The sequence below is a fragment of the Erythranthe guttata genome, chromosome 8, assembly GCF_056151865.1.
Source record: "Erythranthe guttata isolate IM_541 chromosome 8, IM_541, whole genome shotgun sequence".
Classification (NCBI taxonomy): Eukaryota; Viridiplantae; Streptophyta; class Magnoliopsida; order Lamiales; family Phrymaceae; genus Erythranthe; species Erythranthe guttata.
The window spans coordinates 24,784,807-24,846,854 of record NC_142540.1 but is presented as its reverse complement, the minus strand read 5'-3'; the positions used below and the strand labels follow the sequence as shown (position 1 = coordinate 24,846,854).

General features: G+C 33.3%; 8 protein-coding genes and 3 non-coding genes across 14 annotated transcripts in view; 4 read left to right on the top strand and 7 right to left on the bottom strand.

Moving 5' to 3' along the window:
• Nucleotides 1–6,516: 6,516 nt before the first annotated feature.
• LOC105965187 (vacuolar fusion protein CCZ1 homolog B) lies at nt 6,517–12,205 on the bottom strand. Of its 2 annotated transcripts, XM_088822523.1 has the most exons (11): nt 11,859–12,150; nt 11,325–11,529; nt 10,602–10,695; nt 9,808–9,991; nt 9,678–9,716; nt 9,466–9,575; nt 8,791–8,886; nt 8,129–8,584; nt 7,889–8,044; nt 7,419–7,648; nt 6,517–6,963 (listed from the first exon to the last, which is right to left on the bottom strand). In XM_088822523.1, the coding sequence occupies exons 2-11, from the start codon at nt 11,504–11,506 to the stop codon at nt 6,933–6,935; spliced, it is 1,578 nt and encodes a 525-aa protein (XP_088678649.1). In that variant the 5' UTR covers nt 11,507–11,529; nt 11,859–12,150; the 3' UTR covers nt 6,517–6,932. The 2 variants fall into 2 exon arrangements, with proteins under 2 accessions (XP_088678649.1, XP_088678650.1); XM_088822524.1 differs by lacking the exon at nt 9,678–9,716 and having other exon boundaries at nt 11,859–12,205.
• A 2,073-nt stretch (nt 12,206–14,278) lies between these two features.
• On the top strand, nt 14,279–14,818 carry LOC105964963 (uncharacterized). Its single transcript, XM_012989470.2, has one exon. It carries the CDS (start codon nt 14,279–14,281, stop codon nt 14,816–14,818), a length of 540 nt encoding a protein of 179 aa, XP_012844924.2.
• Nucleotides 14,819–15,373: 555 nt separating this feature from the next.
• Nucleotides 15,374–15,446, bottom strand: TRNAR-ACG (transfer RNA arginine (anticodon ACG)). Its single transcript has one exon. It is a non-coding gene; the product is annotated as a tRNA-Arg (tRNA).
• A 106-nt stretch (nt 15,447–15,552) lies between these two features.
• Nucleotides 15,553–15,625, bottom strand: TRNAR-ACG (transfer RNA arginine (anticodon ACG)). Its single transcript has one exon. It is a non-coding gene; the product is annotated as a tRNA-Arg (tRNA).
• A 1,451-nt stretch (nt 15,626–17,076) lies between these two features.
• On the bottom strand, nt 17,077–17,149 carry TRNAR-ACG (transfer RNA arginine (anticodon ACG)). Its single transcript has one exon. It is a non-coding gene; the product is annotated as a tRNA-Arg (tRNA).
• A 59-nt stretch (nt 17,150–17,208) lies between these two features.
• On the top strand, nt 17,209–20,782 carry LOC105965185 (TLD-domain containing nucleolar protein). Its single transcript, XM_012989709.2, has 8 exons — nt 17,209–17,636; nt 18,252–18,769; nt 18,845–18,917; nt 18,994–19,074; nt 19,167–19,230; nt 20,071–20,158; nt 20,265–20,349; nt 20,459–20,782. Exons 1-8 carry the CDS (start codon nt 17,472–17,474, stop codon nt 20,540–20,542), a joined length of 1,158 nt encoding a protein of 385 aa, XP_012845163.2. The 5' UTR covers nt 17,209–17,471; the 3' UTR covers nt 20,543–20,782.
• Nucleotides 20,783–25,481: 4,699 nt separating this feature from the next.
• Nucleotides 25,482–26,439, top strand: LOC105965184 (Ribosomal protein L23/L15e family protein). The gene is made up of 2 exons (XM_012989708.2): nt 25,482–25,754; nt 25,854–26,439. Exons 1-2 carry the CDS (start codon nt 25,632–25,634, stop codon nt 26,268–26,270), a joined length of 540 nt encoding a protein of 179 aa, XP_012845162.2. The 5' UTR covers nt 25,482–25,631; the 3' UTR covers nt 26,271–26,439.
• A 389-nt stretch (nt 26,440–26,828) lies between these two features.
• Nucleotides 26,829–30,485, bottom strand: DOT3 (Phototropic-responsive NPH3 family protein). 2 transcript variants are annotated; one of them, XM_088822516.1, is made up of 7 exons: nt 30,087–30,466; nt 29,812–29,881; nt 29,459–29,555; nt 28,699–29,380; nt 28,353–28,614; nt 28,133–28,261; nt 26,829–27,475 (listed from the first exon to the last, which is right to left on the bottom strand). In XM_088822516.1, the coding sequence occupies exons 1-7, from the start codon at nt 30,221–30,223 to the stop codon at nt 27,104–27,106; spliced, it is 1,749 nt and encodes a 582-aa protein (XP_088678642.1). In that variant the 5' UTR covers nt 30,224–30,466; the 3' UTR covers nt 26,829–27,103. The 2 variants fall into 2 exon arrangements, with proteins under 2 accessions (XP_088678642.1, XP_012845160.2); XM_012989706.2 differs by having other exon boundaries at nt 28,699–29,555; nt 30,087–30,485.
• A 3,747-nt stretch (nt 30,486–34,232) lies between these two features.
• LOC105964962 (ras-related protein RABH1e) lies at nt 34,233–40,982 on the top strand. The gene is made up of 6 exons (XM_012989468.2): nt 34,233–34,473; nt 34,762–34,832; nt 36,186–36,274; nt 37,225–37,336; nt 37,436–37,526; nt 40,641–40,982. The coding sequence occupies exons 1-6, from the start codon at nt 34,354–34,356 to the stop codon at nt 40,782–40,784; spliced, it is 627 nt and encodes a 208-aa protein (XP_012844922.1). The 5' UTR covers nt 34,233–34,353; the 3' UTR covers nt 40,785–40,982.
• Nucleotides 40,983–41,714: 732 nt separating this feature from the next.
• LOC105964961 (disease resistance protein At4g27190) lies at nt 41,715–44,967 on the bottom strand. Of its 2 annotated transcripts, XM_088822515.1 has the most exons (4): nt 44,770–44,944; nt 44,416–44,441; nt 42,235–44,337; nt 41,715–42,069 (listed from the first exon to the last, which is right to left on the bottom strand). In XM_088822515.1, the coding sequence occupies exons 3-4, from the start codon at nt 44,322–44,324 to the stop codon at nt 42,030–42,032; spliced, it is 2,130 nt and encodes a 709-aa protein (XP_088678641.1). In that variant the 5' UTR covers nt 44,325–44,337; nt 44,416–44,441; nt 44,770–44,944; the 3' UTR covers nt 41,715–42,029. The 2 variants fall into 2 exon arrangements, with proteins under 2 accessions (XP_088678641.1, XP_012844921.1); XM_012989467.2 differs by lacking the exon at nt 44,416–44,441 and having other exon boundaries at nt 44,770–44,967.
• Nucleotides 44,968–60,011: 15,044 nt separating this feature from the next.
• Nucleotides 60,012–62,048, bottom strand: part of LOC105965057 (disease resistance protein At4g27190-like) — a 9,703-nt gene continuing 7,666 nt past the window's right edge. Inside the window, exons 3-4 of the mRNA XM_088821377.1 lie at nt 60,216–60,309; nt 60,012–60,101 (exon numbers count right to left, since the gene is read on the bottom strand). Coding sequence (XP_088677503.1) covers nt 60,012–60,101; nt 60,216–60,309 — 184 coding nt within the window. The remainder of the gene's footprint in view (nt 60,102–60,215; nt 60,310–62,048) is intronic.

Genomic DNA, 62,048 nt, shown 5'->3' with positions numbered 1-62,048 from the left:
CTTATTATTATTAATATATAATATATATATAATAAGAATATGAACAATAATATTATAAATTCAAAAGTTAAATTTCTCTAATTTTGAGAAAGATTTTATCGATATATAGGATACCTTCATTTGCCTTCATAAATCATAATCATGGATCAAGGATTTTGCGTTGGTGAATGCTAATAGAAAAAATAGAGAAAAATATATGAGAAATAAGATATTAAGGTTGAATGGATTTCACTTGAATTTTGAATTTTTTAACACAATAATTCAATTTCAAAATATTAGTAGAGAAAAAAAAAATGAAAAAAAAATAATTTATAAATCTTTAATTAGGGTTTCCTATTGTTGGTCCATCGTTTATTACTTTTATGTATAAGATTAATTAGGGTTTTGTGTTGTTGGTCCATCGTTTATTACTTTTATGTATAAAATAAGATGTTTTACGTGAATTTGAAAAAAAAAAGGTGGGATATTAATTACTCGATCAATATTATTATATTAATGTAATAAATAAATAAATAAAAACAAAAATCATTTGCTAATCTTGATTTAACATATATATTGCAATTTTGGGTAAATTTTGATCTTTTCTTTTGAGATGATGTTCTTACGTAAGAATCTTCACAAAAACAAAAGAAAACAAAACTTCGTCCATTACTATTTCTTCACAGCACAATAAATATTTCCAAAAAAAATTGTTTCCAGTAATATGTTTTTATTTTAAATTAAATAAATGTTTCCAAAACATTTGATATACTTTTGCAAGCTACTTTTTGTCTACTTTCTTGCATTACAATTTAACTACTTCATTAATGCTCCTCGTTTTTTTTTTAAATAAGTAAAATAATGCATTAAAAACAGGAAATAAGATAGTTAACAATGGGGTAACAAAGTACTAAACAATTGATAATCTATTACATTTGATAAGTTGTTTTAAGAGTTGATAAGCTGTTATATCTTATTTTTAGAATTAATTTTTAAAGTACTTGGATAATGATCTTATGAGCTATTTTTAGTCTTCATATAATCTTAAGTAAAAAGGTGGTATATGTACTTCTAGAAAAATTATTTGCTCTCCATCAACATATTTTTTGAATTTTTAATTTTTAAAAACAAAATTACCAAACATAAGTTGTTAAACATATTATAAACTTTTTTTAACAGCTTATAAGTTTAGCCAAACACCGCGTCTTTCAACCCATAGTCATTTAGCAAAGCATGAAAAAAAATTGTCCATATGACAATTTAATTTTGCGGTGAGAAAGTTTTACCATAGAACTAATTAAGCATTAAATATCAATAATCGTGCCAAATTAATATTTATGACGTGAGAATAATTATCTCTTATAATGTAGTAACTTTTATTTCTTTGTTGGGTACATTAAGATTAAGGGCTTGCTAATTGAAACAAACAATAAATCCATCTATGAATAATGATTGTTTTAAGGGTAAATTATAAAAAATCCTCAAACTTATGCTAAATTATTAAAAACACCTTCATCTATCTGCATTTACCAAAATCCTTCCAATATTTGTTTCGTCTTACACTAATCCCTTTATGATGTGATTTTTCACGAAGTTTTTTCTCCTTAAGAGAATATTCCCCCAAAAAATGTCGATTATACCCCTAAAAACAGTCTCATAAATGTAGTTGGATTGCAATATTGCAATATTATTACACTTCCTGGATTGCTAATATTAACTATCATGGCATACATAGGCAAATTTTTTAAACATCGGTGCACAACAACCTTCAATTTGTTCCACGTTGCAGGGGTAGAATCGTCATTTTTCAGGGAATATTCTCTGGTATCAAAAAGATTTCGTGAAACATAACACCATAAGGGGGTTCATGTAAGATGGAAACAAATGTTGGGGGATTTTGACTATCACAACTTGGTTGGGGTGTTTTTCATAATTTAATCTAAGTTCAGAGTGATTTTCATAATTTACCATTATTTTAATTATATTTCTCAATTAAATAGATTGGCCATACGTACAGAAGGAGCTATATATATATATATATATATATATATATATATATATATATATATTATACAGATAGGGTTGGGTAACTTTATCAATCTACCTAGGAATTATAGATAAGGTTTGGCCAATTACAGCTTAACTACCTTAGTGGGGCTTAGGGGCAAATATGGTATATTGGTTACCATTTTAATTAGCCACTTTAATTAGTTAAACAACATAATTGTGGTTGGTTTAGTTTAGAATTTGATCATACTAATTAATTCATATGTTAAATCCTTTAATTTTACCACAATTACCACTTACAACCCATAAAGTTGATGCCTTCACTTTTTATGTGTTCATTATTTTCAGTGCAAGTTGGATTTATTTTCAATCAACTCTCCTTACGAATATTCGACTTAATTCGATGGATGTGTACGTTGGACTTCTTGCACGTAGTTATTCACTCCGTTTCATAGTAGTTGTCGTAACGGTATCTGACACTTGTATTAAGAAAACAATAAGTATGTATTGATTTTAGTTCATATTGGAGGACTAAATTATCGTTCCAACTAATTCTCGTTTTGTTATTAGTTACTCCTCCGTTTGTTAAGGAGTAATAAGTAAAAATACGAAGGGGAAAAAAATTCACAACACGTTATTTTCCACAATACATAACTAACACACACCACGCATTAGTTTCTCTCTTCTCATACGTTATTTCTCTTTGAAATGTTATGCCGTCTTTTTCCATCTAATTTGAGCGTTAGAGTGTCTGATCTATATAGGACCTAACCTTCAGTGGTGCAGGTGAACAGAGTTCTATTATGATAATCGATGAAGCGTGTTCGATCGAGATCGAGAGTTTTTTGGTCGATCCGAACATATGCGCGATTAAAATATTACTTACATATATTATATATATACACTTTAATTAAATAAATCAAAATTTACAATATGTCACATCCAAATGTTAAATATTAGTAGGATCATGGGCACAAGTTTGTTCATTAATGTGATTTCCAGCATAGCATGGGCCATTTGTTTTCATAAGTATCAATATTGGTTTGTGTGTGTGTGTGTGTGGGATTTTGTATTCCCCGACAATATCTGAGGTTGCGTTGGTATGGCGCAGAACAAACACAAGTGGATCCAACAAATTATTATTATTATTATTATTATTATTATTATTATTATTATTATTATTATTATTATTATTATTATTATTATTATTATTATTAGGGTAACTTACAACCACCCCTGAAGTACGGTTAAATTACGAAAAAATCTTTTCTGTTTGGAAATTACATCTACCCTTTCAGCTATGAATTTTCTTATACTTCCATCCTTATTGTGTCAAATTCAATATAATCATATAGATTATGTGGAATGTTCTCTAGTTTCTATTCGTGTTGTGCAAAAATACAGTTTTTGATGCGCCACAATCTAATATATACAAGCCAAAAAACACATATTATTATCATCTTGCTTCAAAATGTGGAACTCGAATGGGATAAAACATGTACAAAATTGAGAACATTCCATATAATCTAGAAGATTTCACTAAATTTGAAACCACAGGGGTGAACGTGTAAGATGATTTATAGTTAAGGGAGTGATTGTAATTACCCGAACATGAGAGGGTTTTCGTAATTTGACCATACATCAGGGGTGGTCGTAATTATTATTATTATTATTATTATTATTATTATTATTATTATTATTATTATTATTATTATTATTATTATGGAATACATGCATGGATTTTTTTTAATTAAGTAAAATTAGACCATTCACCGAGTGATTAAAATATAGTAGTGTGACTCGATTTGAATAATATAAATCTGAAACCCGAAATAATATATGAGTTGAGTTTGAACTTACAATTATAAAATTCGAAGAGATGTGAATTTGAATTTCTAATAGGCCGGTTCTGTGTAAGGCGGTTTGGACCCACGTTTTTAAGATGGCTGACGCTAGTAACTACGTCACTCAATGAGATCATATACAATTTTGTTTGGTTATGCATTAATTGAGAGGTTTATTGCATTTAACACCCCTATGTTTGTTGTAATTGGCAAAAAAACCCTGGTGTTGTAAATATTAGCAAAATTTCTCCTGTAATCTAGTTTTATTAGCAAACTATCCTTTAAATTACACCGTTTGGAGGGTTGCGTGCTAACAAAATCATTGTAGAGGTTTTGTGTTAATATTTATAAGACGAGGAGTCAAATTCGTGGTCAAAATTGGATTACAGGTAAAAAAATGGTGAATTTGAGGTTAAATTTTAAAATCATAATGTGAATTTGTAGAAGATTAGGGGTAATTTTGTAATAAGAAAAATTAGGTGTCACTTTTTTAAATTAGATGTCCTCTTATTTATTATATAGTACCTTATTTATTATATAATACTTTCTACATTCATGTTAGGCGATATATTAATAAACCTAGCAAATAATTAGACAAGTCAAACGTTATTCACTACATGAAAAGTATTCTCAAAGAGATCTTTCAATACTATACATCATATATTAGCTTTGACTATATTCATTTTAAATTAATTATTGAGATGGGCGTTTTGGGAATAACTAAAGGAAAATTAAGTTTAAGATAATAAAGAATCTAGATGTTGTACAAGTAGGCTTGAAAATCGAAACCTAGTTAAAAGTTCATCTGAGATCGATAAACAACGAACTAAAATTTGGTCCAAATTCGAGCTAGATGAGCTCGACTCGTGTAATTGTATTCGACTTTCATGAACCTCGTTTGAGCTAGACATGATTGTTTATCAAACCAAAATTTAATACAACTTCCAAAGCTCGATAAAATTGCAAATATTTTGAACAATTGCGTGTTCGACTTGACTCGATTTATTTACACCTAGTATGCGGGTCTTAAACATAAATTTGGACCACATGAGTTAAGCACAACCCAATAAGACACTAGAGATGAATTAGGCTAACTTCATCTTATGACGTCACTAGATGACGTCCTCATTGCACCCAAACTATGGTTGTTGGTTGCTTCTCTTGTAAGGGAGGGTGTATTCGGGTAGTGATTTTATTTTTCCTTTCATAGTAATATATTTTTTTCTTATAATATTTAGGCTAAATTATGTCCCACCCCTCAGATCAGATTAAATTACAAAAAAACTATTCTCATTTAGGTAATTACAATCATCACTCAACTGTGAATCTTCTTGCACGTCACCCTTGTGTTGTCAAATTCGACATAATCTTCTAAATCGTGTGGAATGTTCTCTAGTTAGTACTCGTTTTGTGCAAAACATGCAGTTTTTGATGTACTAATATTTACAAGCCAAGAAACACATCTTATGATCATCTTATTTGAAAATGTGGGGCTCGGTTAGTGTAAAACGGGTACAAACTTGAGAACATTCTGCATAATCAAGAAGATTCCACTAAATTTAACACCGCAAAAATGGATGTGTAAAAAGATTCATAGTTGAGGGTTGATTGGAAATACCCAAACATAATAAAGTTTTCCGTAATTTAACATTACCTAATGAGGCGTTTACTGATTATTTAAGATTCTTGCAATAAAAGGACATAAGTGTTACTCTAACAACGTTTTGGCTTACAATTATATACATCTAGCACAAAAATAAATTATATAAATTATTTCTAAATAAGATATATATTAGGTGCAATAGTATAGTTTTTTCAATGCCCTTGTATATTTATCTTTGTTTACAAATACTTTTCTGTGTGGAGAAAGAGAATAGTAGCTTGGGGTGGGGGGGTAGTTGGGGTGTAGGGGTCCTCTTTCAAATTTCAGCCTTCCCACATGTTTAGTTTCAGAGACACGTTGTTCAACATCGTTTATGTGGGGACCCACCCCTACAAAATTAATATTTATTGACAAATTAATTTAAAATTCCAAAAGAAATTAAAGTATTTTATTTTTACTCTATTTATCCAAAATATTTATCTCTTTGAAATAATATTTATGGGTCAAATTATTTGTCATTTTAAAATTCCAATAATACGATAATTGTATTTTCTTCGGGGGCAATTTGATATACAATGAATTACCATAATTTTCTTTCAAGCAAGGACAAGCCACGTTTTACAATATTAATCATCGGACCAAAATGTCCCTAGCATTGTACGCTGCAAACCACCTTTTCACCTCCACCAATCGCGTCGATCAAAAGTACCGCCTCTCACAGCGTAGATGCATGTGTATAATATGCATGGATAAACCATTAATACTCATGTACGGTCGCATATAACACGATAAAATTTCATCGAATGTAGCATAGTATAAACCGTTAATATATTATGTTAGTCATCCACGTCACCATTGACACATCACAAACTTCCATATCAAAATATATATCCTACTTTTGAAAATCCAATTTTGATGAAAATAAATAAATAAATAAATTAAAAATCAGTTTTTTTCAATTGCTCTTCTCAACATCCCAAACATGACATAAAAATCCCCATGAAAGTGGGAAACATAATAATAACACAATAAATTTATTTGTTATATGTCCAAAATATTCATCTCCTACAAATGAACACTCCGTGTCAAAATCCTAGCCGTTCAATCAAAAGATAGATAACATCAATTAAGTACAAGTTACTCAGTCAAACTACTCGGTTTTGTAGATGCTACACCCGGTGAAATACACCGGGCGATCATGCACCATTGGTCTACACGTAATAACACACACACCCATGTGTATGTGTGCTTAGTGGGTAGTTATTTGTATAAATCGATGGTGCGAAATTGTCCGGTACTTTACACCAAGTGTAGCATCTCATAGACCGTCGTACTGGAAGGGGCATTATTTTTCTACATATACTTGTACATGAGTATACAATTTCTTTAGGCTTACCTCTGTTTTCTCGATACACCGTATATCATTTTCGAGCATGTCGATAAATAATAATGTATCTTATCTTATCTTGTCTCTTCACACTGCAGTTAAAACTGCTCGCCTAGTCCAGGGAAAACGAACCGTTGCAGTACCTGCAGAATTTTACGATAGTCAAGAAAGGATACAAGTGGAAAATACTTATGTAGACTTGATGCAAAGAATTTTCAAAGCTAATATCAAGGAACAATAAACCCATAAAAACTGGAATTTTATTTTTCTGCCATGTAATTCTTTTTATTGATTTTTTTCATTTGAAAATAGATTAAAATAGCAAATAAACAGGAAAAAAACATCAAAATACATTTAAAAAATCACGAAAATTATGCCACATATTTCATGTTGAAAACACAAGAACAACTGATATTCAATTTTATTTTCTGCTTTTTAATTATATTAATTAATACTTTAATTCAAAAAATATAATAAAATAGAAAAAATATCAAAATACATTTATAAAAAGAGGAAAAATACTCTTAATAATTCTTTTACGAAATAATAGTAATTATTTATAATAAAATGTAGGTTTGTTTTCTGAAACCAGATATACCTGTCACTGAACTTCTCAACAGCATCAGAGGCATAAAGAAGGGTTTCGTTGGCTTTCTCGAGAACCATATAAAGCTCCTTTCCTCTAGTAAGACGAGCAATAAGCCAAGCATTGTTTTTTGCTCTAATGCATAATTCTAGATCCTTCTCACTGCCTTCATTGTCCCATTTGGCTTTACTCTTTTCTTTGTCAATCTCCTCTCGAAGCTTACTCAACGCAACCAATGATTCCTAGAGAATATTCCATCGTGCAAAAAATACTATGATCATGATCAAGTGCAAACTTCCAAGACTAAATTTATTAAAGAAATCCAGAAGAAAAATGAAATTCCACTGTCGGGAAATAAAATTAGTATAATTAGAACATGGGGCAATATACGGAAGCATAATTAAGTAGTTACAAGTTAAAAAGTGGACCAAAATAAAATGTGAATCACTGTCGGGAAAGTTTACGGAAGGAACATGGCTAACCTTTGTTAGAGTCGTAACTTTTCCAGGTGGAGAAGCCCTGGATGTGCACCTATCACCATCCACCAGCAGATATCGATATCCACTCACATGATACGCATTCTCACCACCCCACCCTCTTGCTAGCTTCTCTTCAACTTTGAACATCTTCAATGATGCCTACAATGACGAGAAACACTATTTATTCTCATAGTGTGCCGAAAATTCAATTATTCTTGGAATATCAGCAGAATAAAAGCTCACATGTTCAAGAATTTGCTGCTTCACTGTAGCAACCCCTTGCTCACCATTGACAGATGAGACTGGAATTAGAATTATCACAGTGAGGCCCCGATGTTGATAAGCCAGTAGATACATCTTCTCTTCTGTTTGATGTAGCCAAATTGTTGGGCTTTTAGGCACTAAAGAATTAACTTCTACACCCCAAATATCCGTGACAAGAAACCCATCCTTCCCCTTGGACCACTTGGAATGCTGCAAAGGCCTCGCCAAAGGATGATTGTGATTCCTTAGTGGGGAAGTATCGTGAGAATTATGATATTGATCCCCAACAGAACCATAATTTGCAAGAACAGCTCCAGCAGAAGTATTACATGCAGTGTTTCCTTTACTTGAAGAGGACCACGACCTTGCTCCAGCAGATAGAGCAAGAGGGGTTAACCTTAGAATAGCATAGGTAAATAGGTTGACAGTGTCGATCTGGAAAAAAAAGAAACGGAAAGGATATAACAATATATCCAAAAAAGAAGATAGATGTTTTACATAGAATACAAGAAATCTATCCCCTCAAGCAAAAAAGATGCATCATAAGGGTGAAAATTTGAGCCCGTTTTCTTTTCTTTCTAGAACCACAGATGGGATAAAGAAGATGAGTATGACGATAAGCTAAAAAGATCAAACCATACAGGAGAAAGATTTGTGGAGACCAACAGATCCTGGAACATTGTCAGTGAGAAGCATTGCGTGTTCCCGGCACATGATTCTAACGCTCGAACAAGACACTGCACAGACCAAGTGTAAGGTGACAATTAATAAAAATATGCACTGATTATAGCATAAAACTAGAGAAACATTTAGCATTACTCATGCACATAGACATATTTGACCATCCTTGGTGCCTTATATTATACAGACCAAGTGAAACCCCTCAGCCCAAATGAAATAACAGCACACGGATTCAAAACATTAAGTAGCTAATTTTCACTGACACTAAAAGAGTTGCATTAAACTCCAAATCCTCTTCGATACATGCATATGTGTAACCTTATGTTTAAATATTGGAGCTCCATGTCAAATAGCAACACTAGATCGGAATCTTCAGAGACCAACAACCTTGGGTATAAGAACAAGGTAAAACTTTTTATCAAATTTTTTTTATCATATACTAATTTTGATGTGTATAACTTATAAAAAAAATTAATATGAAGACCTATATGCGTTATAATATATGTTGTGCATATAAGCGGAGAAACAGTAAACAAATAATACTGTGAATTCACTTATTATTCTTCTCTCACGGGTGAGAAGACACATAATTTGTCAAATTAAACACTACACAATACATTACCTAAGAAACTAACCTGCACTTCAATTGCAGCCTCTCGTCCCACAGTTAACATCTGCAGTGTTCCACGTTCTCTTAGAGAGTCACGAAAGTTTGGCAACTGAAATTTCTTCCCCATAGAAAAATCTGACCCAAAGAGAAAATGCAAGGTGTGAAAATGGCAACTTCAGATTACCCGAATGCAGAAATGAAATTGGAAGCATTTTGATACAGCAACTGCAGCATTACCCCAGCAGCAAAATTCCAATGTAGATCTCTTTTCAAATGCTGGCAATTAGTAACTTAAGTTGGAACAATAGCAATTATAACGAAACAAAATTTCTAGTGTATCTACACGGAGCTTAGAAAGACTACTCACCACTCAAAAAGTCCATCATAAAGTAATACAAATGGGTTCTGACAAGCCCTCCAGTAGAGTCTTTATCAACCAATGACCTAATAGATCCATGAAACATCACAAACAGAGAATGAGCTTCCTTTAGAACCCTTCGTAAAGCATCAGCTCGCCAAATTTCTTCGGACTCTTTGTCTTTCTCTACTACCTGCTCAGTGATGAGAAGATAATAAGAAAAATATGTCAGGAACTGCTAAAAATCAAAGGCAGCGCCGAGTACATGTTATATTAACTGCAAAAAGAACAAAAGTAAGAATGAATAACATATACAATGATAAAGCTTTTGTAGATAAAATTCTATGTCTCATGTACTCCCTTCTATCCCAGATTTGGGAGCCCTATATTATTTCGCGAAAATCTCCAAAAAAAGGCTGACTTAATAAAATGTCCTTTACCGGAAAGTACCTTCTCATTTGAAGCAATAATTTGAAATGACAACTATCGATTCAACTTTTGAGGACAGAATGTAAAAATAAACAGAAATTTCACTTTTTAATCTTATCTTATCATTACAGTATTAATATTTGTAGGATTTCATTGATATTAATCTACGCGCAAGCTAAGGTGAGCAAAATTTTCAAAGAAAATGTAAAGGCTGAATGGTCGAAAATAACTATTTGAAGAGCAACATATTGTGTAATGGGCGGAAGGGAAAACAATATAATTTCTTGATCTAACCAATCATTAGCCAAAACAGTACATGCTTCATAATTGAAAAGAAAAAAGGGATAGAGCTTCCTAAGAAACAGATATCGTACCATCACCATCCATATATCTGGCTCTGCCTCATAAAAAACATGAGAATGCATCTCAGCTTCAATGACCTCACAAGGAGCATCTGGAGAGAAAATCCTGCACGAAACTAATTTTAGGCACTTAATAAATCAATTAGCATAAAATAAAAGGAAGAATATTACTCCCCCCTCCCCTACCCCCTACCTCTTTTTTTCTAAAATTGGCCTACAACCCGACCCAGAAGAGAATAGAACTATTGATCTAATAGTACCCACCCCAATCCAATACCACTCAAGAAAGGCCTTAACTACCCTTATGCCAGTTCATATTAAAGATAAAAAAAAAAAAAAAAAAAAAAAAAAAAAAAAAAAACAAAAAACAAAAAACAAAAAAAAAAAAGGAATCAGCTTTTGAATGGGACAGAACTTTCTGATTGCCATTAAAACATAATCAGAATTCCTCCATACTTGGTATAAACTATTTATTCATTTAAGGAAAAGAAGTAAAAAAGCGAAAAATGTTGCATATTGTTAGCAAACTAAGATAATCAAGTCACGTGTTCTTAAATACAATCGCCTTTGGACTCCAATATAAAGTATTTCACAATGCCAGTTATCACAGAACTTTCCCTTCAAAAATGTATAGCTTGAAATCATGCTCATATATTACACAAGCAAATTTACAGACCACTTTAAATAAATATATTCACATCTACAGCGGTTAAAGTGAGGTGAAAAATAGTTAACCTTGTGAAAGTGATGAGTCCTTCACTGAGGCCAATAACCGAGAGCTGTGTCGGAAGGGGCAAATCAGCAGGATTGAAGAAGAGAATCTTGTCCAACTCCTGCCCTTCAGTTTGGCCCCTTCTTAAATCGAATACACATAATTTCATTGCGTCACTTCCATCATTCCCAGATGTCAGCCCCATTCAAAATTTCTTGCAATATTAACCTAACAGACGAAACACATATCAGCATACATATAGAAGAAGTAACTAGTAATGTAAAAGCTAATCAACATGGTTTTACCCAGTAAGGCCAATAAAACAACGTCCTTTTCTTTGTTCAATTAATGCCATTTAATTCAATAATTAAATATAATAGGATATTTATGATTTCAATTACTTCAGAATCTGACCTAATTATTAAGAATCCCAAAAAAAAAAAAAACTGAGTAGCAGCTAATCAAATCATAGTATGAAATTACTTCAGAAAAAAAAGTTGTGACTACCAATGCAATAACCTGTCAGAAAACAAATACGAACATAAAAAAACAATTACCAAATCGATCAGGATTCGAAGCGGTGCGGATCCTCTGACGGCCGAGTGACGACGAAATTAACGGTGGAGAGACTGCCGTCAGCTGACACGAATCGGGTTGTTGTTATCTCCGGACTACGCAAGTTGCCACATCCCATGAAGATTTGAAGCAATTTCAGTTCGGATTCAATGGGAATGGAGGGAGATTGGGGGAAGAATCAGATGAAAATTGGGGAAATTGAAGATGATTGAAGGAGACGACGTCGTTTCACCTGAATTGACTCGGGTCGGGTTCGTTGATGGAAAGCCCAACAAGTGAAGATGGATCCGGACTTCTAAGTGTTGGGCTAGCTTTTTAATTTACATTTATGAGATTTAATTAATTTTAAGTAATTTTTCAATTAAAGTACAGATGTCATGTTATTAGTGATACCTCATAAAACGATATTTCATTCTAGTTTTGCCAAAAAAAAAAAAGTTTAAACTTCCCTTTCTTACATTGTACTTTGGCTCGATTCATTTTACCTCTTCTAGTACCGATTGTATCGAATTGTCACCCTGCACTTGTAAAATTGTCTCAATGTGGCCATCGTTGTTAGTTGTCAGACATTTGACATTAACACCATTTGATCTAAGCTCTGAAATTATAAAAACGCCACATCTCCCAGTTTAAATAACAAAAAAAAAACAAAAAAAACAAAAGAACTAAAAGGGAAATTTAAAAATTCAAGACAACGAGAAAACATAGTCCACGACGCCAGTCACAATTTTTTTTTTTTATTTTTTATAATATTTAAACTGGGATGGGTGGCTTTTTCGTAATTTTCAGACTTAGATCAGAAGGTGACAAGTTCAAATGTCTGGAAACTAACACCGAGTGCCACATTGAGACAATTTTTTAAGTACATCGAGGCAAATAGATGCAATCGAGAGTATAAGGAGGTAAAATGATATCGAGTCAAAGTACAAGGAGGGAAGTGGAATTTACCCAAAAAAAAATCCCTAAACCTTTTTTTTTTTTTTTTTGGAGTTTGCCTTTGAACCCCAAAAATTTAAGTTTGACATGTAAGAGTATCCTCAATTAGTCACTTTTAGACAATCATTGGTGCCGTTAAATTTTTATGTTATCTTTTGTTTAAAGTTTCTAATATATATTCGATTGTCCGAGTGATGGAATCCTGACTTCGCTATTGCCGTATATGTATGATAGCTAGATTCTAGATGAAGAAGCAAAATGAAGCCAATTAAAGTGGTCTAACTCAACACTTGCCCTAAGGGTCGTTTTAAGTTTTAACTTAGGGGTGTAAACGAGCCGAGCCGACTCGTGAGCTCGAAGAGCCGGCTCGTAAAAAGCTCGAACTCGGACTCGAGATTTTCGAGCTCGAGCTCGAGCTCGCGAGCTCGAGCTTTCTGACGAGCCGAGCTCGAGCCGGTTTTCAGTTGTTCATGAGCTCGCGAGCCGGATTTATTATTATTTTTTTATTTTTATTTTTATTTTTTATATATTATTTTTATTTAAATAATGTATAATAATGTAAAATATTATAGAAATAAATACAAATATTAAAAATATATATAATTACAATTTTGTTTTTATTTTTTATTTTTTTAAATAATTTTTAATAATAAAATAATAATTAAAAAAATATTTAAAAAAAAAAAAAAAAAAAAAGACAATGGGCTCGAGCTCGAGCTCGACAAAATTGACACGAGCTCGAGCTCGAGCCAAAAACAGAGGAGCTCGCGAGCTCGAGCTCGAGCTCGACAAAATAAACTCGAGCTCGAGCTCGAGCCAGCCAAAAGAGGCGAGCTCGGCTCGAGCTCGACTCGTTTACACCCCTATTTTAACTAGATGATCATTGTGAACCCTTCAACAAGCCCAAGCGTTTATTTATATATGTTCATAAATATATATGTGCACTTATATAAAGTCGACATAAATATTTTATTAATATATATGGATAATTAGATGTCACACTTGATTATTTATACGAGATGTATTTCAATAGTAGATCTACTCATAATCACACTCATGTCCATGCATATGTGTGTTTAGTGGATAGTTATATAATGAGATCTACAGTTAAAATACACTTAGATGGTGTTTGCAAAAGCTTATTTAAAAGCACAAGTTATTGATTGTAAGTTAAGTTAATATTAAGTAGTTAATTTTAAAAGTTGGAGGTATTTGCAAAAAAATCTGAAAAATCAATTTAAATAGAAAAGGCATGTACATAAATGTTTTTAAAATTATAGGTTAAAACAACTTATTTTAAGAGAAGCAAAAGAAAAATCAGTTTTACAAACACCTAAAAAGATATTATGTGAGAAAAAAAAACTTATAATCTATTTTTCAAAAGCTTTTGCAAAAACCACCTTAGTATAAATAACTAGGTGAACTGAGAATAATAAAAGCAAAGAATATTGATAAAAAATCAGCAATGCTATTTGTGAGATGCTATCTCCCTGCAGGAAACACCACAACATCATCAGTAATACTCGACAGCAGAGAATCAATAATGACGTCATCATCGCCGATGCCGATGTCAGATACAACGACGACCGTCGATTGGAACCAGACAATTTCTCTGGACTGTTCAGGCAGCAAAGAATCCATCGAACGGCTCCGACAAGAAACCCTAGTCCTCGAGCTCCGACGGAGGAGCGCCGCACCGTTCGTCGGCAGATTACGAGGATCGAAACTCGTTGGAAAAGCTGAGGTCCCGTGGAGAACCTTATTGCCGGACTCGACGGAAAGTATCGAGATTGAGAAATGGATTCCGATGTTACCGGAAAACGGGGGTGTTAACGTTGTTAATTATCGTGATAAGTTGCCGGCGGTGCAAATGGCTATGAAAATTAGTCGAAGAACTGAGGGAAAGAAAATTAGCGGCGCGTGTGGTTGCGTGGATGGTGGCTATAGTAACTCTTGTGTAGATTATGAGTTTTTCGCCATTGAAGCTGCTTTAGAAGCTCTGTAAATTACAACAATTTACATATATACATATATTAAAACTAAAATAATTATATATTCTTGTTTTTAATTAGTTTTTTATGTAAAAATACAATATAATAATTTCTTAGTATGCCAACTAATTATAATAATTACTAATTAGTTAAAATTAGTTACGATTAATTATTTTGAATGTGGCAAGATGCTTACGAAATTTGTTAAACCAAACTTCCAATTGAGTACAATTGCCCTACCAAACTTAGGTCTAATAATACATATATTATTCAGATTGAGTATTTGATTTTATATATACAAATTAAAACTTGGATTTTAATGCTTAATTATTCGGTGGATTTTCTTTGAATCGGTGTATGGAAAGTGGAAACTACCCCGAAAATCAAACTCGATTGTAGCTTTCGATTATAACTTACTTGCATATGCGCGAGAGTGTTTGGAATTATTGAACCCGAATTATCGAACCTAACTCAAATGAAAAAAAAAATTGCAAGGGGAATATTTTGCAAATGAAAGTTCATTAATTATCACAAAACAAATAAGCAGCTATTTAACAGAAATATTAATTCGACTCTGCTGGGGATCGAACCCAGAGTCTCTGGTTTCGTAGACCAGCGCCTTATCCATTGGGCCACAGAGTCCTTGTTGATTTCAATTAATTTATTTCATTACATATAGCCTAAATGTTTTTAAAGTTAATTTAACAATCAAATAGTATTAACACAGATAGAAATATATTATTAAAAACGACTCTGCTGGGGATCGAACCCAGAATCTCTGGTTTCGTAGACCAGCGCCTTATCCATTGGGCCACAGAGTCCTTGTTGACCATGATTAATTGGTCTGGCTAAATTAACTGTTTTAGATAGATTATAATAATAGAAATAGCAAAGTTCACTTTGCACCCCTAAATTATGGGCTGTGTTGCAAACACACCCCTCAATTACGAAACTTACAAAATACCTCCTCATATTTGTATTCCATTTTAATATGCTGATATCACCTACTGATTTTCTTGTTGTGTTTTTTTTTGGACATTTTTACCCCTATTGTGTAAAGGTTCGAAGCTTATATTGCCTTAATTTTTACCTTTATTTTTCGTCATTTTTTTATTTGAAATTAGTTCATTTTTGCTCCTTTTTTATTTTTTTATTTTTTTTTTAATTCTTAACTTCACTATAATGTCGAGCTCTAATTTTTATAATGAGTTCAATTTTATAAGGCAATCATAACCACACTACATTAGCAATTGAATACGTAGGCAATGTTTGGTTTAGTTTTCGTTTCACTTTTATTCTTTCCCGAAAATGAATTCGTGTTTGTTTAGCTTTTAAAAAAAAATAAAAAAAATTCCCACAACAACTTCTAAAACTTCCCTCTCCTCCAAATATGATTTGACTGCTGCAAAAAAACGATTTGTCTGCAGTGAAAAAATGTATTCATTAAAAAATAAACAAACATCACTTTATTATCAAATTCTTCTTCTAAATTATATTTTTGTCAAATAACTTTAAACATGATTGACTGCTACTATGCATTTTGTCTAATCTCAAATTATGAACAAACATACTTTCATTCTCAAATTATTTTCTCATAATATATATATTTCCCCAAAATAAAATGAAAAGAACTCCCAAAATCATTCCAAACATTACCAATTTCTTTAATTAAACCAATTATCTCAAAATAGGAGATTAAATCAGGGTAAACATCTCACTAATATAAGTCAAACCCCCAATATACTCAAACTCCGTAAACATGTATCCATAATCATATTAATTACAAAAAATGATATACCATTATAATCTAAAAAAATATGCTCAACTTAGTAAAATATTAAAATAAGCTAAACAATTGCTTAAATAGTCATTCAAGTACTCCTTGCAAGATAAATTGTGTTGTAAAAATGAAGGGAATAGTGACTTTAATTTGTATTTTCTATTTTGGCTAAAACACTTTTTAAGTACTAAAATTCACATATATTACAAAACTAACGTCTTTACATTTTTAAAAGTTTGACGAAAAAATATAGGGAGTATTTGGTGCGTTTCATAATTGAGGAATGTGTATGCGACACAACATATACTTCAGGGATGCAAAGTGAACTTTGCCTCAATAAAGATGTAAAATAATAATGCAATAAAATTGAAAGCGTCTAAAAAGTATTTGGTATGTTAAAAAAATATTTGGTACATTTCATAATTGAGGATGTAATTTAGGGGTCAAATGGACTTTTCCCCTAAAATAATGTAAAAGCAATAAAATTGAAAACGACTCTGCTGGGGATCGAACCCAGAATCTCTGGTTTCGTAGACCAGCGCCTTATCCATTGGGCCACAGAGTCTTTGCTGGTATATAAAGTAAAATTAAGTGAACATTAATGAAATGAAGAAATGAATATTTGACAAATTCTAGTCATTAAAAGCCAGAAGGAAAAAATAAAGAAATAAAGAAACACAGTGGAAGAAGGTCGCTTTGATTATACTTTTCCTTCTATCCAATCCCCTCACCCACCATCGTTTGTTATCATCTCCAAGCAAAAAATAAAAACAAAAATTAATGTCTGCAAAAATCTGCATGCAGCATCATATTCCAAAATCATAGTGGGAACCTTATCATCACCATAAAAAAATAAATTAAAAAAAAAAAGAAGTAGCAGAGAGAATATGGGGAGAGAGAAAGAGCAGAACCAAGAACAAAAGCAGCAGCAGCAGCCAAAATCATCGTTTAGAAGCAAAGCAGCGCATCTTGTATCTGATATAACCACTGTTTTACTCAACCCCATCTCTGATAAACCCTCAAGAACTCCTCCACCACCACCATCTTCTCATGTAATTATTTCTCTTTCTACTTTTAAACTGTGTTTTTTTAATTTTTATTTTTGGTGGGCTGTGGTTTGAATTAATTTTTTTGTGTGATTTAGCTGCCAAAATCCAATTTCTGCCTAATTCTTGGCGACCCAATTGGGAATTGTAGGCTGTTTGGTCAGAATTTTAGGGTTTGGTTTTATTTAGGTCTAAATGCAGTTCCCAGTTCTGATTCTTGAAAATGAGTCTAGGGTTTCGATATGATTTTTCGTATATGTAATTGGTTGTGTATACTGTACAGTAGAGCTGAAACCGAAACCCAATTTTTGGATATGATTATTTTATTTTTTGATTTTAGTGGAAAGAAACAAATGCTGAGCTAGCTCGATTCTTGAAGTCGAGTTCCGCTGTTGAAATTTTGTCGACTGGTGTTACTTCATTAGGAATATGTTTAACCGGTATCCAATAGTTTATAGAGACGAAAAGAAACATCGTATAACTTGAATTTAATTATGGTGTCGACTAAGCACAACATTCTTCTTCAAATTCGCCACCCGCTCCTTTTCGTTTTTTCACCACATTTGATCTCTAATCTTATTCTCGGATTTTTTTTAATTGCGATTGTGTTTATTTTGGTAGGATGAATTGAATAACTCCGAAGACAGCCATTCGGATGCAGAGGAGGATCGAAAGGACGATGTCGAAGGTCCCGATACATCTTCTTTTACCGCGTTTCTGTATTCACTCTTAGCTTCGGAATCGCATCGCAACCCTAATATAGATCGAAGAACCGATTCCCGCGAAGATGAGTTCAAGACATCATCGACAGCTACTAAAGAAGACGAAAAAAAGAAAAGTTTAATGTCGAGGGGTAAACAGTCCATCCGTAAAGCATTCAATCAAGCTGCTAAAATCGGGGGTCTTCGGAACCAAGCCCCCAACAGAGGTGGTTCCGATATGCCAGCTGGCAACGGAAGTGGGGACCATGGAATTGCCATGATAACTTTGAACGAGTCACTGTCCTCCTCACAGAATCTTTTGTTACATCTTCCGGAAACTTCTGAGCCGTCTTTGCTTTTGTCTGAAAAGACTCGGAGTTTTCTTTACGCTGCGCTCCCTGTGGTTGTTCAGGGTCGAAAATGGGTTCTATTATATAGGTTCGAATTTTAGAAAGCCTTGATTAATTCATTCGACGAATCAATTAATTATTTTTTTTTTTTAATATCTTTTAGTACTTGGAGGCACGGTATTTCGCTTTCAACTTTATACCGAAGAAGTCTGATTTGGCCTGGCCTCAGTCTGCTGGTAATCTCGTGTTTAAATATAGAAAAATGTTCGTTAATCGGGTCAATAATTTAAATATTTATTTTATCGTTCTTAGGTTGTCGGGGATCGTAATGGCGCAGTATTTGGCGGCTTGGTCGAAGCACCGTTGAGACCGACGAATAAGAGAAGGTATCAGGTAATATTTGATAACTAAATTTTCGACTCTATGCTTTAATAAAATTATTCGATTCCTCGAAAATATAATATTAAAAAGTATAATTATTACAGGGAACTAATGATTCATTTGTCTTCACTGATACCTCTACACAACCTCAATTATTCCGTCCTACAGGTATACATGTTCTTTCTTGATTCTTTCGCCGGTTATGTTTAAGGATAATCTTTTATTAATTGAAAATTATTAAGTTAAGAGTCGAAATCTTTCTTTCTTGGTTGGATTAAGTTAAAAGACCTTTTTTTTTCGTTCGAAAAAATTGACCCGGCTATTTACTTTTAGGATTGATTACGGCCACCCCTGAGGTAAGTCAAATTACGGAAAAAAACCCCTCATGTGTGGGTAATTACAACCACCCCTTCTTACACGTCTACCCTTGTGGTATCTAATTTAGTGGAATCTTTTAGATTATGTGGAATATTCTCCAGTTTGTACCCGTTTTACTCCATTTGAGATCCACATTTTAAAATCCATTTGAGATCCACATTTTAAAACAAGATGTTAGATGATCATAAGATGTGTCCCTTGGCTTGTAAATATCATATTGTGGTGCATCAGAAACTGCATTTTTACACAAAACGAGTACAAACTAAAGAACATTCCACATAATCTATAAGATTTTCTTGAATTTGAAGCCATAAGGGTGGACGTGTAAGAAGATTCATAGTTGAGGGAGTGGTTGTAATTACCCAAAATGTGGGGTTTTTTCGTAATTTGAACTTACTTCAGGGGTGGCCGATTTAACCTTACTTTTATGCCTATTTAGTGGGTTGTGTTTCCCTCTTAATTAGTCACTAAGACCCGTGATTTACTCGGTTTGATTTTATCCCTCGAGAAATGGTTTATTGACCTGAAATTATCTAGGGTCCTAATTTTTTTTTTCCGCATTTATATTGCTTCAATAAAATGCATAATCATATTATTCGGTTATGTGCCGACTTCTAACCGCCAAAACAGGCGTGAATCGCTATTACACTTTGTGCTCAACGGAGTATTTGGCCATGGGTGGGGGTAGTCATTTTGCACTCTATTTGGACGGAGATTTGTAAGATTTTCAATTGCATTAGTTTTTAATTTCTAAAATAATTTTTTTTTCTCTAAATTTATCGAGCTCTAATTATATCACTTATGGAAATTGTATTAAAATTTAGATTGAGTGGATCAAGTTCGTCTTCAGAAACCTACGATAACCCTTGTTTGGCACACTCCGAAGATTTCGAGGTGAAGGAAGTTGAGGTATTCAAATATCCTTTATTTAAATATTTACAAATTATTTAATTTTTATGATCTATATTTACAACTTTTAATACGATTTTGTGCTATATATTGTTTTTATTTTGTGTAGCTATGGGGTTTTGTATACGGTTCCAAGTACGAAGAAACGATTGCCTTGTCACGAACAGAAGTACCGGGCATTTGCCACTGGTAGAGATAACGTTTGATCACTTCATGAACTAACTGAAAAACGATGAAACAGCTGTATATATACATATATATATTGATTGTAAACTTCTGTGAAGACTTTATCGAGAGATGTGTTTTATTTTTGTCTCTTGTATATAAAAACCGTTGGGGTTTTGGCTGTTAGAGTGATGCTATTATTCTCTAGCCGTGCTTTTTAATCGACGGTACTTTGTTCGTGTTGCAAGAATTTCGATACTTAGTGCAAGAACTGTGTTATTTTTTTCGTGCAAGATTGCGTGCCTTTCGAAGCTTTGGATAGTTAGTTTTACAAGTGAATTATAAACCAATGGACTATAGTAAAAATGAATTATATAGATGAAAGATTATAATGAGATAATTAAGACTTGAATAATTAAAGTGGAACTAAATAAATACAATAAATAAGTAAAATTATGAGGCTAACACAAGCTTAGTGAAAACCCAAATTTGAAATTTACTATAACTTATCGTACCGATCAACACGATTATACAGTCAACTTTCTTTAAAAGTGATAACCATTATCATGAGTACGGGCGTAAATGAATCGAGTTGCCCTAATGCATGTTTGTTGAAGCTTGGTTTGAGTTTTCATCGACTTTTGAAAGTTACGTTTGAGCTAGGTTTGATAAGCAATCGAGTTGAGCTGTATCGAGCATAACACAAATCGAGCTTAATTAACTTGGATCTTTTGTACATATTTTTATCATTTTTTCTAGTCGAGTCGAGTTCCGTGGCTTTTTGAATAATAGTTTAGTTGGATTTTCAATCCTAGCCACGAGCCGCTATTTTGGGGCATGCTTTGCACATTTTCTTTAGATTTAGTGATTTTATTTAGAGCCCGTTTGGCTAAGCTTATTTAAAACATCTTATAATCTCCTACATCTGATAAGATGTTTTAGGAGCTGATAAGCTGTTAGATCTTATTTTAAAAATTATTTTTTAAGGTGTTTGGATATGTAGCTTATAAGTTACTTTTTGTTTTTATAAGTTGTTCAGGTGTTTGGAAATAAAAGGTCTGTTTATTACTATAATGACAAAAAAGTACATGACGCCAGTATAATTATTAAACTTATTTGACTCAAATATTTTTGTTCCTAAAATATTATTATAATATTTACAAATTATTTTTTCAAATAATAATAATAATAATATAAAATTATATAATAATATAAAATAAAAGTTGTGAAAGAAATATAATTTTTTTATAGATGAAAGAAATATAATTTAATATGGAGATAATAAGAATATTCGTGTATTTTTATATACATATAAAATATAAATAGAGAATAATTTATTTTACAATTATTATGATAATTACGATAGTTATATTTAACTAATTATTAATCTTGATTACAAGAATACGTTGTTGTGTTAAAATATAAATATTATTAATATTCATGTAATATAATAAAGTATGTGAGGGTAATTTTGTATTTTAAGTGTTTTAGTAAAGAAGCAAATAAGATCTTAAAGAAAAAAGGTGGGGTATAGGTACTTTTTTAAAAACATCTTATAAGCTCCCTAACAGCTTATTTTTGGAAAAAATAAGATCTTTTGCAATTTTTTTACCAAACACCTTTTAACAACTTATAAGCTCCTAAACATCTTATAAGATGTTATTAGGAGCTTATAAGCTTAGCCAAACATGCTCTTAATCCATCGACTTAAGTGGTGTTTGTAAAAGCTTTTTGAAAGTGATTATGATTTTTTTGTTTTTTTTCCTCATAATCTGTTTTTAGGTGTTTGTAAAATTAATTTTTGATTTTGCTTCTCTTAAAATAAGCTGCTTTAAGCTATTTTTTTAAAAGCATCCTTGTACCTGCTTTTTCTATTTAAGTTCAATTTCTAGAATATTTGCAAACACCCCTAACTTTTATAAATAATTACTTAAAACCAACTTAACTCATAATCACTAACTTCTACTTATAAATAAAGAGTAAACTGGAAATACTACCCCTGTGTTATCTCAAAATAGCGAAAACCCCCCTGTGATAAATAAACTAGCAAAAACCCCCCTGTGAAATTTAGTCAAAGGCAGAATCCCCCCTAGCTGATTTTTTAGACTTGAAATGACAAAATTGTCCCTCAAAATGTATTTATATATATACATATTATATGTATATTTATTCTTTTTAATTTGTTTGTTTAGAAATTAAAAAAAATAGTAAACAACTAAATTGATTATTTTTTAAATAAAATAATTAAAATATTTATAAAATATAAGAATTTATTAATTGCAAGACTCCAGGGGTATTTGTGTCTTTTTAAATCAAGTCAACCCTCAAATAGTTCCATAAGGGGGTTTTTGCTATTTAAATAATTTCACAGGGGAGGTTTTTGCTAGTTTATTTATCACAGGGAGTTTTTTGCTATTTCGAAATTACACAGGGGTAGTTTTTGCAGTTTACTCTATAAATAAACATTTGCAAACCACCTTAGCCTAAGAAGATGAGCGCAAGAAGGCACACTTATACATAAAAAAATGTAGAAAATATGGACTACTTCATATGTAGGGCTTATTAGAAGTTTATCATGTTGTAAATGTTTTGTAGATTTTTTCTCAGAGTACTTTAGAAAATTCTTACCAATCATAGGTTAGGTTGAAGATGATCACCATCGTTTATTGGAAAAGTGGAGTACTATAAATTGAGACTTAGAGTTAGTTTGTAAACTATGAAACAATCAATTAAACATAATACACCCATGTTGCACAACATTCTCGTTTTGTTATCCTTTTTTATTTTTTCCATCACTTATAACAAACTACACTATGATTGTTGTTGACGGAACAAGTCTACGACAAGTAGCATTAATGTTCGGTTCAACCACTCTGTTGTAAAGCTCAAGTGAAATATTCAATGAAGACACCCCACAAATAGCGATAGTGGTACAAGTTAATCCTCCGTGAAAAAAACCATCTCTAAAAATATTATAAACTAATTCCAAGATGGCATAAATAAATGAGATTACAAAAAAAACAAAAACTAACACTTATATAAAATTAAAATACTCAATGAAAAAAAAGAATATTCATTAATTTTTATTTTGAAAACTAATAAAAGCATAGGTAATTTTATCATTAATAATAAAAGTAAGTCAATTCAAAATTAATTGACATTTAGGCATAAAACATAATTCCGCAATAAATGGGGTGCAAAAATTCCAAATTCACAGTTAATCAAATATTGACTCTATGCCGAACCATTTTGAATCGATAGATGAAACTGAAAATAAAACCCGAACTGATACCGAAATCGTTAACCGAAAACCAAAAAATCAATTAGCATCAAATCGAACAAAACCCGACATGTTTAGTTTCCAAAATATGAAAAAACCTATAATATCGTTATGTGTTTGGTTTTCTGCAAAAAAAGAGTCGTACCGACCCGTGCACACCCTTAATCAACGGGCCGGGCTAGGTCGGTCAACGAACTAATCTCGGCCCGACCCGTTCCATGGGGCATGTTAGGTATTAATTATCATTATTTTCGGGATTTACTTTTTGGGTTCCTAAAATTGCTATTTGCAACTCATACATATATTTTTTTCTCTCTATAAAAAATCACTCTCGTCACTAATTTGGCCTAAAATCATTTTTGTTGAAGTGATATACGAACACAAATGAGCTCATCGGATGAAGATCGTGATGCACATCACAACGAGGTAAAAATTTCGTCATTTTGTTCGAAAAATCTGGACAGAAAGGGCAAAAACCCAACCCGGGCGCCCGAAGCTATTTTACACGCCCAAGTTGGGCGTGTAAACCATCAATCCACGCCCAAACCGGGCGTGCAAAACAGCCGGCGCCCGGCTTGGGCGTCCGGCCCCCCTCCCCCGGTTTTTTTGCTTTTTATTTTGTTATTAATTTTTTTACGCTTTTTTCAGGGAAACCAACACAATGCGAGGTAGACGTCAAGCGTGGGATATTCTAAATAATGTTTGATTTAGTTTAGTTTTATCGGATTTAATGTATTATAGTATTTTATTATGTCAAATTTAGTACTTTATTATGTCGAACTTAATACTTTATTATGTCCAACTTAGTATTTTATTATGTCGAACTTAATATTTTATTATGTCGAACTTAATATTTTTATTGTATTGACAGATCCAAATAAAACAAAAGACCAACAATCCTTAATCAAGAAAACAGAATAAAAAAGAAAACCAATAATCCAACATCAACAAGTGTTCGTGGTTGTTTAAAAATCATCGTCTGTTCACCACATCGTGTAGAACTAGTAACCTTTCGGTTATGTTTGGGACGAATCATAGGCCCCTTCGCTTTTCCATTTTCAGTTTTTTAATCCCATTAGACATCATGCAAATATAATAGATATTTAAATAAGTAAAATTGAAATTATATAAAAAAATATTGAAATAAGTAAAATTGAAATTATAAAAAAAAATATATTGGAATAAGTAAAATTGGAATTATAAAAAAAATATTGAAATAAGTAAAATTGAAAAAAAAAAAACATTGCTGAACGCCCACACCGGGCGCCCATTCTCGGACGGACGCCCAAACCGGGCGTCCATACTGTAACCGAAGTCCAAACCGGGCGTGAAAAATGCTGGTGAACGCCCGGTTTGGCGTTCATTGTGCGCAATTTTCCCCCAAAAACAGCCCTAAAATTCGATTTTTAGGGCTGTTTAACGTGCAATTACAACCGAAAATTCCTACCCAATACAATTAAAATGTATAGGAGTTGAAAATACCTCAAAATTTCGATGAATTTGGCTTGATTTTGCTTCAATTCGATTTTTTTTGAAATTTTTTTAATTTTTAAAGATCTGTTTTTTTTTAGAAAGAGCGAGTTTTTTGGGGTATGAGTTGCAAATAAGAATTTTCAGATTCCAAAAAACATTTCACTTATTTTCACACCTCTACATATTAAAACTAAAGGCTGGCCCAAATACAAAATAATATTTTTTTGCTAAACAAAACCAGAAAAGCCCAATTCAAAGCTTAAACCCTTCACTCCTGCATCAGCGGATCAACTGGAATCCGCCATTACTGAAAGTTCCATTTCAATCTAGTCAGCACTTCTGCAATTCTCTCAGCAAAGCGAAAATGGGAAGCCGATTAGGAAGAAGAGTTGTGAATTTTGCAAACCTACCGATTAAACTCCTCATGCCGTCATCTTTCTCCAACATCAAGGAAATTGCCCTAAAAACGATACCATCTGCTTCAAAGGTTCGAAATCCAATTTCATAACCAAATGCGTGCTTTTTGCGAAGTGTTAATTTTTATTTCTGATTGTTTTTGTTTTTGTTTCTAATTTCAATTTTGCAGATTGAGATTAAGAGGGTTCTGGAATCCCTGTACGGATTCGAGGTGGAGAAAGTGGAAACCCTAAACATGGATGGGAAGAAGAAGAAGCGAGGCGGGCTTCTGATCGCTAAACCCGATTACAAGAAAGCTTACGTCACGCTGAGAACCCCTCTTTCGATAAACCCCGATCTTTTTCCGATTAAGGTGATTGAGGAAGAGAAGAGGAACATGATCAAGCAGTCGAAATCCACCAGCATTGTGGAAGACCCTGAGGCTGTGAAGCAATCGCATTGGCTCGACGACAAGCGGGAGAAAGTCAGAGTCAAGTCGCCCGAGCGACGGAATTTCGGCGAACGAGTTAGGCGGGGCGGTGAGAGTAAGGGTGATGGGTCGACTGCGAAGTTTCCGTGGAGCAGCATGAGGCCTTACCGGAGGTAATGGCATTTCGTGTTTTTTTTTTTTGGTTTGCCTTTTTGAAAAAAAGGTTTTTTCAAATGTCACTAGGTGTTTGTAATATTGCCGCACTGAATTTGAAGATGGGATTTTGTTCACTGGATTGTGTTCGTAGATTTATTGGAAGATATTGCTATGATTGATTTTCTTGTTTCTTCCTTCTTTTTTGTTTCTGGTTCGAGTTATGAATTCTTGAATTTCTGCTCTGTGTGTAGGAATAAGTTTTCGATTATTTATCTATAGTTTGCGATGGTAATAGACGATGGACTGTTTAAAATGTTAGTGTTTGTGTCTGATAATGCATATTTTTTGCCCCAGGAGAATTTATAATCGTATTTTGGGTGTTAAGGACTTACTGGTTTCTTAAGCTAACTCTGTCCGTCGAGATTTTATTAGATTTTCTGATTGGAGCCTAAGCCCTTAATTTGATTTTGGCTAAGGTAGTTTTAAGGTTATGCGAGTAATAACAGCTATAGATTATCTTTCCTTCTTCTGCATATGGAACTAAATAGTAAATATAACGTAGTCTAGGGTACGAGACTCACGTGTGTGAAAAATCGGATGATCTGTGAGTACAAAATACAAGAGATATCGATGAAAACATAAAATACCAGCACCCACTTACAACACTCCTGGAATTCACGCTCGACGATCTTATAAACAATATCTATGTCCCAAGGGGGGATTAGATAAATTTCCTAACATTCATGAAATCAAAGAAAATATTTTAATCGACACTATCTAATGAACCTAAACAAATCTGTTTTAGATAAAAAAATGGCCCAAATTACGTTGGCTTTGTATAGATATAAGATTTCTCAGGATAAGGATTGCCTTCGGCGAAAGCTGCCCTTGCCACTATTGTTTGGCCTCTTATTGACTTCATCAGTTTCTTCACCGTCTGTTTTTAAGTTGAAAAGGGCCGACTTTCTGATTCTCTGCCATCTAATTGTCCACCCCGACGAATTCCCTTGCTTGATGTTTTGCTTTTGACGTTCCTGTTGTAGGTCCGAGTGATCTCGTTGCATCTCAGCCATTTGCGATTTTACTTTCTCGAGTTCTAGTTTGAGGGCTTTGACCTCTTTGTTTGTCGATAGCCAACTACTTTCTTGATCCGAGTTGTCAGCTATTTCAGTTTGACTTTTTCCTTGAACCGTGGCTCTTAGTTTCATTTGCTCTGCGAATAGAACCTGTGAATATAATCTCTTTTTATGTCAAAGATTCAAGTTAATTAATTGTGGGATAATTGATATAACTGCAAATGAAGTAGATTAGTTTTTAAGCCTGTATTCTCTTCGTGTATGTTTTTACGTGTTTGTTGTGGTTGTTTTTATGTATGCAATATTGGAATCTGAAATGTTAAATGTTGCTTCAATTTTACTAATACAGTTTCGACTTTGAACGTGATTTAGACCATTTTCTAGTCTGATTTTGACAAAATTCGAAAAATAGAAACTGTAGTCGTTTGAGTTAGCTTTCTAACCCATCTTGAATCAGCTAGATTAGATGTTGGATGACAAAGTTATGCATGAATTAGTTACATGGATTCATGCATATATTTTTCACTCGACATCTAATCTTGGTGATTCAAGTTGGATTGGAAAGCTAACTCAATGAACTAATAATTCCTTGTTTTAAGTTTTGCTAAATTCAGACACGAAAATGGTCTAAATCACGTTTGGAGTCGAAACGGTTTTATTAAAACTGAAACAACATTTATCACGTCCCTATTGCAATATAATATGATACTGACAGCTAATGGTCTATGCCTCTATACTAGAAGGGAAGTGATTCTGTAAATATGTAGTTAGGAATTGTTTGTTACTGAAACCAATTACGTAATTTACCTGGATCATGGTTCGTAGTGGTAACCTGTCATTCTGTGCTGCATGTGCACACGCATCAACTGAAAGCTTCCCACAGTTCATCACTTTGCATAGCCTTCTCCGATCATGGTCCGATAGTGATGGATGAGTCTATAAATAAATCATAATATTAAAACTGTCACATTATTTGTCCAATGATTAAATAAATCCATTTTTTTTTTAACGAGAGTAGTAGATAAACCTTGAGATAGGTGTCAATTGCTCTATAGAGGCCATCGTCACTTTTCCGAGCATTTTCCGGCAAGGACTGAGCTAAGAACTGGAATTTAGTTACCGGAAGATTAGGGTCTTTTGCGATTTCTGCTAAATAGTTGTCTAGAAGTTTACTGACAGCTAACGGTCCAGGTAGCAGCTGTTGTTGCTGCTGTTGTTCGTACAGCAAAAAGTATTCCAAAATCCTCTGCACTACGTCTACGTTGTGCATGATGTTTTCTTCTGTAGAACTGGGCCAATCAGATTTCATTTTAGGACAAGGTTGTCTGCAGAATTATCATAAATTAAATGTTTTTTTTAAGACAATTACTTACCTTATCAGCTTTATCTTATTGCCAGCTGTGTAACTAGGAATAAGAAGATCGTTAACATCTGCAGTTTCTAACACGAGCCCCGTTCTCTTTTCTAGCTCCGCTACTAAAGCTGGAGAAGCAGAGTAAAGAATCGCCATTTTTAACATCTTCAATAAAAACTTACAAGAAACCGCTTCCTTTTCCGAAGGTAATAAGCTGACTAGACTCTCTACTATAATTCTCTGCTCTCTGATTGGTCGACTATCCTCCTCTCGTATAGCGCCACCTGTGATATTCCATTGCAACTCGTTTCCTCTTCCTTCCGGCAACCATCTCTCCCCATAATGAACGATACACGAACCTATAATCTCGGGTTTTGACCCTTTTGCCCTCAACCCCGTCACGATCCTCGTGAAATAGTCGATTCGAAGAGTGGACATTTCTTCGAACCACCAGTTTTTTTCTCCGTTTATTACTTCGGAAGCTTCTTGAGAAATCTTCCAGGCTATTGAGTCGCAGCATCTTCGGACAATTTGTAGATTCTCTGCCCATGGAGACAGAGATTCGCATGATCTTAGGACAGTGATAGAGTCTCTCCAAGAAGAGAGGACCACAAATGTGAAGAAAGCTTCGGTCTTGGAGATTAGATTTCCGTCTTCTAGTGCCTCTGTCATTTCGAGATATTCTGACGCACATCTTAGGGCTGCGACGGTATTCACTTTCAAGTTTATCGGTATGTCGTAACAGAATTTTAATATTGTTTCAAATGTCTCTGGCCCACCTGGAAGATTATCGAGCTCGATGTCGCAATTTAGATTCGATTTTGGAAATTGAAATTCTACGCGGCTAAAGTAGCCGCATCTTGAAATCAGTGGGTACTGTCTCAGGAGAAAATTAGTGAGGTAAGCTTAAACTAATAGATTTTATTAAAAAGGAATAGAAGTTAAGCTAGCATGGTAGAAATTCGAGCTCTTGCAATTTTCTGTCAAGAATTTGGTGGTCTGTCTTTTTTGCTCTTATGATTTATGTTCTTTGTTCGATTTTTTATTTATTATTTACAGCTGAATCTCACATGCGATAACCAAATATTTGTCTTGTTAGAAATATTAAATATGCTCTGTTTTTTTCGGTTACCTTATGAACATAGAATGTGACATCTTGAACTTGAATCGACAGATCTGTTGGAACTTGAGACATAATTTTCCTGCTCAAAATATAGGGAAAATGTGTCGAACAATGAAATGTACGAGTTTATAGTGATTCAGACTTAGATTCACAATCATTTCTCAAGTAAAAACTCGGAAATTTGTCCCTTTTTTTCCCATGATTAGTTAGGTTTACAAGAGTGAATTGCAAAAAAAAAAAAAGAAAAATCCTCATCATGCATTTTCGAAAACATTAAAATTTACCATGAATGTTCGTTTTTCTCGAAACTATCTGTTGTTGCATTAAACCTGGCTGGAATAGCTATCCTTTGATCATCTGCTTGATAGATTTCATCAGAGTCACTTGCTGGGCTCTGTGGCTGAACCGAAAGCTTCATCATTTTTCGTTTTCTGTGCTCGTTGCAAATCGGTAATGCGAGCTAATTATTTGTATTTCACTTATTTCTTAAAAAAAAAAAAAACAGAGGGGCTAAGAAAATGAGTGAGGACAGTGTTTGAGAAGAGAGTTTGTGGCTGAAGAAGGGTTTGCCAGTTAGTGTGCCATTAATAAGGTTGTTGAGCAGTGATTTTCGAACATCTTTTCGAGCTGAGTTTCGATGGGGTTTCATTTTCAGGGACAAATGAGAATATGAGATAAATGCTTGTCTGAATGATTAGTCAAGAGAATGTTCATTTGTGGGTTGTGACTAGTCCTATTCATTCATATTGAACCACGTATCATCAAACTCGACCGTTGGATTATTGTCCGTGGGTTAAGGGGTATTCTCGGTATTATATTCTGCTAATCGTATTTGAAACGATGTATGTATATTCCACTCGGTGTATCATGTAGGGGTACATAACTACAAATTAGTCGAGTACTATGTAGCACGGACACGGAAACGGCGATACGGGGAAACGGACACGGCGAATCGGCATGTCTCAAAAATGAGAATACGGGAATTGGGGGAAAAGTGTAAAATATTAAAAATATAGGTGTATATTTATAAATATGCTATATAAACATGCATAATTTATATATAAATTATTTTTATATATTTCCATACAAATATATTTAAAATAAATATCATTATTAAATATTAATTTGCAATTGATCATTAAATCATGTAAATAATTAGGGAAGCAACAAAAATAATTGGAAATTTGTTACTTAAACATGTTTCTAACTTTTCAAAAATTGCAAAATGGTTCATATGGTGTCCGTCCGGTGTCCTCGAGCGCTGGACACGAAACACGCATACGTTAACAAGTTGAAGTTTCCGCGTTACACAGGTCGAGCTGTAGACAAGTACCAATCCTTATTCTAATAGTTCTCTTGACGTAGAAACAACCCAATTTAAGGAATCCTAATATGATTTTTCTATGATTATATATGAATATTCGAAATATTTCCTAAAATGGCAAAACCGGACTTTTGGGAGTCAAAACGATGTTGAAAGTTGAAACACAAAACTTTGACGTGATTCATTAGCTCTGCTCATGAGTTTTGTTCTTTGAGCCATTTTGCTTCAGATAGACTTCATTTCAAACTCAAATACGAATATTATTCGAAAACCCCTTTTGTTATTTCCATACATTCCCATTAATAATTATTCTCCTAATTAAATATCTATTTGTCAATTATAATCCAATAAGATGTTAAGCATCAAGTACATTTCACCCTTGTACCATCTTTATATATAAAAGAAATGCTTTCTCCAAAACCCAAAAAACAGTTTTTTTTTAAATATTTGTTTCCTTTATTTTCTCATTTTTTATACACATTCAAACTTATTTATTTATTTTTCCTTTTTTTATAGAACACGTTTCTGTTTTTTAATTATTTTTCTTTTTCTTTTTTTCCCCTTCTACTACTAACTTTTCTCTCCTATTTTATAGCACACATTATTTTTTCGTTAAAAAAATTACACACACACACACACACACATATTATGATTGCAATTAGTGAATTTTTACATTTTATTTTTTATATTATATTTGTTTTGAACATGACATTTATTAATTTTATTTATACTTTACCTTCACATTTTTTTTTCTTATTGTCATCTATTTAGATGTAGTATTATTATATTTTGTTTTATAATATCCACCCCGTGCAATGCACGTGCAACGCACGGAGCAAAGTACTAGTATCCTATAAAACACACCCCTCGTACTCTGAACAATACACTTAGGCCCCTCAACTTAACAGTCACCTATTTTACTATTAACATCGTCAATATAGTAAAATAAAGTTATAACTCCATCATCGAATTCAGAAAATCTTTTCTGATTGTCCTTGACACAACTCTATTTTTTTATTGAAAAATATTTTTGTATTTTGTGAATTACCTATTGACTTTAAATACATGTTTTACGATAGTAATAATTTTATAATTACTTCATTAAACTTCAATAAAAAAAAATATATTTCTTTGTAACATCAATTTTCTTACAATTAATTGTAAAAAAGTCAAGTAACTAAAATAAGTACATTTTTTTTTTAATTATTGGGTTTGATATCAATTAATTGAACAAAACTTATTTATTTAATATATGTTCTATTTATTTAAATCAATTTAATGAAAGTATAACTAAACTCGTCGAAAGAAATCAAGGAGGAAGATAAAATATACCACGCCATAGTTATCATAGGAAACATATTCAAGAGGAGGAACGAGCCAAGTGACGATATCTGAGTTGTCCGATGATGTGGGAATGTCCTTCAGTTGATTGTTGACATGACGCAATACTGGTGTTTTTCCAACTCCCATTGGACCAACAAGAAGTATCCTTTTAGCGGTTTTCTCTCGTAGAAGTATCAGAATTTTGTCAACTAGTATACTGTGGTGTGGAGAATCGACTTCCCCGTGCTGCAATTGCACAATGTCGACGCTTCTCCTAATCAGCAGCTTCTCGGTGTCCTGGCTTAACCCGCTCACAAGCTGAGCTGTGAATTCGCTAAGGCGGGCTACGTTCCTGCTGAATTGCGCAAGCTTCACGGGAGTTTGTAGACCTCTTTGTACTTAGCGTACGAATCTTTGAACTTCTTCTCTATAAATTTGGCTTGATCTTCCAAAGATCGGTACTCCTCATTCTTCTCTAATTTGAATGGTGAGTGTTCGGTTTATCGAGCGTGCTCAGAGCATCTTGACTTAATGGTTATCGAATCTACAATCAACGACGACAAATTCAAGTGCAATTCGTCAATGAACTAAATTAAAAGATTGTAAAATTTTAAAATATCAAATTTGTTTGGCCAAAATTAGACCTTAACCATAACCACAAAATTAGTACGCAAATGGTTCGCGATTTGCACGTGATTTGCACGTAATTTAATTGGGGTAAAATTATTGAACTATATCACGTCCCATCTTACTGACTTCGACATGTTTAAGGGGCAATAAGAGTTCATAGCATGAAATGACTCCAAATTTCAATCCTAATGTTTTGTTTGGTATGCAACAAACTTGCGTGCCATGCAACTTAAAATCTATTCATTCTTTTTTATTCATTCATTTATTTCTAGTATCAAACTTTACAATTAACTATTAATTACTCGGTTGGTACAATAAACGAAAGTCCAATGCATTAAGCCCGATTAAGGGGTGTTTGCGAACGCTTTTCCAAAGCGATTATGAGCTTTTTTTTTGGGTTCAAAATCAGTTTTTTTTTAAACATTAAAAAGCTCATAATCACTTTAAAAAAAACATTTGCAAACACCACCTAAATGACCGATCTTATGAAACGAAATAAGGAAAAATCAAAACCCAATTAAAAACTTACTTAGCTACATATATAGTGAAGAGTAATAAATGGTACAATAATGAATTTACAATTAAGATATATTCTGTAATATGCATTACAGTTTACACGATGTGTTTTTAACAAGAGTCAAATATACAAAATATTATAATGAAATTGACTAATCTAATTGAATAATGAGTTTGGCCAATTTCAAAAAAAGTTAAAAGGTGACCTTTTTGGATTCTAGAAGGTACGTAGTGCATTGATTAATATATAGGGCAAATTATGGTCACCCCTTGATGTAAGATCAAATTACGAAAAAACCTCTTTTTTTTGGTAGTTACAACTATCCCCTTTTCAAATAATTTTACATATCGGTTATTTATCGAACCAAATCGTATATTCAGTTTGGTAAACGGTATGAAATGTTGGCGTACCGAAATTTCGGTTAGGTTTTACCGATTTAACATCCCTAAATTTACCTCTAAAGGGGTTTTTTCGTAAGATAATACATAATTGAGGGGTGACTGTAATTACCCAAACAAGAGGGAGTTTTCGTAATTTAACCATAAATCAGGGTGGTGGCCGTAATTTACCCTAATATATATTGATGAACTAACACAAATACATTTACTAAAACTCAAACCCCATATTATATCCTACGTTATTTTTCTCTCTTTCCTTCCTTAACTTTCTCGATCTTGATTCAGATCTGATAACCGTCATTCAACACACACTGGTAAATTCTAGAGAGAGAGAGAGATAGAGATAGAGAGAGAAAGCAATGGCGGTGGTGGTATCACCATTAACAAAGTACAAGCTGGTGTTTTTGGGGGATCAATCCGTCGGCAAAACCAGCATTATCACCCGCTTCATGTATGACAAATTTGACACCACCTATCAGGTTTCTCTCTCTCTCTCTCTCTCTCTCTCTCTCTCTCTCTCTCTCTCTCTCTCTCTCTCTCTCTCTCTCTCTCTCTCTCTCTCTCTCTCTCTCTCTCTCTCTCTCTCTCTCTCTCTCTCTCTTGCTGATGCACATCTTGGTTGGATGATCCATATTGCCATATATCATTTGTTTTAGAAAAAAAAAATATTTTGTATAGTAAATTAATTATTTCGGTGAAGTTTAATTTGGTTTATATTTCCCTTGTTTTTTCTTTTTCCGTATCCAACTTCAGTTTTTTATGCGCAGGCAACAATTGGCATAGACTTTTTGTCGAAGACGATGTACCTCGAAGATAGAACGATTCGATTGCAACTTTGGTAAAAATACATTCATGTCACCCAATATTTATATTTCCCTAATTAGTAGGTACATTTGATATTATAAAGTGAATATTGATATCACTATACATAATATATATATATATATATATATATATATATATATATATATATATCATTTGAAAATTATAATCTCACGTAGACGTGTAAATGAGTCGAGTCGGTTTATAAAACTGATGAACCTTAGGGTCAACTCAATAGAAGCTCGAGAGGTCGAGCTCATTTCTAGCTTTCATACCAAGAGCCGACGAAAAGTGAGCTTTTAACTTTTATTCTATAAATAAAATAATATATTTTAATGAAAAGTATATTAAAAAATGGGCAAATTGCACTTCACCCCCTTAAATATTGCCATTTTTACACTTTCTCCTCTAGAAATAGAAAAACGAGACTGTCCCCCTTAGAAATATATAAGTCGGTGCACTTTGCCCCAAGTCTCGATTTCCAGGCTAATTCTCGCCGGATTAAGGGTATACAAGTCATTGTACTTTTCCCTCTTCAAAATCCCGCGCTTTCACTTAGGGTTCTCCATGCCACAATAGTCAATTCCCAAATTGAACGACTCCCAAAGCCACAAAATTGACTTCCCAAATTGACAAAATTCTCTCCCAAAGCCACAATATTCGCTTTTGTTGTTCTTCATAACCAGTATTTGCACAACGCAATCAAGACAATGGGTTGGGAATTACGACAAGGAATGCAGAGACCTGACTATGGTGAGCACCTAAAATATTTAAGGGGGTGAAGTGCAATTTGCCCTAAAATTATGGAGAAAATTGTTACCTTTGCGGATCGATGGAAAACACCTGGTCGTTGCCCACGGATTCAATTGATTTTGGGAGTAAAAGAAGAACCCTAGGATTTTTTTTGCTATACGACCTGGGAGAAAAAGAAGACCCCCAAACGGTAATACTTGGTGGAAAAAATGGTCAATGACATTTATAACCTTTAAAAACTCCGTAAAAGACTTGTATACCTTTCCTAGTTACTAAAATCTGGCGAGAATTAGCCTGGAAATCGAGACTTGGGGCAAAGTGCACCGACTTATATATTTCTAAGGGGGACAGTCTCGTTTTTCTATTTCTAGGGGAGAAAGTGCAAAAACGGCAATTTTTTAGGGGGTGAAGTGCAATTTGCCCTTAAAAAATATATAATAACTAAAAATTTGAGCTCTCGAGCTCGAAAAGTAAAGTTTGATGTGATCGAACCCATTAAAATTGGTTATAAACTCGGGCTCTTCATGTTACCAAATGGGTCAAGCTCAGCTCGATTTCGAACTCAATTTTTTTAGATTCTTTTTGTGAAATTACAAAAATATTCGTTTGGTGACAGGGATACCGCTGGACAAGAAAGATTTAGGAGTCTTATCCCGAGCTATATTCGAGATTCTTCTGTGGCAGTAATCGTCTATGATGTTGCTAGTAAGTCATCGATCGATCGGAACATAAATTTTATATATGTTCGCCTTTTATCTTTTATAATTTAGTTGATTATGGTTAATTACATTATACACATATTGTGTTTTATTTTATTTTATCTTTTTTTTTTTGAGAAATTCAAACATGTTTGCTGAAAATACGATTTCATTCTTCAATATAAAAAAATCATAGAAACTTTTAGGGTTTATTGAACGGAGAATTACGAACACCCTTGATGTAAGGTCAAATTAAAAAAAACCTCGTGTTTTGGTGATTACAATCTCCCTCCTCAACTATGAATTTTCTTACATATCCACCATTGTGACGTCAAATTTAGTAGACTCTTCTAGATTATGTGAAATTTTCTCCAGTTTGTACCCGTTTTACCCAATTCGAATTCCACATTTTGAAACAAAATAATAATAAGATGCGTCTCTTGACTTGTAAATATCAGATTATGGTACCTCAGAACCTGCATTTTTGCACAAAACGAGTACAAACTAGAGAACATTTCACGAAATCTAGAAGTTTATGTTGAATTTGACACCACAAGGGTGAACGTGTAAAAAGACTTATAGTTGATGGGGTGGTTGTAATTACCCAAACAAAATGTTTTTTTCTCGTAAGTTAACGTTATAACCTTAGGGGGTCACCGTAATTTACATTTTATTGAATTGGGCACCCTTTGATCATTATTTAGCAAAAAATATCATGTGATTCAATATCAAAGATAAAAATATCTCTAAAATAAAGGGGTTGTGACTTAGAAAACACAACATACAAGGGTTTTTATACTAATAAAAAGAACATGAGGACTTTTTAGCAATTCAAAATAACACAAGAGGGGTTTTTGCAATTAACTCAAACTATTATGAGATCGTTATCGTTGTTAATATTTTTATTTTATTTTTCTAAAACAAAAAACGGTTATTATATATTTTGATATTTTGCAGATCGACAATCGTTCTTGAACACAATGAAGTGGACCGAGGAAGTAAGAACGGAACGTGGTCGTGATGTTATTATTGTTCTCGTGGGAAACAAAACCGACATTGTCGACAAAAGGTTAAGGCAAAATTATTTAAGTTTTTTTCGAAAATTAGTATAATTAGGACAAATTAAATTAATTCTATAATAAACCCTTTTATGTGTGTATGTTTTCAGACAAGTTTCAAGTGAAGAAGGAGATCATAAGGCTCGTGAGCTTGGAGTAATATTTATTGAAACAAGTGCTAAAGCTGGTTTCAATATTAAGGTAAGAATTCCTAAACTGCTCATTTAATTATTACATAATTCACACATTCTTCCTAATTATTAAGATTTTCATATCAATAAAATATTGGGTAAAATATTCAGGTAAGGTTAAATTACGAAAAAAATCTCTCATGTTTGGGTAATTACGATCACCCCCTCAACTATGACACGTTTACCCTTATAATGTCAAATTCAACAGAATCTTCTACATTCCGTGGAATATTCTCTAATTTGTACCCATTATGTGCAAAAAAATGCATTTTCTGATGCACCACAATCTGATATATGCAAGTTTAAGATACACCTCTTATGATTATTTTGTTTCAAATGGAGCCTGAATGGGGTAAAACATGTACAAATTGAAGAATATTCCACATAATCTAGAAGATACCACTAAATTTGACACCACAAGGGTGGACGTGTAAAAAAATTTAGAGTTGATGGGTGAGACTATAATTACCCAAACATAAAGAATTTTTTTGTAGTTTGACCTAACCTCAAGGGGTGGCAGTAATTTACCCTAAAGTATTAGAGTATATTACACAAATTTTATTAAAATTTCAACCAAAACTGGATATTTCTACCCTTACGAAAATATATATTTTATAGTGCAAATGATTACGGTGAAGAAGACATCAATGTAATCATCCAATATATTAATTTTACTATGTTTCTTTTGCATTTGGGGCAAAGTGCACGGAGTTGTATATTTCGAAGGTGGACAATCTCGTTTTCGTATTTTGAGGGGGAAAGTGCAAACATGCATTTTTTAAGGGGGTGAAGTTCAATTTGCCCTAAAATTAAACTTTAAGGGAGGTCTCTATAATTTTTAAAATATAATAGGTCTATATGTAATTAGATATAACCTTAGAGGTGGACAATGCAATCTACACAATATTCGGTCAACGGTAAAAATAAATTTCAAAACATAGCTACAACAATCAAGACCTTAAGGGAGGTATGTGTAATTTATTAAAACTTAGGAGGTCTATATTAGGGATGGCAATTTTATCCGCCCCGATTCGCCTCGAAATTTTCGGGTATTACCTGCCCCAAAAAAAATGGGACGGGTATGGGGATTATTGTTTTTTGACCGGGTATGGGTACGGGGATGGGTTTGCCATACCCGCCACGTACCCACCCGCATTATTTATATATATAATATATATTTATAAATTATTATATTAAATATAAATAATTAAATAGTAATAATATTTTAAATATTAGTTATAAATGAGATTTTTAGATTTCGATTATATAATTTATAAGGACAAATGGCAAATATGCACATGACAATGACACTTAATTAAAAAAGGGACATCCAACTTTTTTGTCTATCTAATAAATCCAGCTCATTCAAACTTATTTGCAAATAAGATAAATAATTTTATATATACCAAAATTACCCCCAGTTCATTGAAACCCAATTCAACTCCAATTTCATGATTTACACCCTAATTTAGCCAAATTTCATCAATTAACCAAATTTAACCCTAATTTCAATTTTGACCCGCCACCACCGGAGACCGCCGGTCTCCGTCGTTGACTTTTTTTTGAATTTTTTTTTCCCGGTAGGTCAACCGTCATTGACCGTCGGGTCTCCGGCGTTGACTTTTTTTTTTCTTCAAAAATATTTTAATTTATATTACTTTCTTGGCTACTAAATTACTGTTTCCAGCAATTATTTAACTGTCGGAGACAGTAATTTAACTTTTAATTTTTTTTTTTATATTTTAATTAATATTACTGTATTCCTTGCTAAATTACTGTTTCCAGCAGTTTTTTAACTGTCGGAGATAGTAATTTAACTGTCAATTGACTTTTTTTTCTTAAAAAATATTTTTAATTAATATTACTGCCTTGGCTGCTAAATTACTGTCTCCAGCAGTTATTTAACTGTTGGAGACAGTAATTTAACTGTTAATTGACTTTTTTTTTTGAATTTTTTTTCTTAAAAAAATTATTTTAATTAATATTACTGTCTTGGCTGCTAAATTACTGTTTCAAATAGTAATTTAACTGTCTCATACAGTAATATTAATAATATTACTGTCCCAAACAGTAATATTACTAACTGAGACAGTAATTTAGTAGCTAAGACAGTAATATTAATTAAAATATTTTTTTTCTAAGAAAAAAATTCGAAAAAAGAAGAAAAAAAGTCAACGCCGGAGACCAGCGATCAACGGTGGTTGACCGGCCGGAAAAAAATTTCAGAAAAAAAAAAGTTTTCAAACAAAAAAAAAGAAGTCAATGCCGGAATCTGGCCGGAAAAAAAATTCAGAATTTTTTTTTTTTCAAAAAAATATTATTTTGGGGTTAAATGTGATATATTTGTTTAAATCCGGGGTCAATGTGTAATATTAAGGAAGTTAGAGCATAATGGATGGAATTGATAAGAATTATATAATGGAGGGTATTTTAGACTAAATGCATGGGGATGAGTTTATTTGAAAGACTGTTTTTTTTGTGGACCAATGTGCATTTAGGTCCCATGTGATGGGCCTATTTGCCATTCGCCGTAGCCCGTATAATTAAATATTGATTATTTGTTGAAATACACTTTAATATTATAAGTAGATTACATATTTATTTATTAAACAAAAGAAAAAAAAAATAGATAGGTATTTTACCCGCCTACCCACCCCGGTACCCGTGGGGATTTTATGGGGCGGGTAGGAGAATTATTTTTATAAAGTTCGGGAATTTTGACGAGAATGGGGATTGTTATAGCGGTGCAGGAATGAGGATTGCAAAACCTGGCCATTGCCATCCCTAGTCTATATGTAATTACACTTAAATCCTGTTTGGTTACCAAGATAAGTCATGATTAACTAAATAATTGGACTTAATTTGATATTTGGTATCCTCAATAAATTGCCGGGTCGACCCGCCAAAATTATATAATCATGGCTTATCTTGCCTTCTAATGAGTTTTTTTTTTGGACGTTTCAAACTCCAATAAAATAATTAGGTCTCATTAGATTATTTAATCTTATCTTGACTAATCCTATCTTGCCAACCAAACGGGACTTTAATATAAAAGGAGGTAGGTGTAAATTGTAATCTACCGGATATACTAAATGATAATAAAAAAAATATTTTGATATTGCAGCCTCTATTCCGAAAAATAGCAGGTGCACTACCTGGAATGGAAATTCTTTCACCAAGAAAACAAGAAGGCATGGTTGATGTAGATTTGAAGCCTGCTTCAAACACCTACTCGAATGAACAACAACCAGGAAGCTGCGCATGTTAGAGATCGATACGTCTACTCGAGATGTATCGGAAAATGCTAATTAATTACGTGAAAAGAAAAAAAACACATTCACAATTTTTTTATGTTTTTTTCTTTTTTAAGGATTCCTAGCTAAAACTTTGGTGTCTAATTAAATGTAATTGAGGATGTAATTAAATGTGAGTGACTACATAAACTACATTGTTGATTTGATCAGAAGGGTTTTTTTATTTATTTTTATTTGATCGACAATGTTACTTAATATAGGGTAAATTATAAAAAAGAAACCCTTGAATTTAGGCTAAATTAAGAAAAATACCCATGTATCCGTGATTACCAAAATTCTCCGGAGTCCATGGAATATTATTGCCCCAAAAAAATATCTATTCGACCCCCGCCGACGTGACATTTTTTAATGCTACTTTCTAAAGAAAAATTTACCTTCAAAGTGGTAGCAGTTCATATTAAAAAAGTTGTGAAAGTGTTATTTAAAAAGAATAAAGATTATGTGTAAAAGTCCCTCTAAGGGTAATTTTGTCTTTAGAAAAGTGGGGTAGAATCGGCATTTTTTGGGCAATATTCCATGGACTCAAAAAGATTATGTGAAAATTACACCCTAAGGGGGTCGGTGAAAACAAAGATCGAGGGGATTTTGGTAATTACGGATAGGTGGTGGTGTTTTCCATAATTTAGCCTATGTTTAAGGGGTTTTTCGTAGTTTATCCTTTAATATAACTACTATGGAGTGAAAGCAAATAATTAATTTGCTAGCTATGCCCTCAATTCGAAATTGAAGCTAAAGAAACTACCAAACTGCAAATGTTCATAATCAGTATCGGCATCGGCATCGTCGCCATTGGGATCGGGATTGGGATCGGTATCGGTTTCTGTTTTGTTCTCAGAACTCATTGCACAATCCCGACTTATTGCCATTTTGTTAATGCTTTGATCTTGAAAACATCACTTTCTTATTATATATAGCAAGCAAAAAGAATATGAATTTCTTACATTGCCCCTTGCCCCAAACAATTTCAAAATCTTGACAGGTTTTAATCTTATACGACGGCGCCAATAGTAGAAAAATCGTAAGAAAGAAACATAAAAAAGCTTAACAAACGCGGATTTGATGGAAAGTTTTGGGGATAGCAAACAATTAAACATAAAAAATTATTCCATGTAAATATTGAACACCAAGAAATGCTGTGAAGTAATCAATAGATAATCCCCTCAGTACCAATTACCACAAGCGGAGAAGTTTCAACATGTTCATACCTTCAATGAGGAAAGGAACCGGCTTCGAACGCGCCTTGACAAAAAAAACAACATGGAAAAAAAATTAGATGTTAAAGTAATATATATATATATATATATATATATATATATATATATATATATATATATATATATATATATAATGGAACAATTGTAAATTGAGGACAATGCAACTTCAGTGTATCAGCCTTTGGTTTACCTGGTTTCTTCTATGGGCTCAGAATTATGAATCAGCTTCGGACATTCTTGAATTTTGACTATTTCTTTCGACGGGCACAGGCCATTTCCAAAGCTAACCAAATTAGGTAAGAATCGAAGTACAAGTTTTCTCAATCGAGGAAGCAATATAGCATTGCTGGTGGTCACGCGACTCTTCTTTTCCTCTTTTACTATTTTCTCCACACTACTACAAAATTCAATAACAAGTTCCTCCAAGTTGTAAAGACTTTCAAGCATCGATTCCATAAGGATAAACTGGATCTCAAGACAGTAGCTAACTGTTAGAATTTTTAGAGCCTTAAAATAACCAGAAGGTATCTTTGTTACTCTCGGGCACGAAGGTGACTCCCATATATGCTCCAGTTTGTTTAAGTTGTAAAGCCCCAAATATTCTAGACACTCAAACGCACATTCAGTTTCTTCAACAACAAAAATTACCCGAAGTTTGCGACAATCTCTGAACATGCATAACTTCAGTGCCTGGAAATTAGAAATGCCGAGCTCTGAGAAGCTTTGAGCATCCCTGTGTGTATCCAAGTAGAATGCTGTTGCATGCGAAAGTACATCTTTCATCTCTTCTGGTACCCCCCCATAGCTTCCCACAAATCTCAAGTATCGGTCAGATTCGTTAAACATCGATTCCACTTCAGATGGGACTAGATCAACAACTCGGTAAAAATCAGTGCCAACAATAAAATTAAACTTTCTCAACCTCCCATCCGTCCATGAACGGCTTGTTTGAATAAATTCTTGAAAAGTGTCCATCTCTGGAAAGTAGAAATGAAGAAAAGTGAGCCTTTCCAACCTGACAATATACGTAATTAAGGCTGCGGCATGTTCTGGCCAACTGTCATCCTCGGAGTGCGCGCTAATGCTTAGTGATTCCAATGCCTCAAGTTTTGATAAAATATTGTGAGGAATCGTTGGACATTTCAGAACCGGATAGTGTTCTTTGTATTCAGATCCAAAAATCGATAGCTGCAAATGCTTTAGGAGAGTAAGCTCGCCGATTTGAGCAGGAAGAACATACTGCCGAGTGCCTGAAAGGTCTAGCACTTCCAAATTGTTCAATTTCTCTATTTCAGCTGGAATTTCTTCCACACAATAACAGTTTCTCAACAATAAAACTTTAAGTTTCGAGAGCCTGAAAAGTGATTCTGGCAAGGACCGGACTCTCGTATTTGACAAGTCCAACAAACACAAATCGGGCATGTTGTCGAAAAATAAGGGACCAATGGTATTAAGAAATTTACTCCCTTGCATGAATAGAAGTGAGCAATTAGGGTATTCTGGGTTCTCCGGTAGCTTAAAAAACTCTTGTTCCGCCAAATTGAACACTTTTTCCACTCGGGAACTTTCTTGTGGTCCAGGTAGGCAACTTCGAACCAAAATAGTATGGTGATTCAGTTGCAACTCAATGCTACGGCCCTTGATAGCAAACAAATAGTGTTTATTTTCTGGAACAGAAACCTTTGTTATCATATCCTCAAAAGTCATACTCTTTTCCACTTGTTCACTTTGAGCACCCTGCATGATCATATTCGTTCTTTCTATGATGTGAGAGATGCGGCCATGCAGATTTCTGATGTCTCTGCGGATCTTTGCAAGTCTGAAGAACTTTCGAGTCATGATGGCTGGTTTTTTTGATTCATTCCACAAGCTTGAAGACCCGGTGCTTGATCCTGCTATGCTTAAAGTGCTTGCAGGCGTGGAATCTGGCCCTAGCATTGTAGTTTGTTCCTGGTCAATCACTACACTCTCTGTTAATGAGTCTGCTGGGTGTTCTGCCGTTATACGTGGCAGACTGTTGCAATGCTTATGGTACTTGTTACTGAATTTTTTGTATTTCTTGCGGAAAACTTGTATTTCTTTCATCAGAGTATGATACTCGTTCCTTTTCTCTGTGGGCACAGCCTTATCCAGGATTCTATCAATCTCGTTCTTCTTAACATAAAAGTTGGTCACCTTTGCTAAAAGCTCTTCCGATTCTCTTACAGATTTCCCCTTCTCCTTCAAGCATAAATACATGTCTTTAACAGCTAATGAAGAATTCAATCTTTGTTTTCCCATCTTATAAACAGTCCTACAAATGTAGACATAGTTTCCGTAAGAAATAAAATTAAAGAACATAAAATTTCACTGAATTGAACATGGATCATACTTCTTGCACAGGTACACCAAATACACCTGCATGCGATTGTAGAATAAATTTTTAATTGAATATGTAAATGGGGTTAACTCTTAAAAAATATCACTAATTTATTCCCTAATTTTTGAAGAGTTAACCCCGTTTACATATTCAATTATAAAAATTTCGAGTTTCAAATAAGACCTAGCTCTAGGCTCTAGCTATTCATTCCCTAATTTTTCAACAAAACAATAGGACCTACAACCCAAATACAAACACAATACCATACACAAATCATAATATAAACGGCAAACTTGCTCGGAATATTATTATTAGGGTTCCAATTCGAAAAATCCACTGATTAAGTAAAACCATAATCATACTTACCCGATCTAACTTCGCACCTAGTATCACAGACGGAGAAGAAGAAAAACAGATCTGAAAATTTTCGGCGAAAACATAGAAGAAGAAGAAAAATTACAGAGAAAAGCGAGAAGGCGAGGAAAATAACACCGGCTCCAGATATTCTCGTATTTTTTATTTTTTTCTTAAGAAGGCGTGTGAAAAGGAAATAGCGCTTCACCCTTTTAATACTTAATATTAATATTAATATTAACATTAATATTATTCTAGGTTTAGGATTCTTGTGCGTACGTCACTAACCAAAACATCTATATTATTATAGGTTTAGGGGCTATATCTCTTTCACCAATAAGCTTATCCCTTTAATATTTATTATAAATAAATGAAACATTCATATATATGACAATATTACCCCCAACATTTTATACCAAATTTTTAATTGTAACCCCAATTTAATCAATTTTGACCACAAAAATCCATTTTTGATTTTTTTTTCAAAAACTTTTTTTTTCAAATTTTCTTTTTTTTGCCGCCGGATTCCGACGTTGACTTTTTGAATATATTTTTTTTCTGGTCTGTTTTTACCGCCGCCGGATTCCAGCGTTGACCTTTTTTAGTTTTTTTTTTTTTTTTTTCTCAACGTCCGCCGCTAAACGTTGACCGTAATTGTGTTACCACTGACAGTAAATTAACATAATTATACTGTCAATGACAGTACATTAACGTAATTGTACTGCCGTTGACAATACATTTATGTAATTGTTCTGCCGTTGACAGTAAATTAACGTAATATTATTATTTTTTTTTGTTATTTTTTTAATTTTGTTTGATTTGTTGATAAGTCAACGTAATTATATTACTGTCGTTGACAGTAAAATAACTGTAAACACAATAATGTTACTGTCAACCACATCAATATTATTATTTTTTTGGGTCTTTTGTTTTGTTTGAGTTATTCACGGAGTAACGTAATAATGTTACTGTCTATTATTGTAATATTACTGTAAACACAATAATATTACTCTGGTTGACGATAATATTTCTATTGTTATAGTAATATTGTTGTCAACCACATCAATATTATTATTTTGTTTGAGTTTTTTTGTTTGTTTGAGTTATTCACGGGGTAACGTGATAATATTATTGTCTATTATTGTGATATTATTGTGGTTGACGGTAATATTACTGTTGTTATAGTAATATTACTGTCACTCACAGTAATATTAATTCTTTTGGCTTTTTATTATGTTTACATTTGTTGAACGATCAACATAGTAATATTACTCTATTACACAATAATAATTAATTTTGTTGTGTTAATATTACTGTGTTAGAGATTAATATAGCAATATCACTTTGTTAAACTATAGTAAAGTTAATTTTATTGTGTTAATATAGTTAATATTACTGTCAATCACAACAATATTGTTGTTTAAACGAAAAAAAAGATATTACAGAAAGAAAGAACGAAAAAAAAAATATTCGAAAAAGTCAACGCCAGAGACCAGCGTTGACAGTCGGTCAACGCCGGAATCCGGCGGAAAAATCAGGAGGGAAAAAAAAAAAATCGACGCCGGAGACCGGCGATCAACAGCGGTGACGGACGAAATTGTCCATAAAAATGTGTTTTGGGTCAAAATTGAATAATTTGTGAAATTTGGGACAAATTGAAGTTAAATTAAATTAAATGATGAAATTGGAGCTAATTTAGTCTTTTACAAAAATCTGGACCATATGTGGACTTTTTGTAAAAGAGTTTATTGTCTGCATCTCTTTATGAATAAGTACCCATTGATGGACTTATTTATAAAGACTCCTTATTTAATTATTAGTTGCCCGATTGATATTTTCTCCTTTAGTCCCTATATAAATATAAATCGGGCAACTAATAGTTAATTAATGGATCATTACAAATAAGCCCATCAATGGGTACTTATTCATAAAGAAATCCAAACAAAAAACTCATTTACCAATAAGTCCACACATGGTCCAGATATTTGTAAAAAAACTAAAATAGCCCTTCATACTTTAATATGCTCCAATTTCATCATTAACTTAATTAAACCTCAATTTGACCCCAAATTTCATAAATTATTCAATTTTGACCCAAAACTTTTATTTTGCCGCCGGATTCCCGCGTTGACCGGCGGTCAACGCCGGTCTCCGGCGTTGAATTTTCAATTTTTTTTTCTTCCGTATTTTTTCGCTGCTTTCCGGCATTGACCGGCGATCAACGCCGGTCTCCGGCGTTGACTTTTTCGATTTTTTTTTTCGTTTAAACAGCAATATTTCTGTGATTGATAGTAATATTAATTATATTACTGTTAAACACAGTAAAATTAATTAAACTACAGTTTAACACAATAATAATGTTATATTAATCTCTAGCACAGTAATATTAACACAACAAAACTCATTATTATTGTGTAATAGAGTAATATTACTATGTTGACCGTTCAACAAATATAAACATAATAAAAAGCCAAAAGAATTAATATTACTGTGAGTGACAGTAATATTATTACGTTACTCCGTGAATAACTCAAACAAACAAAAAAAATCCAAACAAAATAATAATATTGATGTGGTTGACAGCAATATTACTATAACAACGGTAATATTACCGTCAACCACAGTAATATTACAATAATAGACAGTAATATTATTACGTTACTCCGTGAATAACTCAAACAAAACAAAAAACTCAAAAAAATAATAATGTTGATGTTGTTGACAGTAATATTATTGTGTTGACAGTTATTTTACTGTCAACGACAGTAATATAATTACGTTGACTTGTCAACAAATAAAAAAAAATAAAAAAAATAACAAACAATAAAAAATAATAATATTACGTTAATTTACTGTCAACGGCAGAAAAATTACATAAATGTATTGTAAACGGCAGTACAATTACGTTAATTAATTGTCACTGACAGTATAATTACGTTAATTTACTGTCAGTGACAGCATAATTACGGTCATGTTTAGCGGCGGACGTAAAAAAAAAAAACAAACAAAAAAAAAAAAACACTAAAAAAAAGTCAACGCCGGAAACCGGCGAAAAAATGCGGAAGAAGAAAAAAAAATCAACACCGGAGACCGGCGAAAAAATCCGGAATAGAAAAAAAAAAAAAAAATTGAAAATTCAACACCGGAAACCGGCAGCAAATTTTTTTTTTGAAAAAATAAAATCAAAAATGGATTTTTGTGGTCAAAATTTGATTTTGTGGACAAAATTGATTAAATTGGGGTTACAATTAAGAATTGGGCATAAATGGTTGGGGTAATATTGGCATATACATGAATGTTTCCTTTATTTATAATAAATATTAAAGGGATGGGCTTATTGGTGAAAGAGATATAGTCCCTAAACCTAGAATAATAAAGATGTTTGGTTGGGGACTTATGCACAAAAACCCCATTAATGAAATCCAAACTCTTAAAAGAATTCATTTAAATAATCATTAAATAATTATTTATTTTCCACTACCAAATAATTATTGAACTCTAATTTATATTCTCAAGTATTACATTCGAGTTCCGGTCGATCATTACTTAGATTCTCCCCACATTAAGAAATCTTATAACCACCAAATAATTTATTCACTGCTAAATAAATTAAATGGTTTCTTTTCATGAGTCTTACCCGCTTAACTTATTTGAGTATGCCGGATACGAAATCCACCTGGCCAGGACTTGGCATAAACAAATCTTATAAGCTACTCAAGGGTTATTATCAATCTCATATTTAAGAGATGTGGATTCCTTTCGATAATTAATTTCCACATATTAATTTTTAATGTCTCTACCCAACGCACCGGGGGCCATTTGACTCAATATAGGAGTCTCTCCCATTGTGACATCAAAGTAGAGATCATCAATTAAATATGTACGTTAATTATCTAGGGATTAAGAGAGTAACTAATTTACTGTCAACTAGAAATAATATAGTTTCATTTTTGAATAGTGATGAAACAATTATTTCACTTTGTCCGGTTCAACATATGCCGGGTGTGTTAGCACAATAAGTCAAAACAATAACTACAAATGTTATTCTCTATTTACTGTGATCAAGACCAATCACTTAAATATTGTGTTACAATCTTTTACCAATGATTAGTCCATTTACATCTAGATTGTGAACGTTTATCTTTATATTCTAAACGAACTTTCGAAATGATCTTTCTGTGCGCCGTAGCACACCATTTCGAATACTATTAGAATATTAGACTTATGCTTTTAATTAATTGACAAACAATCAATTAAATGCATTGAATACCCTAGTGCAGATTCTCATAAAATGATAATATACAATTTTATTAATTCAATAATAAAATTATGTAGCTAAAAGCGAGACTTTTAGTCTACTATCCTAACAGAGAGGATTCAAAGGAATCTTTGTATGAGCTTGAGCGGAAAAGCAAGGTGTAGATTAACTGGTTTTGATCGAGCACTAACAAAATCGTTTCAGAATAGATATAGTTTGAACTCACTATTTTCTTTGGATTTCTTTCTTTCATTGAGATGAGGAGCCGAGGAAGGTGCACACACACTAGATATGTGTTAGTTTATACAACTTTGATACACATTGAAGTTGTTAATTTCCTAAAAATTTTATAACTTGCTAAATCTATATGTTTCTCCGTGGAGATATTAGCATCGGATCTCATTCGAAGTCTTGAACCAATTGGGATTTTTTTCTCTCAATTGTAAACGAGGGAGGAATTAAGTTATAGAAATATTTGGCGTACGTGACGATACGGTGACACATTTTTGTTGACCTCAAATCAAGAACCCATGTCATCATCTAACAATACAGTTTCCGAAAAAAAATTGAAAATTAAAGAATTGGAAAAATTAGGAAATTAGTTTTTTACTTTGGGAAAAGTGATCGAATGAAAATAAGGAATGCAATATATGGATTTGAAGAAGGGATTTTGGGGAAATTACATATTCAGGATAAGGAATTTAGGGATAGAAAGGGGAAACTTGGGCAAACATGATGAACGGGCGAATAAAAGAACTGAAACCAAAAGAAAGAGATGAGAAAAGGGTTGTCATCACGTATCAAGCATGTGATTTTTTCCATCAAATTTAACCAAAAAGTTGACGGAAGGACGAAAACAACAGAAAATTTGCATGTTTAAGGATGAATGATGTCATTCCAACTTGTTTAGGGACGGAAAGCGAATAAGTGGTGTAGTAGAGGGACGAAAAATATAATTATCCCCATTTTCTTCAATATAAATTTTATTTTTGTTGTAAATAGTATGGAATGTGTGGTTTCCTAACATAACCACTTGATGGTTTTCAACCTCCCACTAGTGTAAACTTCCCACACCTTAGTCCCATGATGTGTGCAGGAAATAACTTCCATGGAACTTCCATTTGTAACTCCTCCTTGTAACTTCCGGTGGCTTACACCTATATTAATGAGAAAAACTCCCTCCCCATGGATACCCACAATTTTCTCTCTACGGATTCTTGTTCTTTGCATTCTCTCATTCGCTCTCCATTATCGTTATTATGTTCTTATGTATTTCCACAAACACAAACCAAAGAGCTAGATAAATAGGCCATTTTACAACACGTTATTAGCACGAAATGCTAGTTGTGATTGTGGAAAGACAATCGTTCGTGGGACTAGGATACTTGAAGAATTTGTGATTCAGGTGCTCGTGAAAAATGAACCATTTTTGGCACGTGGATGCTTGAAGAACTTGTGATTCGAGTTCGTTCGTGAAATGGTAATCTTGTTCGATGAATACAATATATTCTTCAACATTTGGGTTTAAGCGTTTCAAGTAAGCCGTAATCCCTTGCAATTTCGATTTCATAAGAGATGCACTAGATCTATTTAATGGCATGAAATGCATGAAGTACATATTTATCTTCAAGTCATTACTTCATCTATACTGTGGATAATTTCAAAATATGATGTGATTCGTAATTATTGGAAGCATGCTTAATTATGTTACAGTATGGTATAAATATCACAATGATTGTTTTTGGTATGTGGTGTAGCAAATTATTTTATCATTTGCATTCATTCCGGATTCAATGAATAGCGACGATAAATGTGTGATTGTATATTGTCAAATGATTATAGTACCTTGCTGGTTTATTTCATGTTTCGAGGATTTGATATGAAATTGTATTATGAATGTTTTATCATAATATTTTAGAATACAGTGCACTAAGAAGCTTATGAATAAATATGCACTGTAGAATGAGGGGTGAATATATTTGATGATGAATGTGAAATTGTTTATGTTTCTTACTGAACGTGATTGTAGGCATATTAATATTTTGTTTTCTTGGTTGAATTTGTATTGCATGAATTGTTAGAAAATTTTGCTACAATTACTTGGTCATTTGATTTTAAGATGATCTAATGCACTGCTGATACTTGATAACATTATGGATCTGTTTAGTTAATTCATGATTATCTACCGGAATAATTTCAGAATTAGTTCCTTGAATTTATATGAGATTTTACATGCTATATATTGTTTATATTATTTAGCATGTTATATTTTGTATATTTGACAATTTACAAAGTCTTAATTGCATGAAGATTTTGGTCCATCTCTAATGGAGAATTTTATTCAATTGATCCATATTTGCCATATGTAATTTTGTGATATGAAAATGGTAAACAATATTTTGTTTGTCGTTATGGTTTATCGTATGAAATCCATGAATGTGTATGAACATGTGGTGTATGAATTATTAGACCGGAAGTTCTAATATGTGCAAAATATTCATGAAATTGTTTATGGAGGTTACATTCCCATAAAACAATAATACTCATTATTCTATTTGATTTGAGATGAAACACATGAGCAAACTCGAGTTTACCCAACTTAATGTACTTGGTGAAAGTTTTTTTTGGTTGGAGAATGGATGTTAAGATCCATAAGCTTAGTGAGCAATTGAGAATGGTTGTTTTCGAGTATAATTTATTAGGTAAATAAAGCCCAGAAGGCTGAGACTATGTTTCTGATTACGAGATAATTAGATGAAATCCTTCGTTTGGAATATTCATCGAACGAGGGTCCTCATAAAGAATGGGATACCCTGACTAGTCGTTTTGATTACCAAAAGACAATACGCTTGCCTGAAGCAAGGAGCAAATGTTCATAAACGATTTGTATATGACCTTTAAAATCCGAATAGAGCTCAAAATCAGAACATAAATATATGTTTTATATATAGTGGATCTAAGAATTGGTCGCGCACCTGAAGTGCGAGGAACATTGGGGTTGGGTATGCAAATAATAATGCACCAACATCGACTGATTTGGTAGATGTTAATATCTCGTGGAGGCCGTTACTCAACTCCCATACTTGGGCACATCTGACCAAATGATCCAGGTTGGGATATGATTGAAGTGTTGATTTCATGAAATATGCATTATGGTCATTTATGCTCTAGCTATTAGTGTATAGAATTTCAATCATCGCATTTCATATGCTCATGTTATGAACTGTATTCGTATGTGGATCATGTTTAGTTTATGCTCTGGACCATATGTTTATGTCACTATGTGTTCTAAGTTAATTATTATGTTATTCAGTGGTGTTTGCTTGTTGAATTTATTTAGTACCTGAAGTACTGAATATATATGATTAAATTTATATAACTCTGTAGACATGACATGTGGGGATAAATGTCTGGCAGATAGTGCGACTACACATACTATCCTTAGAGATAAGTCGTATTTTTATTAATTTCATGTCTATTTGTAGGAAGACCTCTTTGATAACTAAATGAGGTACATGTAGTTTTGATAGATGGTTATGGTAATGTCTACATTATGTTATTTTATGGCACAGTTTTGCCCATTGAAGTAGCTCAATTTTTTTCTCCACGTTCCAGTAGAACGTTGTTAAACTTTAAAGATATTTGAGCTAATGGTTATTATGTTGAAATCATTGAAGCCAAGAAATCGAATATATGTGCATCATCTCTAACATGTACGACCAGAAGCGTATATTGGGAAAATTAGAGATTTTTCGACACGGTTATGTAGAACCACAATTTGTATGCCAGAAGCATAAGTTGTCGATTGCTCGAAATCAAGTAATTTGATTATATGTCAGCATACGCACATACATATAATGATTCAATTCATTTCTTGGAGGTAATCCAAGGAGATATATGTGGACTATGTATCACCATCTTTAACTAAAATTTAAAACCTAATATAGGCGATCTCTTACCCGCTCAAATTGCGGACTGTCACTTTGATGAGACTGTCTTCCCGCCGTTAGGGGGAGGAAAGAACGTTCACACTACCGTTCCTGAAGAACGGCGTGAAGTCGTGTGAGACGACCCCACAGTGTCTCATCAAGATCCCCTACATCAGAGAATTGATACATAGATTAATAGATCATCCATACTAATGTTCCTGAAGAACGACGTGAAGTCGTGCGGGATGAAAATATAGATTTGCAAGTAATGTGCATCGTAACGTTCCCGAAGAACGGCGTCAAGTCGTATGGGACGACTTAGAAATCTGAAAAGAACGTCCATACTAATGTCTCTAAAGAACAATATGAAGTCGTGTAGAACGAATAATGCCAGACTCATTCTCTGATTTGAAAAAGTGACGAGATCTCAAGTAAGCCAGCAATGGCAGATGTCCTAGAAAGACAATTACGGGTAGGCCATCAATCCATGCTAACTAGTCTTGCCTCCCTTCCTAGGATAGGGGGAGCGCAATGGGACCAAATGATTTCTCACCCCCGGAAGTGGATGAATGTCCAACAATTGAATCCGGTTAGCACTAGTATAAATGGGATCCCACTTGATCCATCTCATAAAATAATTCCGGACTATGGATTCGTCCTGCAGACGAAGTCGGGGGACGCCTCGACATTAATATCCATTCCGTGAATAGTAAAAACTCGGTTAGTTATTCATGCATGAACGAGATGTGGTATTGGGATGAAATGATCATCGATGATAAACTTCCCTACACAGTAGCTACTGAATGTTTTAACGAGTTATTGATAAAAACCTCGATCAATTGATAAGTGTAAACAAATGGATGATGGCCGAAATCAATCCAAGCTGAATTTGATTCCTTGATAAAATGGAGAGTGTGGAGACCAGTAGTTCCTACAACTCCTTGAATTTCACCCATGAGATATAAGTGAGTACTCACAAAGAAAAGAAACGAGATTGGGAGCCAAAAAGCTCATCTCATACCTCAAAGGAGATTGGGAGCCATTAAGCTCATCTCATAGCTCAAGGAATGAAATGAGATTGTGAACCAGAAGATTCATCTCATAGCTCAAATGAGATTGGGAACTAGAAGATTCATCTCATAGCTTAAACGAGATTGGGAGCCGGGAGACTCATCTCAAAGCTCAATCAATGAAATGAGATTGGGAACCAGAAGATTCATCTCATAGCTCAAATGAGATTGGGAACCTGAAGATTCATCTCATAGCTTAAACGAGATTGGGAGCCAGAAGACTCATCTCATAGCTCGAACGAGATTTGGAGCCAGAAGACTCATCTCACAGTACAATGATTTATGGGCAAATGAGATTGGGAGCTCGAAGACTCATCTCATAATTCAAAGATTCCTCAGAATACTGAGATTGATTTTAAAGAGGTATACTCTTTCATGGTGAATGTTATTAAATACGTGGTCACAAAGTATCTAATGAGAATCTAGATACAAGTATTTATATGAAAGTTCCAGAAGGACTTCGATTTCCCGAAGCAATTAGTTCCAGATCACGGAACATAAACTCAGTTGGGCTGAGATGTTCACTTTAATTATGACTAGAAATATTCTAGAAGAATATAAGACAATTGCCTAAGTGAACAATTGCTCGGAAGAGAATATGTGAACAATAATTGGTTTTGATTGTTCCTATTACTACAATTTATATAAAGGACATAAACTTGATTTAGACTAGAAGTCAAGTAAGAAAAACTCAATTGTTGAAAATTTGAGTTCAAGATCAAAGATCTAAAGAAGACTAATTTCTTGTCCCTACCGACTTCAAATTTATCATGTCAATTGAATTTTTGTCCATCAATCGAATTACATCCAGAAGATGTTATGGATAAAGATAAATTATCGAGTAACACCTATAGGAGTTGGAAAGTGGAATAGGTCCAATGATTCATTTCGTCCCATGGAGAAGGACGAGGAAGTGTTAGCACCAGAAGTGCCATATGTAAATGCAATATATGCATTATTATGCTTAACTCCATGTACTCGATATGATTAAGATTTTTCGGTAAATTTATATGATAGACTTATCTCACCTTACTCTATGCATCAATGAATGAGGCGAAACTTGTGGTTTATATTGGCATTGACTAGAAGGCATTCTATGAAATGTACATCGGTTGTCACTAGATCAAATCATGCATGATGTTTGTTTCACAAGATAGTGAGTGAATGCACTTGGCCTGAAGCCATGATTATGCATGTTCGAGATTCCTGTGAATCGACTAACACAAAAGATCCTACGATATTGTATTTTACTGTAATACAGTATGCATTGAGCAAATGAAGACGGGCTTCATTAAAGTGATAACTCCATGTACATAGCTTTGAAGTTTTCTTCAATCAACAACAATAAGAGCTGAAATGATCCAGATCATGATTTAAGTTAACTACGCAAACTTATTTACTAAGTCTTCGCCTAAAGTCACTATGAAAATTCATGTTAAGGCTTTTGACTTGCGTAGATTATACAAGCTCGCTCCCTTGTAGACATCAGGGGGAGTTAACTTGAGGGGGAGTACCCTGTAGGTACTCAGTATCCAGAAGATACCCGAGTGCCCTGTTGTACTCTTTTTCCTTCGTGCGAGGTTTATTTTTCCCACAGGGTTTTAGTTACTCGACAAGGTTTTAATGAGGCAACATTTGTTGATTGAAAAGATTGTGCGTTGTACTCTTTTCCCTAACCGAGATTGTTTTTTTCCCAATGGGTTTTATGACTCGGAAGGTTTTAACGAGGCAACACAAAAAGCACAATAGTGGTTTGATAGGAACCCAAGGGGGAGTGTTGTAAATAGTATGGAATGTGTGGTTTCCTAACATAACCACTTGATGGTTTTCAACCTCCCACTAGTGTAAACTTCCCACACCTTAGTCCCATGATGTGTGCAGGAAATAACTTCCATGGAACTTCCATTTGTAACTCCTCCTTGTAACTTCCGGTGGCTTACACCTATATTAATGAGAAAAACTCCCTCCCCATGGATACCCACAATTTTCTCTCTACGGATTCTTGTTCTTTGCATTCTCTCATTCGCTCTCCATTATCGTTATTATGTTCTTATGTATTTCCACAAACACAAACCAAAGAGCTAGATAAATAGGCCATTTTACAACAATTTTTAAATTATTATTTTTCTCACTTATTAATACAAGTTATTAGTAATTGAAAAAAAATAATGACATATAATTGTTGGAGATTTCAAGCAACGCGTATTCCCTTTGATTACACCCCGTTCCCTTCTGAACAAGATAAGGATTAGGGTTTTCTTAAATTTTTATTTTAAGAATCACAATAATAATTATCTTTTTTCGATCATGTATGTTGTTTATACTTTATTGGGTATAAATTCCACTTTCCTCCTGGTACGTTTGTTCGGTATTACTTTACCCCCTTCTACTTTCGATTGCATCGATTTGCCCCTTGCACTTTAAAAATTGTCTCAATGTGGCCCTCGTTGTAGTTGTCAGACATTTGACATTAACACTGTTTGATCTAAGCTCTGAAATTACAAAAACGCCACCTCCCCCAGTTTAAATAATTATTAAAAAAACAAAAAGAAAAAAATAATGATAGAAATTTAAAAGCAAAACATAGTCCATGACGCCAACCTCAATTTTATTATTATTATTATTATTATTATTATTTTAATAATTATTTAAATTGTGAGGGTGGTTTTTTTGTAATTTTCAGACCTAGATCTAACGGTGTTAAGGTCAAAGGTCTTAAAACTAACGGCGAGGGCCACGTTGAGACATTTTTTAAAGTAGAGGGGGGCAAATCGATGCAATCGAGAGTAGAAGAGGGTAAAGTGTCGAGCCAAAGTACAAGGGGGAAAGTGGAATTTACCCTACTTTATAACATGGTTTTCTGTATGATTTGTGGTTTGATTTTGGGTTATGTACGGTTCCTATTCTTTGTTTCGAAGAATTCAGAAAATATATGCCTAAATTTTAGTTGGAAATTTGCTGAAACTCAAATCTTGAATATGTATCTATAAGATCTCGTGCTTCTATACAGTGGCGAATCCAGGTTTTTTGCCAAGGGTGTTCAAGATTGGACTAAAAGTTTACGGGGATTCGGGGGCAGCGCCCCCGATATTTATTTTAAAAATAGTATACACATAAAATAATAGAAATATGTAAAAACTTCAAATAAAAAAAGATCATTTACAAATTTTGGGATAATTTAGGAAATATTTAGACATAAACTTGGTGAAAATATTCAAAAAACTGAATATTAATTAGGGCAAAGTACAGTTTACACCCATGAACTATAGAGGTTGTACCAGTTTGCCCCCTTGAACTACAAAACGTCTCAAATACCCTCCTCGAGTTTATGGTCAACCATTAAATTATTAACACATTTAATTTAAATGTGCAATTACTTCTCTGCCTTTGGGGTTTGTTGTAAGAAACTTAATAATTATATAATTAATACGTGTTGTATTTGTCGATTTTGTTATGAATTTGTGATTGAAGTGAAATTATGGTTTACATGATTTTCTTAATTGTGTTTAATTTTTGGATTCAATATGTTTGCTGATTGCCTTTTTGTTCAATTTTGTGCATTTTTTATTTATTCCCTTCATTAAATGCATAACTTTTGGGGTGATTTCCGTGCATCATAAGATGTCTTGTAACACGAAGTACAAGATTTTTGTGTATTTGAGCTGTTACTCGACATGTTAATAAATTTTAGAAGAAAAAAACAGTGGCATTTTAATGGTTAAATAAGAAGAAAAAAAGAAGCCCAAAAATATGGAGCAAAAAACCTTGACAAAATAAGAAAAAAAGTCGGTAAAAGAGCTTTAATACACACACACACACACACACACATATATATATATATATATATATATATATATATATATATATATATATATATATATATATATATATATATATATATATATATGTAATTGAATAGAGGGGCAAAGTAGTCCGAAAATGTCCAAAGGTGGAAAAAATGGCTAGAAATCATAAAGTCAAAGTGCCACATCAACATTTACAAACAAAATTTAAATGGAGGGGGCCTTTGGGACGTTTTGTAGTTCAAGGGGGCAAACTGATACAACCCCCATAGTTCAGGGGTGTAAACTGTATTTTGCCCTATTAATTATAGTTTCTAGTTAAAAAAGTCATAAATATTACAAAAAGAAAAAAAGAAACATTCAAAATATATATATATATATATATATATATATATATATATATATATATATATATATATATATATATATATATATATGGGGCAAAGTAGTCCGAAAATGTCCAAATGTGGAAAAAATGGCTAGAAATCATAAAGTCAAAGTGACCTTAACCATTCAAGCTAGAACAACATTACACTAAAGAAACATATTGAAAAATATATAGTGAATATTGGGTGTGCAGTTGCACACCCTAGAACCATAGTGGCTCCGCCACTGCTTCTATAGTATGCTGAAAACAGTCAAGTTTCTGTGTTCTTTAGAGCATGTTTAATTTGGAATCATATATTGCGTTTGTAGCTATAGATTCTTATAATTTAATAATGTCTACATTTGTAGACCGGTTTCCGAGATGGATAGACCGAGCTTGAAGTTTCCGTCACCTGTTAAAGACATGTTATCATGTTTGAACGAAAAATAAGTCCGAGATTTGGAACAACTTTTAGCAAAGGTGACCTTCTTTTGTTTAAGGAAGAAGCAAATCAATCAATTCCTCGAAAAGTCTTTGCCGAGAGAAAAAACAGACGAGTACCGTATCTTGATTCAAGAAATGCGGATTTTCGACGATAAATACAATAATTTCATAAACGCATAACGCATTCATTGCAAGCGCCTCCCAAATGTAATGTCGACTGATGCTCTCGAAGCGGAAAAACCAACCATCATTACACGCAGGTTCTTCTCACTTGCAAAGCTCAGTAGAGACATCAGAAAGCTACAAATGCAGAGTGAAAAAATCGAAAAGAGTACGGCTTTTGAGGACACGATAACAAAGGTTTCTATTCCATAAAATAAACCCTATTTGTTTGCTATCAAGGGCCGTAGTATCGAGTTGCAATTGAATCACCATACTATTTCGGTTCAAAATTGTCTACCTGGACCACAAGAAAGTTCCCGAGTGGAAAAAGTGTTCAATTTGGCGGAACAAGAGTTTTTTAAGCTACCTGAGAAACCGGAGTACCCTAATTGCTCACTTCTATTCATGCAAGGGAGTAAGTTTCTTAATACCATTGGTCCCTTATTTTTTGACAACATGCCCGATTTGTGTTTCTTGGACTAGTCAAATACGAGAGTCCGGTCCTTGCCAGAATCACTTTTCCGGCTCTCGAAACTTAAAGTTTTATTGTTGAGAAACTGTTATTGTGTGGAAGAAATTCCAGTTGAAATAGAGAAATTGAACAATTTGGAAGTGTACTCGGCAGTATGTTCTTCCCGCTCAAATCGGCGAGCTCACTCTCCTAAAGCATTTGCAGCTACCAATTTTTGGATCTGAATACGAAGAAAACTATCCGGTTCTGAAATGTCCAACGATTCATCACAATATTTTATCAAAACTTGAGGCATTGGAATCACTAAGCATTAGCGCGCACTCCGAGGATTATGACCGTTGGCCAGAACGTGCCGCAGCCTTAATTAGGTATATGGTCAAGTTGAACTTTTATAGAGATGGACACTTTCCCCAAAACTTTCCATCAAATCCGCGTTTGTTAAGCTTATTTATGTTTCTTTCTACTATTGGCGTCGTCGAATAAGATTAAAACCTGGTAAGATTTTGAAATTGTTTGGTGGCAAGGGGCAAAGAAGAAATTCATATTCTTTTTGCTTGCTATATATAATAAGCAAGTGATGTTTTCAAGATCAAAGCATTAACAAAATGGCAATAAGTCGGGATTGTGCAATGAGTTCCGAGAACAAAACAGAAACGAAGTTTACGAATTCCGTCATGTTTAAAACTCCTCTCCTATACCCTCTCGTAACAGTTGGCTTTGGCCACACACCCTCTCAATTTCATCCTTCTTCATCGCATTAGCAACATTGATGATTGAGATTTCATCCTTTCTTCAGTGAATAGACTCGATTCGACTCTACTGACGAACAAATTCATAACCTGGCACATCAGATAAGAAAATCAATTTCGATTTTGGCAATATATTGAAGCATAATTAAATAGTTACATGTTAAAACAAATGTCAGGAAAGCTTACTGAAGGAAGATGGCTAACCTTTGTTAGAGTCGTTACTTTTCCAGATGGAGAATCCCTGATGATGCCACCGGCAAGACGATTAGTTTCGTGGTCAAAAGGAATAATCCCAGAGCTGCATTTTCAGAAAACAAAAATATCATTTTCAAAACTATTCAATGCAAAATGCTAATTCGTATCTCATCAAAAAAAATATCCGAGCAGACATCAGAATATTTTCAACTTGACACAGACCAATTTTTTTGTTTAAAATAGCCCACAAATTACATTAACACCAGCTATAATCAAGCAGAGCACAGTAGCATTCGACATGAAAATAACTTGCTACAAATCAATTGGTTTCCAATAATTTTCCTTTCAGCATTCAAGTTTTCTAAGAGGGCTGGACTTATGATATTCCAAACAGTACAAGTTGAATCTAAGAGGGTTCGACTTATGAGAGTTACTACAATCTCGCAAACCAATGATATAAAAGAACTTCCCGATTCAAATTATGAGATTAAACTCGTAAGGAGCTAATGATAACAATATCTAGACATTACAAAAGTTTGATCTAAGAGATTAAATGTTTAGGAATTTTGAACTTCTTACAACCTCACTTTCTCATTCTGCCCCTATCTTCATTTGACGTAAATCTTGTTCAAATTTCTAGTCACAATACACTAAATCCAACTTCAAAGAATCTGTTTTACCTAGTTATGTACCATCACACCAAGAATTGCATTCGAGCAAGACAATTAGCAGGAAGTATTTGAACAAATAGTAGCACTAAAGGCAAAAGTTAGGTAAACAAAGAGCATTAAATCAATTGTTGTGGCATAGCTTATGGTCTTAGAGCATCAAACTGTTGAGTAGGTGACGACACTAAAGAGTTACTTGCATGAAACTCCAAATTTTTTTCGGATACATATTACTCGTTTATTCAAACTTTAAACAACTCTTCAAGTATTTTAAGTACCGTACCATGAGTGTATATTAGAAACAATGGTGGCGGATGAATTGACCATCAGAGTTTTAATTAATCCACACTTGTTCACCCAATCAGAGTTTAAATAAACAATCTATCTTAAGAAACCGCAGACCAAGGTCCTTAAGACGACAGATCATGCATGACATTAGTTTTCCTCGGGTGTTTTTGAACAAAATACTTCAAGTTAACAATCGAATCAAAGTGTCACTGAACCCACAAAACCTGCAACTCAAACAGATTAGCGCATGCAATTCTGTTGTTTTCTATTGAACACGAACCGCATATGCAAAACATCCAAGCAAGTGAACAAAACCACTATTTATTCTCACATTATGCCAAAAGTCAACTACTTAATGCAGAAAATTCGGGCCATGATGGTTATGTACATCTGAGAGTGTAGGTAACCGTAAAACAACACAAGGTGCATCTACCACAACGGTTGAAGTGATTGACACTTTTGTGCAGGAACATATCACTTATAGCAATAAAATGGATGGATGTGACTTGACCTAGTTGGATATCTTTTTACACAATTTAAGGAAAGTCTTCCAGGTTTCTGCACTTGTATGTTTAAACTAGATTTTCTCCATTCTTGGGACAAAAAAAGAACGAAGATGCAATGTATATAAGAACGCCATATAATGAAGTATGCTGAAGAGATCAAATCTTTAAATATCGATACCTCAGCAAATGTAGTGCAAATCATGACTACATAAATGTACATGAAAATCACTTTATAAGGAAAGATAAAAATTACCCTTTTGTCGATGGATCATTCGAATCAAAGAATCAAGGTGCAGGACAGTAAACAGAGCTATGAAACATTTGCTGACATCGTAAGGCATCAGCCCGCCAAACGGCTTCAGACTCCTTGTATTTTACTA

Coding starts and splice junctions, on each gene's coding strand:
- LOC105965184 (XM_012989708.2), top strand. CDS start 25,632: ATGGGAAGCCGATTAGGAAGAAGAGTTGTGAATTTTGCAAACCTACCG. Junction 25,755..25,853: donor CGATACCATCTGCTTCAAAG/GTTCGAAATCCA, acceptor TCAATTTTGCAG/ATTGAGATTAAGAGGGTTCT.
- LOC105965185 (XM_012989709.2), top strand. CDS start 17,472: ATGGGGAGAGAGAAAGAGCAGAACCAAGAACAAAAGCAGCAGCAGCAG. Junction 19,075..19,166: donor CGAATAAGAGAAGGTATCAG/GTAATATTTGAT, acceptor TAATTATTACAG/GGAACTAATGATTCATTTGT. Junction 19,231..20,070: donor TCAATTATTCCGTCCTACAG/GTATACATGTTC, acceptor CCGCCAAAACAG/GCGTGAATCGCTATTACACT.
- DOT3 (XM_012989706.2), bottom strand. CDS start 30,223: ATGATGAAGCTTTCGGTTCAGCCACAGAGCCCAGCAAGTGACTCTGAT. Junction 29,882..30,086: donor GAGAAAAACGAACATTCATG/GTAAATTTTAAT, acceptor TATTTTGAGCAG/GAAAATTATGTCTCAAGTTC. Junction 28,615..28,698: donor AATAAGATAAAGCTGATAAG/GTAAGTAATTGT, acceptor TGATTGGCCCAG/TTCTACAGAAGAAAACATCA.
- LOC105964961 (XM_012989467.2), bottom strand. CDS start 44,324: ATGGGAAAACAAAGATTGAATTCTTCATTAGCTGTTAAAGACATGTAT. Junction 42,070..42,234: donor GAGCCCATAGAAGAAACCAG/GTAAACCAAAGG, acceptor TTTTTTGTCAAG/GCGCGTTCGAAGCCGGTTCC.
- LOC105964962 (XM_012989468.2), top strand. CDS start 34,354: ATGGCGGTGGTGGTATCACCATTAACAAAGTACAAGCTGGTGTTTTTG. Junction 34,474..34,761: donor AATTTGACACCACCTATCAG/GTTTCTCTCTCT, acceptor TTTTATGCGCAG/GCAACAATTGGCATAGACTT. Junction 37,527..40,640: donor AAGCTGGTTTCAATATTAAG/GTAAGAATTCCT, acceptor TTGATATTGCAG/CCTCTATTCCGAAAAATAGC.
- LOC105964963 (XM_012989470.2), top strand. CDS start 14,279: ATGCTATTTGTGAGATGCTATCTCCCTGCAGGAAACACCACAACATCA.
- LOC105965187 (XM_088822523.1), bottom strand. CDS start 11,506: ATGGGGCTGACATCTGGGAATGATGGAAGTGACGCAATGAAATTATGT. Junction 8,585..8,790: donor TCTCCACAAATCTTTCTCCT/GTATGGTTTGAT, acceptor TTTTTTTTCCAG/ATCGACACTGTCAACCTATT. Junction 8,045..8,128: donor AGCAGCAAATTCTTGAACAT/GTGAGCTTTTAT, acceptor TCGTCATTGTAG/GCATCATTGAAGATGTTCAA.